This window comes from Sipha flava, unplaced genomic scaffold (genome assembly GCF_003268045.1).
Source record: "Sipha flava isolate LNK unplaced genomic scaffold, YSA_version1 172_pilon_pilon, whole genome shotgun sequence".
NCBI lineage: Eukaryota > Metazoa > Arthropoda > Insecta > Hemiptera > Aphididae > Sipha > Sipha flava.
In genome coordinates, this window is record NW_020271951.1 from 377171 (window position 1) to 449259 (window position 72089).

General features: G+C 30.1%; 8 protein-coding genes across 19 annotated transcripts; 4 read left to right on the forward strand and 4 right to left on the reverse strand.

Moving 5' to 3' along the window:
- Positions 1-1348: 1348 nt before the first annotated feature.
- LOC112680051 lies at positions 1349-9775 on the reverse strand. Of its 4 annotated transcripts, none has more exons than XM_025550041.1 (4): positions 9733-9754; positions 3705-3776; positions 3435-3544; positions 1349-3030 (listed from the first exon to the last, which is right to left on the reverse strand). In XM_025550041.1, the coding sequence occupies exons 2-4, from the start codon at positions 3719-3721 to the stop codon at positions 1433-1435; spliced, it is 1725 nt and encodes a 574-aa protein (XP_025405826.1). In that variant the 5' UTR covers positions 3722-3776; positions 9733-9754; the 3' UTR covers positions 1349-1432. The 4 variants fall into 4 exon arrangements, with proteins under 4 accessions (XP_025405826.1, XP_025405827.1, XP_025405825.1 ...); XM_025550042.1 differs by having other exon boundaries at positions 3705-3741; positions 9733-9749; XM_025550040.1 differs by lacking the exon at positions 9733-9754 and adding an exon at positions 3875-4156.
- Positions 9776-14763: 4988 nt separating this feature from the next.
- LOC112680036 lies at positions 14764-28053 on the forward strand. Of its 2 annotated transcripts, none has more exons than XM_025550016.1 (13): positions 14764-14981; positions 15819-15865; positions 21601-21762; positions 21908-22102; positions 22208-22330; positions 23461-23569; positions 23643-23754; positions 24067-24202; positions 25812-25937; positions 25993-26119; positions 26237-26357; positions 26917-27134; positions 27404-28053. In XM_025550016.1, exons 2-13 carry the CDS (start codon positions 15853-15855, stop codon positions 27681-27683), a joined length of 1722 nt encoding a protein of 573 aa, XP_025405801.1. In that variant the 5' UTR covers positions 14764-14981; positions 15819-15852; the 3' UTR covers positions 27684-28053. The 2 variants fall into 2 exon arrangements, with proteins under 2 accessions (XP_025405801.1, XP_025405800.1); XM_025550015.1 differs by lacking the exon at positions 14764-14981 and adding an exon at positions 15187-15574.
- Positions 28054-32296: 4243 nt separating this feature from the next.
- Positions 32297-33838, reverse strand: LOC112680040 (39S ribosomal protein L40, mitochondrial). Its single transcript, XM_025550023.1, has 3 exons — positions 33654-33838; positions 33296-33538; positions 32297-33107 (listed from the first exon to the last, which is right to left on the reverse strand). Exons 2-3 carry the CDS (start codon positions 33509-33511, stop codon positions 32730-32732), a joined length of 594 nt encoding a protein of 197 aa, XP_025405808.1. The 5' UTR covers positions 33512-33538; positions 33654-33838; the 3' UTR covers positions 32297-32729.
- Positions 33839-35251: 1413 nt separating this feature from the next.
- On the reverse strand, positions 35252-43312 carry LOC112680048 (PHD finger protein 14). Of its 3 annotated transcripts, none has more exons than XM_025550035.1 (20): positions 43193-43312; positions 42963-43063; positions 41641-41811; positions 41428-41534; positions 41253-41370; positions 41059-41187; positions 40759-40996; positions 40211-40315; positions 39431-39600; positions 39197-39368; positions 38990-39122; positions 38773-38929; positions 38563-38646; positions 38308-38470; positions 38108-38246; positions 37994-38042; positions 37697-37869; positions 37426-37637; positions 36472-36580; positions 35252-35525 (listed from the first exon to the last, which is right to left on the reverse strand). In XM_025550035.1, coding segments are annotated over exons 2-20 (2448 nt in total). In that variant the 5' UTR covers positions 42964-43063; positions 43193-43312; the 3' UTR covers positions 35252-35507. The 3 variants fall into 3 exon arrangements, with proteins under 3 accessions (XP_025405820.1, XP_025405822.1, XP_025405819.1); XM_025550037.1 differs by having other exon boundaries at positions 43169-43312; XM_025550034.1 differs by having other exon boundaries at positions 42963-43312.
- A 3834-nt stretch (positions 43313-47146) lies between these two features.
- LOC112680043 (origin recognition complex subunit 5) lies at positions 47147-49283 on the forward strand. Its single transcript, XM_025550029.1, has 8 exons — positions 47147-47280; positions 47419-47593; positions 47661-47930; positions 47985-48115; positions 48173-48306; positions 48565-48871; positions 48946-49055; positions 49138-49283. The coding sequence occupies exons 1-8, from the start codon at positions 47179-47181 to the stop codon at positions 49178-49180; spliced, it is 1272 nt and encodes a 423-aa protein (XP_025405814.1). The 5' UTR covers positions 47147-47178; the 3' UTR covers positions 49181-49283.
- A 1315-nt stretch (positions 49284-50598) lies between these two features.
- Positions 50599-57980, forward strand: LOC112680041 (zinc finger protein 226-like). 3 transcript variants are annotated; one of them, XM_025550025.1, is made up of 9 exons: positions 50599-51926; positions 52757-52993; positions 54132-54372; positions 54605-54797; positions 54867-55109; positions 55963-56414; positions 56475-56911; positions 56986-57124; positions 57446-57980. In XM_025550025.1, the coding sequence occupies exons 2-9, from the start codon at positions 52794-52796 to the stop codon at positions 57740-57742; spliced, it is 2202 nt and encodes a 733-aa protein (XP_025405810.1). In that variant the 5' UTR covers positions 50599-51926; positions 52757-52793; the 3' UTR covers positions 57743-57980. The 3 variants fall into 3 exon arrangements, with proteins under 3 accessions (XP_025405810.1, XP_025405811.1, XP_025405809.1); XM_025550026.1 differs by having other exon boundaries at positions 50599-51735; XM_025550024.1 differs by having other exon boundaries at positions 50599-51097.
- A 2850-nt stretch (positions 57981-60830) lies between these two features.
- On the forward strand, positions 60831-63958 carry LOC112680039 (tRNA modification GTPase GTPBP3, mitochondrial). Of its 4 annotated transcripts, none has more exons than XM_025550019.1 (8): positions 60831-61060; positions 62094-62270; positions 62335-62454; positions 62602-62771; positions 62834-62944; positions 63004-63109; positions 63167-63617; positions 63675-63958. In XM_025550019.1, exons 1-8 carry the CDS (start codon positions 60967-60969, stop codon positions 63910-63912), a joined length of 1467 nt encoding a protein of 488 aa, XP_025405804.1. In that variant the 5' UTR covers positions 60831-60966; the 3' UTR covers positions 63913-63958. The 4 variants fall into 4 exon arrangements, with proteins under 4 accessions (XP_025405804.1, XP_025405805.1, XP_025405806.1 ...); XM_025550020.1 differs by having other exon boundaries at positions 63004-63082; XM_025550021.1 differs by lacking the exon at positions 60831-61060 and adding an exon at positions 61142-61433.
- Positions 63959-65031: 1073 nt separating this feature from the next.
- Positions 65032-70863, reverse strand: LOC112680050. Its single transcript, XM_025550039.1, has 4 exons — positions 70618-70863; positions 66615-66666; positions 65636-65707; positions 65032-65528 (listed from the first exon to the last, which is right to left on the reverse strand). The coding sequence occupies exons 1-4, from the start codon at positions 70726-70728 to the stop codon at positions 65377-65379; spliced, it is 387 nt and encodes a 128-aa protein (XP_025405824.1). The 5' UTR covers positions 70729-70863; the 3' UTR covers positions 65032-65376.
- Between the last annotated feature and the right edge of the window lie 1226 nt (positions 70864-72089).

Here is a 72089-nt window from a genome sequence, read left to right on the forward strand (position 1 = left end):
TTTCTAGGGATAAATGGTTTTATATTCCACCCGTATTCCTGATTTCCGGTTTGTGGAGAGAGATATTTCTCTTTTGGTCCATCAGATTTTTCTCTTTTTATGAGCTCCATGAGTTTTTTGTCCGGTTGGCCAACTCTCGTTTCGTGGCGTGCGTAAAATTTTCCTGCTAACGGTTGCCGTTTTAAATTTGGACGAAAGGCGGTAAATAATTTTTCATGACATTGCTCTTTTTTGTACAACTCCTTGAGAATATTATGATTATTCATATTATGAGCTGAAGAAAAAATAAGATGTTAATATTTCTCGTAAACAAATGGTAATGTTTTACAGCTCATTTATACAAAGTTATGTTAATTAATAACATACTTAAAACGTATTGAATTTGGAAAAATTTTGATTTGAATTAATGATTATTGATAATGTTTTTCGAAGTATTCTGTTGCTAACACACTGTGTTGCTATTTATAAAAAACGTTTTTTTATTTATATAAATTTACATTTATTTAATTTATTTTAATTTAGTAGAAGAACCAAATATCTTTAAAAGATAAGTGGAACTTTTAATATTTTAGCTTTAAAAAAAAAGCATCTACAATTTTGAAAAATAAAAAATTTAAGAAGCCTATAAATAGCATAAACATCAATAAAATAATTCAAGACTATGAAATGTATTTAATTAAATAACTAATATCGTACAACGGATATTCGTTAAAATATTCGATTTGGTCAAAATATGTCATTGCAACACGTATAAAATATTTTATGCAATTTTCCAGTATATTTTATTTCTTTGGTATTATAGAAAATTTTATGAAAAAACTTTTGTCCTATTTTCAAATATTAAGAATACAAATGAATTTTCATTTATAAAAATGTAATGTAATTTTGTGATTTTTGTCGTTTTTAAAATATAATATTCAAACGTTCCAACATTTTTTTTTAAATTAATCTAAATTCTCTTTTTCATTTATCATTGATATATTTGAGGAACTTTGTATTGAATTTTCAAAACTTTATTAAATCAAAGTTACTTTATCGACATGTTTGAAAAAACTGAAGAAAACATGAATTTATCCAATCATATATAAATAGCTCGAAAAATATATTGAAAATAATACCCTTTGAAAGTGAATGGTGAAGTATTCAATGAAAATTTCACGTTTTTATAATTATTAGTTTTTGCTCTCAAATAAGTTGATTAATTGATTAATTGATTGATTAAAGCTTCAAGATGAATTTAGTTTTCTTTCAACATTTTTTTTTTACCTGGTTCTATTTTTGAAGTATTCGGAGTATTCCTGAGTATTTCCTGTATATTTAAATTATTTTGTTATAAATAAAATGGTAATTGTAAACGATACTACAGTTTGTACTATATTTTTTTTGTGGTAAAATTAAAAAAAAATTAACTATTATTTTTCTGGGCCTCAATTTAGGAAAGAGCCCCATCATCCTTCTCTACGGCTTCCACGCTGCCGCCTTTACGGGATTCTCCATCTTCTCGGCTTTCGCGTGGCCGTTCAATTTGCGACAACCGACCGAGAATCTTCCGGGCTTGGGATTTCACGACCGCGTCTCGGTAATGTTCCACGTCCAAGTACATCCGGCCTTCCGAGTCGCGCTGGACGAGGGACGACTGGGTGCCCGTCCAACGGCGTGGTGCCTCGGTGGCCAGCAGGTTGAAACCTACACGGCTCAGCTGCTGGAAATTCGACTGCAGGTACACGGACGTCTGGCACACAGCTGCATTAAGACGGGCCGACAGTGCCGTATCTGCGTCGTCAACGTCCGGGTCTGTGGCCAACCGGTGGGCCAGCGCGAAATGCCGGCCTGCCACGTTCGTCATGCCACGGCGCGCGCACGATTGGCCGCGGGCCGCGATCGCTTTCACCAGTGCCCGGCCGCAACGTCTGTCCAGCGCCTCGTCGGCGATCCGCTGCAGGACGCGGTCGTCTTCCGGTCCCGGGCCTGCCACAACCGCCTCCCGGACCCGAGCTTCCAGGTCCAGGCCCGAGCGCGTTCCGGCCGCGACCGCCGCGCATTCCTTGAAACACTTGACCGCGCGGTCGGGTACGTTGACCGCAGCGTACCGGACGCCCAGCTCATGCAGTATTGGCGCGCGACGGCCGTCGTCCATGTCGCACTGCTCGGCCAGCCTGCACGCGGTCCGCACGGCCAGCAGCGCCCGGTCCGCGTCCAGTCCACCGGCGGCCGCCATCAGGATTCCGATTTCGACGTAACACGTGGCCACCCACGTGCTCACACGGCCGCCGTCCGCTTCCGTCACCGCGCCAGTAGCGTCCGCCACGTCGTCCGGTAGAAGCCAGTCCCGTCGGTGTCCGTCGTCGGCCAATTGCCGCGCGCTCTCCAAGAACCGCATGGAGGTTTGCGGGCGGTCGTTGCGCGCATACAGCCAACCGGCCGCGAACAGGCAGGTCGCCGCGACCGGTCCTTTGCCGCCATCGGCGTTTGCTCGCGAAGCAGCGGCCAACACGCACAGTTCGGCGGCCCACGACCACCGCGGACTCGCTTCGTCCCTGATGTCGCCGTCGGCCGGCCCGTCACCGCGGACGAACGCCAGCGCAGCTCGCACCAGACCCAACGGCGACCCGTCGCTTTCGGCCAACGCCAGTCTCACCCGTTCGAACTCGGCGGTGTGCAGCGGCTGCAGCTGCCCGACGCGACAGACGCGCTCCGCCTCCAGCAAATAGCCGAGCACCGAGGCCGCCCCGTCCAGCTGCCCGTCCGCCTCGACGAACTCCAGGTACGCCAGATGGGCCGCCGACATCTCGACCGATCGTGGACGTTCCACAGCCAAGTTGTCGGATTCCAGCTGTTCCCAGCAGTCCTTGTTCCATGCCGAAACCATGGCCGTCGTTGCCGTCCGGTCACGTTTTTCCGCGTACCGGCTCTTGATGTTCCGGTACAATTTCCGGTCGACGCGCGGTAAATCGCCGTTGGTCACCGGTTTATCCGACCATTGGTCGAACTTCGTGCCGCGGCCGCTGCTGCGGTCACAACACCGCGGTACTTCATGCATGCAAAATAAAAATCACGATTGACTTATGGGCGTACAGAAAGGTCGAGATAAAATAATTTTACAGAGTTTTCGATCAGTGTTAATATGCAGAGCCGTAATTAGGGTGAGGCGTGCGAGGCACTTGCCTTGGGCACCTGAAGCTGGTGGGCACAAAAATATTAAATAACTACTTATTTTAAGAAATGCTATTTCTTGTTTTGCTAAAAGCCTAATTACAATTTTTCAGATTTTTCCGAATCGTATTATACATATTAAAAGCTGTGAGTGTGACAACCCTACAACCTAAGGGGCACATTGCTTCAGTTCTGCCTCAGGATAAAAAATGGCTTGGTACGGCTCTGTTAATATGTTTAACACGACACAGACACAGACACCGCGATTATGTTATGCGTACCGGTATAACTGAACATTTTCTTTGGACACTGATGGCGAGAGCACACCGAGCTATTGTTGTCCGGCAATTTTGTTTTTAAAGTTGCGCCCGACGAACAACAATGTTTAGTACTTGAAAATAAAAACAATCGTTACGTATTACATTTGATACGCAGTTTATACGGCTACAAATAATATTTGTAATTATTTCAACCGATTAAAACGATTTTCGGACGGAAAATATTTTTCCTTTAAAGACATAATGATATAACAATGTATACATAATAATTACCGACAATTGGAGCCCATTACGATGTGGATTTAAAGCCCTTGAGTTGAAATAAAATGTTATAAAAATAACCAGCTATAACACATCATGTAGATAAATAAAGTATTTAAACATGGCAACATATAAAAATATTAAAACTAAGTATCAATGATAATTATAATAGCCTGAGTTACCTTATAGAAATCTTGTGTTAATTTTTGTTTCTTCATTTTTGAGCTGTACAAGACTAACTGAACATAATAGGTCATATAAGGCAGTGGTTTTTCTAACCTTTTCGACTCCCCAACCACTTTTCTTATCATACATTTTTCGCGACTCATGTCAACTTCGTTGGGCATTAAAACCAAAAATTAAATTTAAAATCGCTTAATGTATACCATTGTATAAGTGCTTTTATAACTGAATAAATTAAAGTTTATATTTTTCTAGGTATTTAGCTAATATTTAATTTTTATTATAAGTAATGATACATACTTGAAATCAAAATATTATTAAAAAAAAATTTCTAAGATAATTGTCCCTGACTGTTTTCATACAAAATATCGCCACCTCAGCTCAATTTTACACGGTGCAGTTTATAGATAAATTATATGTAAAGTAGATTTATGGATTAAGTCGGGCTATCGCTATTCAGCATAAAAGGTTATTAGCCATTTAATATTACATATTACATACATATCACAAAAAATGTGTACAATTTAGATCATTCTAATAAACTTAAATATTGGGTAAAAAAGTAAATTTTTTATGTAATTTTTTGATTTTTTTCTATTGATTTTTGACGAAAATAAATATTATAAGCTTTGTCAAAAATGTTTGACGATCTCCAAATATTGTATGTAATTTAAATGGCATTAGTAAAGGGTTTTTGTATGTTCTGAGTCTATAATTTTACCGTTACAGGGAAAAACTTTTACTCATTTTTTAAAAAAAATGTTATCCCATTGTCAGCCGGTATTAAATTTAATTCATAAATTGTGTTCTAATTTTTTCTCAATTAATTCTCTTATATTTTATAAATTAAAAACGTATTATACTGAGTCCAAAATTTATAAAAAAATTTTGTGTGAATTTGTGTAGAAGGGAAAAACGAAAAACTGAGAGAAACTTTCTACCTAAATTTGGTGAAATTAGTGCTATGAAAATGTTACATTTTTGAAATGACAGGAAAAAACGAAAAACCTGAGAGAGACTTTTTACCTAAAATTTTAATTTTTCCCTCTAACAGAAAAATTATGGACTCAGAATATACAAAAACTCTACTGGCATTTACGTACTTATTTCTAGCATGATCATCGGAGATATTTTAATAGGAAAAATCATCAAGGATCTCTGGACATTCAATTTACTCCTTCTAATTTAGCAAATATGAATTACTATCCTATCAAATAAGTTGATATGGAACGGTCTTTTAGTCAATAAAAGAGTATTCTTCGACCAAATCGTCGCAATTTTTTATTTGCAAACCTTCAGCAATATTTATATTGCTCATTGCTTTGTTTCAGAATAACACTCGTTGTTTTATGTAACTACATCATTTGTATTACTTTTACTTAATATTTATAAATATTATACTAATATATTTTTTCGATAATTACATATTTAGGATTTTTTATTCAATGTTTTAAGAAAAACTGGTACATGTATATGTACATATATTGATATTTTTTATTACAATAAAATCCGTTTCCTAATCATTAACCATCGTAAATTACGACAGTGATGACGCAACGGTTTTATGTAATCGATGACGTTCACGTTTAGCGGGATTATTCATTTGTTTTTTTTTTTTTTTTGTTTTTTCGTCTTGAAATTCAACCGGAATGTATCGTTAGTGGTGGTCTCAACATTACACCGCGATCAGCTACGGCACGCTAACGGCCAGCTGGCCCCGTGAATCGAGGGTGGCCACGGAACGGCTGATCCACCCGGACGGCACCGGGCCCGATACCTGTGGCGGTCCCCTGCGTACGGCTCACCGACCGCTGTTCCGAGTGCGCGAATATCGGTTTTGCGCACCTCGAACGTGGTCGGTCGGACGCGCGCTTCGACCCAGGGATTTTTTTTAACGTGCGTTTGAACACATTTTGCGTAACTTTAAACGAAAGATGCGCAGCTCTAATTAAAAAAATGCGCAGTTGTAAAAACTATCTGTAAATAAAATTTCTCACAATAATAAATTGTAATTATTATTTTATTATCACAATATTATTGCACGACCGCAGCGGGGTTTATAATCATAAACACAAAGTAATATTTTTGAGAGTACGGGGAGGGGTTAAATTTTAATTTTTGCGCACTTCTAAAAAAAACTTCAAAATAAGCCGACGACCGTGTGCTATACGATGCTCGTTGCGTAGTCCCGCGCCGTTACAGCCGAGGCACTAGGTCACCCTTAGCGCTTTCTGTCCGTTATCATCGTCCTAGGTGTACACCTGACCAAAAAGTCAATTTAGATACAAAAATTTACCTAATTTCTATTAGATTACCAATTTTATGTTACCTACCGCTGCCAGTTGCCGAGACCAAGTACTCACCTACTAAAATATTACCCACCCCAAACATTTTGGTAGTTCAGTGAACCACAAAATTCATGATCAAGCCGTCTCTGCACCTGACCCTGTAGCCAATATATTTGCTGTAACATGATGGGGAACGGTAGAAAATCGAGACTTGCACTGGCTTCACTGGGACTAGCTGTCCCGACACGGCGTTGCCCGCGTATTAGTTGGTTTTTTGGCATTTTCGTAGGCCATGTATTAGTGTTATAATGTATGAGAAAATTTAAAAGTAATAGGTAAAGTATCTAAATGTTGAAATTAAGTACAAACCAACATATATATTTTCTGAATTTACGTCGTACCGAACTTCGCATTTTATACCTTTGAACATTTCTCGAAAATTCTATAACTTTCTTCATTACAACAATTGCAATGCAAAAAATAATATTGAGATAAAAACTATCCTATATATTTATTAAAATAATTGCAATGCAAAAAATAATATTGAGATAAAAACCATAGGTTAGGTTAGTTATATAATTCTCGGAACAATTCATATCTACACGCCGACGACGATAAAACACACACAATAGAAAAAAGGTCAGATTACAGGTAGCTATATAGATACTTGCGGTCGGTCACGGGAAAACCCGAAATACACCATGCAATTATACACGTTTATTAAAAAGTTAATTAAAATATTTAAAATATTAAAAAATTTGTAAAAAAACTATCCTATATTTTAAGTTGGACCAAATTACACACGGTGTAAAAAATTTCATCAAAATCGGTCCAGTAGTTTCGGAGATTATCGCGAACATACATCGTGACACGAAATTTTTATATATGAAGCGGGTGCACGTCTACATTATAGACGATCCGACACCAGATTATAAATCATCGATAAATTATTAATCTGCACGGATAAAAGACGATCAGAATAGGTATGTTTGGGTACGAAAAAAATTATTTTCGATACGTGCAGAATGTAGCATAGAACCAACGTTCTTGTGTTCCTGCCGTAAAATGTGATATTTTACGTAAGATAATATGAGAATTATAACATAATAAAATCGTGTATAATATTTGTTCAAACAGGTAACTTTTTAGAATTTTCGTACTGACTATTTGAAAAATGTATTGTAATCATTATTTTTGTCCCTCAGGCCGGGGCAACACACTAGCGTTATTTTACCACGCCTTAATTTTACTGCGCGTTCTGTTAGAGTACACTAAAATGAATAGACGCGCAACACACGAGTGTCGCGCAATAAAATTACGGCGCGATATTTCGAAAACTGTCGCGTGCACCTTAACTTAACCGTGCGTTAAAAATACCGCGCGATAGGTATTTTCTGTTAATATGCATTGAATTAAACGAACGGCCACACGTCGGCCGTAATAATCGCGCGACAAGTCGGACGGTTTGTTATCTATCGTTGATAATAATAGTCGTAGTCCGTTCGTGTGTCGGTCGATGTTTTTACCCCGCATTACATGCAGTAAAATAACGCTAGTGTGTTGCCCGCCTTAAACGATGTGCTTACGAACGCGTTGATAAAAAATAACACGGCACGATGATTGACCTGCTAAAACGTATAACGCAATCCGCTACACCATTATATGCTATAATCTATAATCGCTTTCAGTGACAATATAAAATCGGTATTTAACACGAAAAAATAAAATGTTCTGTAACTCTTGTGTTGCAATTATTTGTGTACGATTTTTTTTTTTCTTACTGCGCGGTTTTCGTCACACGGACAACATCAACGACAACTTGACAATTACGATTTGAGGACAAAACCACGAAACGTTATATAAATAAAACATGACACGTATAAACGAAATAAACAAGTAATATATTTGTACTTTGTATTGTTATTGTTCGGAAATAAAAAAAAAATCTCAACTGAATAACACTTCTACTAATAACAACGTTTACGGAGTGATGGCACCAACTAATTCACGCTGTATTATAATGGTGGCCTTAAATCTGCTGGATCGAACCGACTAGGTGATCCATCAGATAAATAAATTACAAAAATCGATCACCTCTCCCATCCAGTTTGTAACGATGTAAAGATGTTCTATCCGCAGCTCTTTAGACACGGTTGAATGCAAAACGTTCTAACGGAAATAAACGACGCGCTTATTTTATAATTTTAATGAAATCGTTTTTTGTTGCGTTTTGCATTAAACTGATTCATTTTTATAAAATATAACCAATTTGTCAACGTTTTTCGGCTAGTGGTTTTAGTTCAAATAACCAGTAGGTTCGTTCACACAGCAATCGTGTTGGTATTTCTATTTTGAATGAAAAGTGTTATACAATGTCGGCAAATCATTCGTGAAGTAGAATTTTTATTTAAATTTGTTTTCAATTATCTTCTTGTGGACCTGTCAATTACGTCCGAAGAGGTCTATAAATAATTTCGTTACATATTCAACCGCATAGAAACCTCGGTAATAATAATTTAATATTTTACAATTATGTCGCATCGCACACACTCTATGTCATCATAGCTAATGATCATAACGGAACCCATTGTCAATGTGGAATTGTCTGAAAAAGTAGCATTATTGTAACGTAAATGGGTTTAATCTATAAACGGGAATTTTGTGTATGACACGTGCCGACGATCGTTGGTCACATAAACGAGAATTTCAAAATCACCAAATATTTTATGAATATGATTTAATGTCGGACTAAACATACATTTTCGAATAAACAATTAATGTTTGGAATTCAAAGGTTTTGTCGTCGAATTTTAAATGTCTTTTTTCGGTAAAATTTTTGACCGACTTATTTCCGCATTTGCGATTTGTGCGGCATATAAAAAAAAATGTATTTTAATCAATGATGTTAAACGAATAAATAAAATAATTAACACCGTTCGACTGTTAATATTTTGAATCATCATTATTTCTATCATATATTTACGTATACTTATTCTTTGTTACATTGTTTTATAGTTATAATCGTATTATTTTTCACTATAATCGGTATACTCTATATTTGTACAAAAAATGTCAAATTTCGTATCTCAATAAAATATAATATGTCAATAGGTACACTTAAGTTGGAAAGAACAATATAATGTAATAATGATGAATCCGTATAATATTTAATCTCTATTCCGAACCAAGTCTTACGTACGTTACTGTTGAACAGTACGTGTAATAAATTAATAAGTTATTAGTAATCACTAATAAATTATCAGTTATAATTTATGGCCTTTCATTTTACGCCAACACAGTGTATTTGTACTGTCACGAAAACGATATTATACTCTAACGCAGGAGTCGGCAACCTTTTGAACCACGCGGGCCATATTTTTTTTTTAAATGTTTATCAAGGGCCACATTTAAAAAATATTTTTTACATATGATATATACCAATAATTGTATTGCTATTATATTTGATAATTTTACGTAGAAATATGAGTGTAAAAAATACGGATATTACTGGAAAAAATTGCTTTTAAGAAAAAATTTAATTTTTTGACAAATTGAACATAATGGCTTACCTTTGTTTTCGACGAAAAAGTATGAATCAACCCAAGAATTATTAAAAAAACGATGTTCATCACAAATTTTTCTTTTTTTAGTCGCCATAATGTTTGTATTTACTTGTAAAATGAAACTATTACAAACGCAAACAGTTACACGTACGGGCGTAATCACGGTGTAATACTAATTGCTACAAACGCAAAGTAACTATGCCCATAGATTAAATATATTAAATACATAGATTAAATATATTTAAAATTTTAATTTTTAAATATATATATAAGTATATTTAATTTATCCTATGACTGAGTAGTGCAGCCATCATTATCTTCGACTTCGATTAGATAATAATAACAATTTTATAGATTAAACTGACTATACAACTATATAGAATAAACATCATCTATTAACGATTAGATTAGATTTTATTCATGAAGAAAAAATAACTGAATAGTATTGAAAATTGTATGAAACATTTTATTGAACTAAAATAAAACACAAAAATTAACCATCTTTGTGCGGGCCATAAAAAGTTGCTTTGCGGGCCGCGGGTTGCCGACCCCTGCTCTAACGTATTGTGATCGTTTCTGGCGGTAAAGCTATCATACTCGATAGGGTAAATCGAATATAGTATATAGTTTATAGATAATGCAACTAAAATTTGAATTTTTGAGAGAAAAACAGTTAAGACTTGACTTTTACATTATATTGATTTGATTGATACACTATTTATTTAAATATTCTGATATAATTGAAAAAAAAATTGGTATAGGATAACGTACGCTTATACACACGTCATACACGTGTACTTAATAATTATTTATAAAACTTGAAATGCGTGTTCGGCAGCTTGTATTGAACGTAAAGCTAATGGGCCGCATAAATTTAAAATTATCTTATAACAAAATTAAATACATTTTTCTATTTAAAAATAAAGTTAGAGAAGTGTTCAATTTTTTTCAAAATTAACAGAAACTTTAAAATAGAAGAACAAAAATTTACAACAGTCATAAAATAAACGGGTATCGATACTTATAGTGTATATATATTAGAAAACCTTAAAAAAAATAATATTATTTTTTTTAAATTTTTAACGTGTTTTTAGAGTACATCAATAATACATCTTTGTGTATATATAGCATTATTTTAGGGTATTTAAAAGCGGAAATCAAAAGATAGATAGACTTCATTAAATTCATTACATAGTACATAGTTTAACGATTGTTCGGCCGGAAATAAAATTTAGCAATGTCAGCTGTCGGTTTTTAGGTTTAAGGCTTTGACATAATTGTATGCAAAATAACGAAACAACAACTATTTATTGGTCACTTATAATTTAACAAAATAAGAAATCATAAGGTTTTTTTTATTTATTGAAGTGTTTACATTGCGACTATAACCATAAAGATATCAAAATTGGAAAACCGTTTTTACTAACAAGCTAATTTTGATTGCGACTTCACATTTTTTCCGATCAAGCGAAAACAATATTAATTTATGTTAGAACCAATTCGATCGCATAAATATTCAAAATTGAAATTCTTCAAAAGTAGACACTTTAATTCGAAACCAACGTTTTTTAATATTTATTATCTTAACAAATATTTTAATGGTGACGTTCTGTAGCGTAGGCAATATTCAGGGTCATATGGTTTGTAAAATATATCAAATAACTACCGGTACAAAATAATGATATTCGCTATAGGATAATATTCGCCGAATTATTAGAAGTTTCTATAGGGAACTAGGACGGAAAAAAAAATACGAATTCGAAAAAAAACCGTTTAAGGATTCCGGTCGGATATCAAATATTCGTCACAAACGTATTTTTACAGAAATGTGATGGTTCGGAATGTAATATTATATACGCCTATATAAAGATCCGATAACATCATATTCTTCAATTACGGTGGTATAATATTGTAACGGTAATCTAATCAAAATAATTACGGCACTTAAACAATTTTAGCCGTCATTCTACCACGACCCACAATTCAACCAAAACAAACAAATTTCTCGACTTCATGTTGATAGGCGCTAGGTTTGAGTTACTCGATAGCGATATTCTTCTATTGCTGATATCAAAAGTGATAACTAAGCATGAAAACAAATTAACAATTATCGATCGAGACATTTTGCTTTTAAATTCCCTATATCTATTTCCATTAAGAATGTAACGTATTATAAAACCGACGCTATTACGCTAACAAAATTGATTTTTGATGTTCATATAAAAAGTTTTTCTGTTTTTCGATATTTATTTTACACTCATGGTCGAATTGATGTCATATTTTTCCACATATGAAAACCATAGCTTCGAATTCATTCGTAGGTATACGATAAGTATATTATCACGGTAATCCTAGCATTTGTTCGTTATACACCACAAATATAATATAGAAATATAGTCTCGTGTATGACAATATGTATATTGAGTGACGCAGAAAGACGGATGTAGTAATTTAAAAAAATTTATTATATTATATAGGTTTTCATGACGATAATACATAACAAATTTTTTCATTCACTCAAATGTCAAAAAACCTCATGCATAATGTGTACCCTCTCTTCAAATACTTGATTTGCGTCAAAAGTAGCGTGATCTACGTTCCTGGAATATTGTCAAAAAAATAAAAACATATTTATATTTAAAAGAGAGTCAACGTATTATTACGAAATGTAACATGAACGAAAATATGTTTTTTAATACAAATAGCTGAAGTGTGTTTTTACATCAAAAAATAATGATAAATATAATTATATTAAATGTACATGTTATATTATATCGTATATAATATTACCATATTATTATATTAGAAAACGATTTATTATTTGATACTTTACATTATTATTTTCTTCGTATTGATTGTAAAATGTATAAAATACAACTATCACATTTAATATTTTACTTAATAACATGTTAAGTTAAATATTTCACTTATGATAAGCTTTAACTAAGGTAAAATATTACTCTTTTACGTACATAAAATATTAATAATACAATAATACTAATTTGCTTACTATATACGTCAAATAAGCCCATTTCAATTTATAGAATTGTATATTTTCTTTTTAAATTTTGATAACCTATAAGCTATAGACTAAATAACATTTATGGGTGTGGTTGAGTCTAATGCCATCGCTCTTTTAATCAACCAAACCATAATAAACATAATTTAACATCTATCTCGTATTAATATTAATTATGAAAATTATATTACATTCATATCATATAATAAATTTTTTTTTTTTTTTGTTCATAGTTGATACAGAACAATTTAAAATACATTAAGCCTATTGCATTAGTATTAGATTATTTCGAAGATAAATAATAATTTATTAAAACCTTTCAACATCTGTTTACTGTCAACACATGGAACTCATAAATAGTTCAGTCCATCGTAATCGCTCGCTGTTCAAGTATGCGGCAGTATGAATTACTATTGGGATTTGAGATTGTTACTGGGTTAGAAACAGTATAGATTCATTGCCATATTCAAATTCTATATTTATATATAGTTTTTAGTGTGGACATTAGAATTGCATTTATTTTTATTAAAACTACAAAAAAATAACACAAAAAAAAAACTAAATTTATTAGAGCAACAAAAAAAGTGTTGAATTTTACCGAAGGAGCACGTAGTCAAAAGTTGGAGAACGCCGATCTCGAAACAGGGAGTGCTAAGCATCCATTTATAGCTATTCCTCCGATCTAATTTCACTCATGCGTATGCCACCTCAGGATCCATCAGCTGCACCTAATGTACAGTTTAAAATTTAATGAAAGATGTCGGCGATTAATTACTCGAAGTTATATAGCATATAGGACGATCAATGGCGTACCCAGGATTTTATTACTGTGGGTTAGCCTATTTCAGAAAAGGTCATCTCGTATAACATAAACCATCAATATTATATGTATTACAAATTTACTTGTTTTGCTCGCAAGTAATGATTTACTTTGTTTAACATATTGAAACCTAATGTAAATCACTTTTCGCAAAAACAAAAGTGATTAATAAGTATCTCATTATTAATTGTTCATTATATTTATTGCATTTCGATTGTTTTTCAACTAACAATAACTTGGGTATACATTGTTCGATACTTTGATATTCATCAGCTTCTAAAGGCTAAAAGCCTTGTTGTTGTAGCCCATCATGTCTGTCAGGTGCCATCCTCTTGAGATTTTGGTAAGAGGTACAACCAATTCGTCTGATGATTTCTTCAAAGAAGGATTTATTTATTTAAAATAATAATATCATAGTATATTTTATATTAATATAGTTTACTTATAGCCTTATTGGTCCTTCATAATACAGATAGCAGGTACATCGTATTCACCGTCATACCTCTACGGCTCTATCTACATACTCGTGCGTGTCGTATAATATTGTACGTATTGCAATATGCGTTTTTTGTTAGGAATTTACATTTTTTTTTTTTTTTTTATAAATACGGTACGGGTTTGGGAGGGCCGCGGCCCCTAGGCTCCACTTGGAGCCGCCCCCGATCAGGAAGCCGTGGAAAACGGACGAGCGGACGTGATGACAGTTCGAAGCGAACCTCCCCCCCCCCATTTCTCCCGTGTACGGACTGTCGAACGCGCATCGAAAAAAACATTGAAAACGCGAACACGCCGCGCGGTTATAAAACGTGAAACGTGCACGCGGCTCGATGTAAATACAACGGTTCGCGCGTACCGCGTGCTCCAGATAACCCCTTCCGCGCACGTATTCCTAACCGGGTACGGCCACACCGTACGTAACCGTACGTCGATTTGACGCGCGTGCGAGCGAATTATTTTTTTATTTTTTTTTTTCCCCTCGTCCGTTCCCTCTTCAACCGCTCGCGCGACGACCGTCTCGCAGTACGCACGTACAGCCGTCGGTGGTACGTGTACACGTGCTCGCAGTCCTATCGCCATTGACGAAACCGCCCCCCCCTCTCCCATCGCCCCTCGTCAAACGCTCCCACCGGGGTCGAACTGGCGGAGCAGAGGTGCCCTCCCCCCCCATCGCTCTCCTATGCACACTCTCCTATGCACGTACTATCATTATTGCCGTGTTATTAAACGCGGCCGCGGCGACACAGTTGCAATTGATTGGCACCGGCAGTGAATCCTTGTCGGCGGACGTGTGCCGGTCGCGCGATCGTTTTCAAACCCGGTACGCGCCACCAAAAAACGTGTTCCTGTGCACGTCGCACCGTCGTAAGCCCGTTTCCATGATCGCCGCAGTCGGATCACCGTGAAAAATACACCGACGTGAGTACAAATATGCATTCGTCGTGTGACGTTGTCGCGGATGTTTTCGAGACGTGTTCCCCGGTAACGTGTCAGCGGTGTAAATCGTGTTTATTCGTGTTTGTAGTGTTTGTACGCAGTCGGTCGTGCCGTAATAAAATCATAACAACATTGATTTCACGTCCGCGAGTCGTCCCGGGGGGGGGGGGGCTGCGGACGTCGCGTTCGTGTATCCGACTACGTATCTGCAACACGCGTTCTATGTATATTATACGGTAATTTCGCTTGTTTTACAAACCCGAATATCGATATGCCGTATTGTATATTTTATTCGTGATATTATACGTGATTCGTAATTTCGTACCCATATGGTGCCAGGCACCAAAATGTCTAATAAAACGGAGGCCGCGCGCAAACCTTTCCACGACGACGATGACGACGACACATCAAAAATAAACCGGCCCTTATTACCAGCCCCGAATATACGAAGGTATCTCCGCAGACGGTAGGGTTCCGTCCTCTCGTTGTTCGTTCCGACCGTGTCAGCACCGGGAAAAGGAAAAAAAAATGATTTTCGATTTAAATTACAAGATCGATGTGCCGCATCTGAAAAGGTGAGCTGGGTCAGCTATGGTCAGCACGAATTATGTAATGGCGTTCCGCGGTCGTCTAAATTAACGCTATTTTCGCCTTGACATTGTCGTTGAAATGTTCTTGCACGGTTATTTTACCCGAACTCGAGAGTCCATATGTGTACGATTCCAAAACGATTTATAACATTGCATTGCTATTACAGTGGACCTACTGTTTCCGTATTTACGAACGTCTCGATATTAATCATTTTTACCGTTATTTCAGAGGTGACGTCAGATTCAAATACGTGTTGAACATCATGACTAATCAAGGTAAGTCACTTTAGCAGTATGCCCGGAAACCGCGAATGACAGCGGTATTATGATCAAAACTAATCGTAATCGTGATCGGGAAAGGACATTTCTTATAATTAAACGTATACACGTGTATTATTACAATATACGACTTTGTAATGCCTTCATAATATAAATTACGATTAACCGTATCCGGTGAACATGATACTCCGAGTGCACCGGCAAAGTACGTATATTGGTTTTGCAATGATTCGTTATTTTTATTACGCACGTATTCCCATTCTTATTTTTTTCGGCTATTCGGAATTTCCAGTGAGTTTCTCCTGTAAAATCGTTTAGAAATGTCATCGAATCGGTACGTAAAAGAGGTCATTTTTGCTGTTTTTTTTTTTCATGTTTTTTTTTCACTTTATATTACAGTGTGTTTCATTCAAATGGTAATACGAAATATTTCCGTTCAATGACGTGGGATTGTATTGCTGGTTTTTTCGAGGAGGTAGGGAGTACTGAAATACACATGTGATCATTTTCGAGCTTTTAATTCTTTTTTCGTGCGTACGCACAGTAAAACTTACATTTTTTTTAAATAGCAACACCTATTTTTAATACCATGTTCCGATAGATCTATTTTTTTAAGCAACTTTGATATTCAAATTTTTTTCCTATCTCAAAAATTTACTGAATTGCAGCAATCCTAAGTTTAAACATGATTTTTGATAAATTTTTCAATGTTCTGTATTTAATCATTTTATTATTATTTTTGGTCGGAATCAAGTTAAATGGAAGGGCACGCGTTTAGAGATTATTTAACTAAGTTAAACATCCGACGAACGCACCAAGCTATCGGTCTATTTGTTCCCATCCAATTATCTACAAACTTATCGTTAAGGTATTGTCTAACAACATTAGCATTATGTGCTGGAATACCTTCTTGTCGAAAAACAAGTTTTTCCGAATATTTAGTGGAACATTTTCCAACATTGGCGATAAATTATTAGAGAGAAAATCCAATTATATTCTTCCATTTAAGGTTCCGTCTTAAAAGTAGGGCCCTATTATGGAATCTCCTAATATTCCACACCACATATTTGTTCCCCACAATGTTTGGAAATTAATTTCAAGTGCCCAATGTGGATTATTATTTACCCAAAAACGTTTGTTTATTAATCACGCCATTATTGGTAAATTTACTTTCATCTGTCCACAGAACATACTTTAAAAATTGATAATTATCTACAATTTTTACCAGTAACCACGCAATAAATAATAATCTACGTTCACTATCTCCCGCTCGAAGATGGTGAACTAAATCCGGTTTACAGGGACGAAGTTTAAATTTTTTTTAAAACTGAACGTACCTTGCGTGGATTAACTCCAACTTTATTTGCAACAAGACGTATGGATGATCGTGCGTTCATTTGAACATTCGCCAATACTTGTATTTCAGTTTATTCGTTAACTTCAGCTATACTTGTAGTATTTGACGACGATTGCTTCTATTTTTATATATCTTCCCCTATTTCTATTATTAATGAACCATAAGTTCGGATTTAATTTTGGGGTCTTAATAATAATTATGGACTGGTTAATATCTATTGGGATATCGTTTGGTGTATAGTTGTGCTTGGCGAGAATTTCGATGATACTCATTAAAAACTAATATCATATCTAATTTTTCACTATGACTATAATTTTTGTATTAAAAATAATCGGGAATATTAAAATAAAACTCATAAAAATGAGTATTCAATTCAAATATATCCAATACGAACGTAATTCTTGGTTTGAATAATCAAATTATTGTTATAAATTATAATTTTCAGTGAAATAACTTAATAATCAAAAATAGGTAGGTAGAGTAGATAGCCATTTAATAAAATAAATAAAGGTAGGTAGTAATGAACTACATAGTGTTATCCAAAAATAATAATAAAATGATAAAATTTAAAACATTGAAAACTGCAGCAAAAATCTTTTTTATTTAAACTTAGGTTTGCTGTAATTCAGTAAATTTTTATTTTTGAAATAGGAAAAAAGTTTGTTTACCAAAGCTGCTTAAAAAAATAAATCTAAATCTGCTGTTGAAAATAGATATTGCCATTTAAAAAAATGTAAATTTTATTGGGTATGCGCACAATAAAAGAATTAAAAATGCGAAAATGATCACAAAATGTGTATTTTAGTATTCCCTAGCTCCTCGAAGAAACCCCAATTCAATCCAAGATCATTGAACGGAAATATTTTGTGTTATCATTTGAGTGAAATACAATGTATATAGATCAGCCAAGCGTAAGAGAGACCGTATACCAACAAATTACGGGAAAAAATAACCTTACACATATACATATACAGATCACCGCAAACTAGTTATAAGAAAATCGATTTAGATTATTTTGCTCCAATTCGGGAACTAATAATCCCTAACTTAATATATTAAACTATTTTTTTTTTTTTACGATGTAAGCTAAGTATAGGCGTGACTGTCGAAAAACAATCATACATTCAATTTCCGGGCCAAGTTATTTTATGTAACGTATGTTTTGAACATTTGAAATTCCTTTAGCTTTTTAATACCGTTTTAATCATTTCCCCGCTAGTTAACGTATATAACATAAATCATTTGAATGATAGTTTCAACAATTTTTGAATTGCCACATTTTTTAGTTAGGTTAGTACTCGTAAGTACTTTATAAAAGTTTAATGTTATAACCGTGTGGTGAAATTATAATGTACTATAGTGATATGACTAATAAATACCTACTCTTGCAATATTGTGTACATTTTTTGATAAAATTCCATGAATAACAGTTTTTTTTTTTTATTTTTTTATTGACAATAAATGTAAATACGAGTACACTATGTATTTATAAAAAATCTCAATATTTTTAAAATTTTTTCAAAGAATCAGTAGTAATAGTAATTATAAAATATTGCGGTTATAGTACAAGGTTAAATGTATAGTTTTTATCATATTATAACACATGATTATAACATATATATCATAATACATTATGAACTAAGTATACATATATATTATACACCAAAAATACCTTGGAAATTTTGAATAACAATATTATTAGTTGTACAAATATTAAGATTTTTATAGTCAATCTATCTTTTCTGCTCATAATTACTTTTTTAGTGAGATAATTCACCGAAGAATTCATATTTAAAATTATAATTCGTCACAGCAATTGCTTACAGGTAATTTAGATTCTAACAATAATTTATCTCATTTATAATTTACATACATCTGCTACGCTGTTTTTATTATGTTAAGTTACTATTATAATATAGTTAAAAAGCAGTTTGAGACTATTGTTATATAGTTTTGAAGTATATAGTTTATCTTTTTTCGTTAATTTTTAACATCAACATGTTACCGTTGAAGTATATTTTTAAATGTTTAATGAATGACAAATAATGTATTATTATTACAATGATATATTTTTATTTTTTACAATTTAGTTTTTCTAATTGATTAGGGGATTCTATCTGAATAGTATTTAAAAATTTTACAACGATTTTTTCGAGACACAGAAAGAGGTTCAACAAAAAACCTAGCTTAAATATAGAATATGAACTAAAATTAGAAACAAATTTTGAGTAAAATACAATAGGTGTATGGGTGTGACCAATGGTCTTTTCTTTTTTTAGAAAACAATGAGACAAATCATTCAATGGAAAGCGTTTTGCAATTTACGTAGTACCTTTAATGGTATATAGATTATAGCCATGCTGGAGTGCTTACGAAAAAAAAATTCTTAATCGCGACTTCCGAGACCTTTTAGGTGTGTATAAATAGGATATATGTAGAATAAAATAAAATCAACCTTGTATTTATATATTAATATCAAATCGCAACCAAATATGGTAACAATTTAACCAGGCAACCTTGTATAAAAAAAATTCCAAGTCCGGATTAAATGACGCGTGTATTCGATATATTATTTATACCCATGGTATAAAGTAGGTATTTTAGGTATTCTACGTTTTTAGTTTCTGTGATTCCTTGAAGTATTGTAGATTACATTGTATAAACGAAATGTCGGCCGTAGGTGTTTTCGTCGAAATTATCTTTTTACCCTAACTCATAAAAAAGGGATTTATTTTTCATCCAAAGAAATTGTATTTATCTTAAACGAAAAAACCATTTTGACTATCACTGTGTACAAGTTTATTGATACTAGTCGTGTGAAAAAAAAACAATAAAATGCATTCAGCATTTCAACTTATAGAGGAAACTCTAGATTGGTCAAAGATTAAAAGATGAAATCCAAACTAAAATTTATTTTAAAATTAATCGTACAAATGTTTTAGAATACTCATTATTGAAGTGACAAGAAATTAATCAATTTAAAATTGCACAGAACAAATTTGGTCAGATCACACGCTACGATTTTCTACTTTTTTTACATATATTTATTGAATTTAAAATGTTTTAGTAAATTAATGCTTTAAGGTTTTTGACATTTAATATAATATAACGAATGACATTTATGTAATTTATGATATGACACTAATGTTAACAAAGTAATTAAATACTTCAGTCATTTGATATGCTTTATATTTATTATTAAATATAAATAATAATTCTTTAATGATGTATACGGATAAGAGATTTGATATTGAAATTATTGCCAATTATGGGTAGTTTAGTGTGAGTTTGTTTAAAAAGATAAAGCAGAGAAATTAAAGAGTATAATAAAGTTTTGAATTAGTTTAAAATTCTTGACATTGAATCGGAAGTATTGGATGTTGGTTTGGCGGCTGTTATGCTGGTGCATGATGGACTGGACGAGATTGTATTAATCTTGAAGATTTATTGGTTATTTTCATTGAGAGCGAATTCTATGTGGAACAATGGTAAAGGACGATGGCTCTTTTTGATATTAACCACACGCGTGACCGAGTGTCCTAGTTCGACCAAAGCGTCTGAAATATCAGATATGACAGAACGATAGAGATTTCCAATTACTACTTATTCCTACTTTATATTGGTGTTTGCAGTGTGGCCGAAAGGAGTGAAATTCTGCATCGGTATCACTTAAGTAATCAATTACAATATTAAATATTATGCGTTTATCGGTGCGGACTAATAGGAATGATAGTGTGAACTTATACGAAAATATTTTAGTATCTGTGAGTGATACTAGACAGTTTCTTATTTAATATTGAGAAATTGTACGAGTTTATCAAATTTACTTGTCATAACTTAAACAAATAATTTGTATACAGATTTCATAAAATTTTCAATAAAAAAAAATACACTACTAATCAAAATGTTTTTTTCGTTTACGATAAATAAAATTATTTAAGCGAAAACCAAATCACACTTTTTGAGTTTGGATAAAAAAATGTTATTTGAACGAAAATGGGTCCGCCTTTAATGCCGAAGGACAATTATATCAACTATAATAGGTGGAAATGTTTTATTTTTTTAAGTCGGTATTTACTCGTATTATCAAATCGTCAGTTTCGATATAACCACCACCCCTCATAGAACGGCACTATATAGCGATGTGATTATGATTACATATTACTTTTTTCCAACCTATAAGTTTTTATGACAAAATATCGATTCTCTGTCATCACTCATCCCAAACAATGTCACTGTATCAACATTTAGCATATTACGATTTTCCTATTAGAAACACTATTATAGGTACTGCTTCGCATATACTATTCCCGTTATAGGTAGTTATCATTTAAAAAAAAAAAACTATGGTGAACACAACCGTTTTTTTAAACAGAAGAAAGAGTGGTGCTGTTAACGAAGTCCAAAACCGTGACGTCCACAGTGTTGGTGATCGAACGTCAGGTAGACAACAACAATGATGAACGAAACGAGAAAAACGAATACATAGCTGGTGGAGAGCATAGCGGCATCGTGATCAGCAAATTCAGAAAATACGGTAAGTAATGGAGAAACTTAAAAAAAAAACCCGTATACAAATGTATTTTACATGCACGTTGCAGTGTATGGTTTATTTTTCAGTTTTTTATTTAATTTTTTTTTATTATTTTAATAAAAAATAAAACCGCAGTCTGTCACGTTAGATGATGGAGACGAGACGCCAGCTGACACTTCCGTTCAGTTCACCGTATGCCTGGTCAACGGCCAAACTGGTGTGCACACGAAAGAGAGGCGGACCATACGGTTTTGGTGCAACAGGGACGAACCGCCAGCGGACGCATCGGCGACGGCTTCACAATTCTTCCAGGACCTGGTGCTGCCGGATCGGTTCCCCCACGGTATGCACATGACCATCACGAATCACGTATACAATATACACGTGTATTCTACAAATATTGCATGGCGCATGTGCGAAACTCATATGCTACGATTGTCGTTTGCAGATTACGTGGGCTTCGTGAAGAGACTGCTGGTGTTGATGCACAAGGGTTACAAGTGTCTGTCCAAACTTGAAATCGAACTAAAACAGTTGGAGAAAACCGCGGTGAAGCCAGCGCCCAATCGAGGTACTAACCAATTATCCTTTGTCATTGTTACTCGGACGTAGCGCGTTGTAATTAGCATTGCTCTGACTTGTGCGCCAGATACTCGCGTTCGAGGCAGCCAAAATCGTACAAACAGATGCATAAGAGCGGTTCGAGTGGATTAGGTTTAGCGGCTTAACCGCTGTGGAAATAATTCCCGAAACAATCGATCCTATTTTTAAATATTATAATTAAGTAAGCACAATGTGTTCAAAAGTAAACAACTATATTATCGCGCCATTGAATTTCGCACGCCACTCCTCGGAAAAGGGATGCGCTTCGAATCGTTTGGATGAATTTTCTCTTTATATAGCCTACGGTTCAGGGACACCATTCAAGGGTAGTAGAATATGAACAGTTTGGCTGATTTGCACGCCTAATCCGCTGCAGTAGCTCGGAACAAAATGGTATTTTATCTACACTGGCTACAGTTGCGTTCAGGTTACATTTTTAAAATACGCGCGCAGATATTGCGTTTACCTACTAAACTATTATGTAACTTGACTCAAGAAATCAATATGCCAGTTAACGTAACGTGATAAGCCTTGGAACGAATACAAATCGTTAGAATTTTTCACTATCACGTATGAACGTTTTTGGTAATGGTCAGCAAAATAGAAAAATTTATCTACCTTAAATTTAACACACCGTTGAAATAATCTGAAGCAATAGTACCATTAGCGCGATTAGGGCGCTTATACCGACAGAACTTAGAAGAACGTAACTATCACAAATGTGGTTGTCTCGAGAAATCTTCAGAGCAACGGTGAAAAAATAAAAGGCTTCATTATACCATTAGATACTCATACTCAGATTAGTGGCGAGCTTAAAAGATTAAATATATTTTTGACATCGATAACCTTTTCTTTGTATTTTTTATGGTCAAATAATCTATTTAAATATCTATCTATTTAAATCTGTTGCATTTAAATATTGCTGCAGGTTACCAACATTTATCAATATAAAGCGAATTCACTTTTATACTTAAAAAAATATTATTTCTATATGGTTATATCATTATGAGGTATCCCCGGTATGAAATATATTCATACTCGTCAGCATTTACTGACTAAACGACCGTTAAGTCACGCTAATTTACTTATTATTTTTAGTATCAGTTGAAAGCCCAACGGCGGTTAATTTGGAAATTTCGCGAGTAAAACTACGTGAACTGATAGAATCTTCTTATCCCAATCCACTAACCGTAGACGACATAAACAAGTAAAAATATACTATTGTGATGCTAGAACTTTAAACCGCATTTCATACCATTTTTTTTTTCTTTTGTCAAAAGAAAACATGGATGGAAACATTCTGACATCAGGGATAACCTAGAGGAACTACAAAAGTCTGGGATCGTCAAGCCCGTCGATGGTGGCTACACGAGAGTTGTCCTTCACGATAAAGTTAGAGATTATGATAATAATTATACTAATATTTTTCAAATGTATGTTTACCATGTATATCCACATGAGTATATTCTAAGGATTTACGTAAACAAAGTATTGATTTCATCAACTCTATAACTAAAGATGATAAAAATAATGGATTAGAGGATCCCATCCTCATAGTTTATCTTTAATTGCTCATACTCTCAACAGCGCCTTAGAATAGACTCTGGGAAGATTGAATTGAATTGATCTGAAGATTGTAAAATTGCACAACGTGCACCAATTTTTGTAAGACCGATGCCATAAATTATTATTATTTCGCTTTAGATTGTAGAACAAATCCCCATCATACATTACAACCGGCAACCAACTGTGGCCATCATCACGGCCGAGTATTGCGAAAAAGTGGCTGTCGACACGCTCATCGAAAACAAAGAAACGTTTGTACGATACACTACGGTTGGTAAGCATGCAACACGGCAATTAGTTTTTTTTTTAGTATTTAAATATATAATTTGATCATTACACGGCGATGTATCTCACAGAAGTATATAAATTAGTGACTTATAATGACTTCATGACTATAAACTAATAATGAAAATTTACTTCTGCGGGTACGACCAAGGTTTTGCATGTCCCAACTGTTATTATTGTTATTGTTTTACGAATTGTTTAAAATGTATGCCAACTTCCAGTCAGTGTCTAATTAAATACAAGGTCATAATACATTTAAACATATTGTTGAGTACCACCACTCCTTCTAGTTTTCAGAAAAACAAACGTTTAGCGTAAAAAGTACATAAAATTATAATGTTTATGTTCATACTTTAAAATAGATATTTAGTACATTTTAACTCATTAATTTATACTCTGTAAACATTTATTTTTATTTTTATCTTGTTTATACCGTTCAATATTAATTAAACGGTTTTAACCTCTCAGCCTTTTGATTGCAGCTAAAGTGCATAATTACTTCGATCAGATTAAATTACAATTAATGATTCTGACTTCGTTATATATTTACAATGACTTATAATTGTTTTAACTCATCATATTAAAAACCTTATTATTTAGTGGAATAATATTTATTATAAATAATAAGTTGTGACGTAACATTACAGTGATCAATATAAAATTATAACAATATCCGCGGTTTTATTTGAAGAAAAAAACGTTATTTTGTTATGTACTCGTATAATATGCGCAACTGGTTGAGGCTATGTTTATATGATCCAGTTTTTATTTCAGGGAGATAACCAGTTAGTGAACCCCTCCAAAAAAGTGTATTTATTTGTTAATTATTTAATCCTATGGCTTACTACATACATCCTTTGAAAATTTACGATACCCCCACCCAGATAGAAAGTCTAAAATAAACATTGGCTAGATCAATCTCTCAGTTGGGGCTGTCAGTCATAAAAGCACTTACCAAAATTAATTAATAATATATTGCGATAATAGTATATAGCAGTAGTGCCCAACCCGCGGCCCGCGGGCCACAAGTGGCCCACAAAGATATTCTATGTGGCCCGTTACGAATTTTCTAAAATAAAAAAAAATTTTTAAAAATGTAAGAACATTTTTTGATTCATAATGCCGTTTGATATTAAATTCTTTAAAAACTGAAACCGTTACACGACACACAAGACAAACGGCTTTTCCATTAATTTCAATGAAAAAGTAATTTATAGACCATTGAAAATTCAGCAATCATCAATATATTTGCGTTTTTTTCTGTCTGACATTTTCATACGCAAACTTTACAATTAAATATCGATATCATCCGTGTACTTAAAATAACGTACTAATCAAACTAATGTGTACCTTAATTCATAATCTTTTCAATAGACAATAAAAGATAAGAAAATAAGTCCAATATTTAAGATTATTTTTGTACTTTTATACTTTGTGGCCCACTTGAAGATAATTGTTTACCAAAGTGGCCCGCCAAAGGAAAAAGGTTGGACATCACTGGTATATAGTATAGAGTCCTACGAAAAACTTTTAAAATTCTCGAACTTAATTGTACCACTATGGTATGAGGTGTAATTTAATTTTTTTTTTTTTTTTAGGCGAATCAAACGTTTATACAATCGGAAAAATGGGAAACCACAGCGTAGTTTGCACCAAACTTCCCGTGTTAGGTCAAAGTCGAGAAGCTACGACTGCTGCGGGCAATGCAATAACTCGCTTGCTAGGTTAACTACATATTCTCATGATAGACTTTGATTTAATAACCGGAACGATTTACAGGAACATTTCAAAAAGTCGAACACGTATTCGTGTGCGGTGCTGGAGGCGGCGTACCACATTACACGAACTACGACAAACACGTGAAACTAGGAGACGTGGTCGTTTCTCATTACGGAAACAATCAAAAGTACGTGTATATTTATTGGAATGCACACAGCAGCCGATGTTTTTATTATAAAGATACACGCTAACGATTCGTGTGTGACGACCAATAATTTAATCGAAGTATTATTATTAAATCCAGGGCTGTCTACACGTATTGTGAGAAAGTCGTCGCCGAAAATGGAAACATAAATTTCCATTGCCGCCAGTACAGTCCGAAAGTATTCGATATTCAGATAGCTGCGATGAAATTGCAAACTGAAGTAAGTCTTGTGTTCGGACAGGGTCTGTTTCGGGTCAGATTGTTGTCGGATGTGCGTGATTCATAAGAGCTCGACTTGTATGACGTGTATTCCTATACTTCGTGAAAGTGGTGAAAATAACGTGAAGATTAAAGGGATGAAAATAGTAATAAATTATATTTCAATGATCTCGAATGAAACAAAAGCATTTACAGGAAATGCGATGATGGTTAGCCACGCAAGCTCCCGAATATGTATACGAGTTTTTAATAACGATGTGGCTAAAAACCACGTAGGTATTCCGAGAGCTAGTACAAACGTACTCGTGTTACTATACCATCATGACCCACTATTACCCGATGGTCCTAACAGTTGCCGAGGTGCATGTAATAAAAAAAAAAAATAAAATAAAATATAAATAAAAACTTCAACTGTTACGTTTTGACAAAGTGGCACAATTTGAAAACTAAAAAAACGTAAAACCACAAACGTCGAGGTGCTATAAAGTACAATTTTAGCAATATTCGAGCCTGCCCAGAGCGTTCTTATATATTTGTTTATTATTACTAATGGATTGTAGGTGAAATCGGTGGACGACTGCAAAAAGTCGTTGTGGGACGAATACCTAAGGGAAGGTCTGAACGCAATCGAAGAACAAAATATGACGGACGAGTTGGATTTCAAACGGCCGCCGGCGGACTCGGACACTCTTCAAATGTACATCGGCGGAACGGAAGTGATCGAAATCGCGCATCCGGTTTGCCGACGGAAGGACGGTGGTGACCGGCAGCAGCAATTGTGAGTTGTTGTCACGTATGGTGTTTTGGGTGGGTCAAGTCTGATCTGATCACTGACCAATACAGCGGGAAAAACAAACAAAAACTAAATGATCAATGTTCCCCAATCGTTTTTTAATACAATTCAGTCGTTTGTAATTAAAATCCCGACCGGGTGTTTTTCCTTAACCCCACCTCCGTTGAGGGATGCGATCATGATGACGACAGATGTTCCAAACCCCTCTGTTGCGCGCTTACACTAATCATGACACGCTGTCCGTTTGGTTTCAGAGGCCCGAGGATACACGTGGGTCCGATCGGCGGCGGTCGGAGCGCCATGTCCTGCGAGTTCGAGAGACAAAAGTTCGCTGCCGAGTACAAGCTGCTGGCCATTGACTCGGAATTCGACTCGGTCATGGGGTCGCTGATGGGCAACTATTGTCATTCGTACGCGGTGGTCCGGGGCATATCGGACTACAAATACGGGTCGGCGAAAAACAAATGGCAGCCGTACGCCTCGTTGGCCGCCGCGTCCGTCGTCAAAGCGATCCTGTCCATAATCAACGTGTAAATGACACGATGACACCGTGCTCGTTCCCGGACCGTCTCCGTGAACTGATATTATAAGAGCCCGCACGTTATTAGTTCATAACTACGCATCGCTCACGTCCATACGTCGTCGTCGAAGACTTTTGACTAAACATTAACGAAATACAACGCGGTTTTATGGGTTATTGTTCCGAATATTAAACGTAGTGATATAATGTAGTGTACTGTGTAAGTTATATTGTCTAGTCCATAAGACAAATATCGATAACGTTACAGATGTTGTTGATTATATGTTTATCGAGACCCATTTATATACATATTGTTTATTGAAATTTGTAAATTTCAAAATTTGTTCGCTTGCTGCGGCTATCTAATATAAGCACTCCTGACGATATTGTTGTACTCCGATATTGATGGGTTCAAAAGATTTTTTTCGTCATATAATCGTACATCTCTCGAAGGACACTTCCTTTAGATTGAAACAATAAAAAATCCAACGTCTAAAAAGACACATATCATATTTATTAAGATTTTATAATTATTAGATAATTGTAATCATACAATATAAAAGATCTAAGATATTTTATGTAAATTAAATAAATTTGATTTATTTATTTACCCTCATTTAAGTTTCTGTTTTAAAACAATTTTTACTTTAACTATTAGACTATAGTGCATGTTATAATATAACTATGTACAAATATTAAAACGTATTGTAATTTGAAACACGGCTAAAATATTAAAAATTTACAATATCTTAAAAGGATAAATAATATTTATAAATATTTCTCTATCGCGATAAAAAAAAGTATTCCCAAAAAGGCTTAATTTTCTGGTTCCCGGATGTTGGAGGATAAATAATTTAATTTTAATTAATTTTAAACATTATTTATGTACTTATAAAATTATAATTAAATATTATTAAAAACATTGTACTTTAAATTGTTAATAAAAAATGAAAAGAAGTATCCTGGGGTCTAGAGACCACTGATGCAAGTAAATCAAAAAAATATTTATTATAATAAAAAAACAAACACTAAAGTAGGTAATTAAATTTATAAATTTAGATTATTCATAGTTTAAACAAATATTGAATGGAAAAATATTATTATATTAATATGAATGAGGTGACATCATTCATTAAAACAAACTTTGATATAACTGTATCATCATTTTGGAATAGAATTTTCATAGTCCTGGGCTTATAAATTAAAGTAACATTTTATAATGGTTCATCATATTAATAGTGGCGCCGAAGTCCTTAAATTTAATTGAGCGAAAAATATTTTAAAAGATCACAATATTTAAATATCGGCCACTATTATGTAGTATTGGGGGAGGGATTAATTTTCCCTCCTACTGCAAAAAAATGTATTGATGTTTAATTTAAAAAATTCAATTTTGAATTTCAATCACACATTTTATGTATTTTTCATACAAACCAAGACAGCCAAAAGACGAGAGTTTTTCTCAATCATTAATACAGAAATTTACCTTTCTGGAGGGAGGGTTAAGACCAATTATACGCACAAAATATGAATCATTATTTCATAGGCGTGCGCACGGGGTATGCAGGGTATGCCACTGCATAGTCTGTGGCTTCATGCGAGGGGCCCATATTTATTATTAAGTTAAGAAACTTTAAATTTAATTACCGCCACAGGAAATTTAAATCAATTAAAGCTTGATAGTAATGATATTTCAATGTTGAAGGAAAAATTTAATTTGAATACTACATTTGAGTCAGAAATTAAGCTCATTACAAATATGTCTAATAAAACTTCTATTAGAGGGTCATCAACTAAAACAATTTTAGTATGGCTGAATTGGTTATCAGAAAACGACCGGAAAACAATATTTTCAAACTTCAATAAAGCTTTAACACAATTTGCAACAATACCTGTGACAAGCTGCTCGTGTGAGAGGGACTTTTCCAAATTGTCTATTGTGAAGTCTAAACTTAGAAACACTATGTTACAAGAACATCTTGATTCACTGATGTTAATATTTATCGAACAAAAGATGGCATCAGAAATCAATATTGAAGATGTAAAAGATGAATTCAAAGCATGTGTGCCGATAAAAAGAAGACTTGAACTTTAGATTTTAAGTACTCTCCATAAAATAACAACATTATAGATATGTTAAAATTATTCAAAAGCATTCAATATAGTACATACTTGATCTTAAATAAATAATAAATTTTTTTTTAATAAATATAAATCAAATTTCAAACTACTTATTTCTACAGTGCATTTTTTAATATTCTACTGTAAAACTATGTGTGATTTTAGATTCTAAGGGAAGTAAAGAAGCTAAGTAGTATATATGCAAAAACTTAGATTGTGACTTATATGCGTTAAAAGAAAATGCAAATAAATTAAGGGCAGATTAGAAAATTTATTTGTGAGGGGCCCTATATTTCTTATTGCATAACCTGCGAATAAAGTCTGCGCACGCCTATGCATTATTTTTATACACAAACCAATCAACCATTTAAATAAATATAGCTAGATGAATGTTTACATTATTTAATATAGAAATTTTGTATTCGGGACAATATAAAAGGCCTCATCTTACATTTCCGAAAAATTTTGGGCTGGAGCTCAACCTCAACATAAGGTTTGGCGTCACTGAATATTAATATACAATTTTGAGGAATCCATCATGAATAAAGTTGGTTCAGAGCTAATTTATTTATCATAGGTTATGTAATATGTATCTGTTTAAATCATTATTTATACGTGTAGTATAGTTTATTCAGAATTGTAAACCGAGTGGAGAAAGATTAATTAAATATGAACTAATTAGTAATTTTATAGTATTAGTATTTTATTTTAAATAATAAAAGTTTTGATGGTCAATCATAAAATTTCTGAATGTTATTAACGTATAAGATGAGAAAAAAACCAGTTACAGTGTAAATTAAGTATTATTAAATTTTTTTAAAACAGCGTGTTTACAACATATTGTAATTATTATTTATTGTTTCATATGAATACACTACAATTATCTACTTACTGTATTCTATTGTCACCTATATGCTAACCTATATTTAAGTGTTACTTAAAATTAATTTAAGTGTTAGCCAAGAACAGTTTTCTATATAATTTATAAAAAAAAACAGTTTGATTATAAAGTATTTATAAGTATCAAACTGTTAACATAATTTTTTTATTTACTTGAGTCTTTTATTATTTATAATTTATATCACCTGAAATTTTGATTCTAAGAAATCATAAGTGGATTTGTAGCTGTTTGTAATAGTCAACTTCAAATACATTGACATGTGGATTGTTAGCTAAAAAATTTTCATAAGATTAAAATTGTAATATTTATTAAAAATTTAGTTCATAATAATAAAAACGAACTTTAAAATATTAAAGCTTAAAATTAATATGTGTAAGATATTTTTTTATTTTTTCTTTCACTAGGGATCATCAAAATTTCACAAAAATAAACTTTTAACAAATAATTGTCTTTAATAATCAATATTTGATACACAAATAACTAATCTTATTAACAAGAATATATAAAAACAACTTAACTCTAGACATACATATTTATTGTGAACATATACTTCTTATAAAATTGAATGATAAAAAATGTATAATATGCATGTATAGGTTGTATCAACAATGTTATCCAAATTGCCAGTGCCATACAATGTTTTACCAACAAACAAACAATAAAGTATGAATGGTATGTTTACTAAAACTAAAAAAATTCGAAACACAAACATAGGTAACCAATAATAATTCACTAAAAGTCATATTTAAATCGATTGAGAATCCACATAACTTCTTGTGAAAAATCAAGTAAACCTAAAAATAAATTGATTTTACTAAGCAATTTTTTTATTTGACTGATACATTTTGAATTATCTTATACTTTTTAGAAGATTTAAATCTATCATATTCTTTTGTACAAAGAATGGCTAAAAAATATAAGTATCATGCTTACTTTCCAACGTATATAAAAATTTTAAATAAATTAAATAAACATTATAAATACTACCATTTGATTATCAAATAATATAATTTTAACTCAATTATTTTTATGTTTCTTTTCAGAATTGAGATTTTTTTTTCATCAAACTTAATCAAAATTATTTCAGGATTCAGGTAACCATTTCTCATTTTTAACTTTTATTTTTCAATGGTATAAATATGATAATTTTGTAATTTACTTAAAAAATGTTAAAATCTGATAAAATATTTAAATTAAAACTTTATATCTATTTATAAATCAAATTTAAAAATTTTTAATACATTTTATTTTTCTTGAAAAGACTTAAATTTATTTTCCTTCTGCTGGAACAAAGACCACCTTTTTTTTTTTTAATTTTATACTTTATACAAAATAAAATAACATCTTCGAAATTAAATAAATCTATTTAAATTTTTTTATAAATCATTTAATTTTTAAACATTTTGTCATATTTTTTTTCTGTATAGGACTTGAATTTTTTTTTTTTTTATTTTGATTTTATCTTGATACTGAAAAGTTGTTCAATGATGTATATAATTTTTTTTGCATTTTGACCCACTTTGTTTACAAAGGATTTCTGAGCAGTTATTAGATAACATAAATAATTAAATTATTCTATATAAATAACTAATTAAACAAAAAAAATTTAGTGTCAAGTAAAGGTTTTATTCATGTTCACATATGTCAGAATAATCATTCAAAATTATTTTTATACCTTATACAATGAAATATTGCAGCTTTTTAACTTAATATTTTAGATACAGGATTAAGCCTGATAACATATTTATGGTTGTAGATATAACGACCCAAGTAGTAGATGGAACAAGTCGTAATTTTACATTATAATAGAAGTTAACAATAGATGAATATAATATAATGCAAAAGTAAAACTAAAATCGCTAATAATTTCCAGATTATTTTTTAACTCCAAAAAATTTCTTAGAATTATTAAATTTTAAGAAAGAAAGCATACTACTTAGCGACTGATAATTTACCATGTATTTTAAAATTTTATAATATCTAATAATTGGTTTACTTTTATATATATAATTTTAAAAATTAATATATAATACATAATTTAGTCCCATTTTTTTGAAATGTCAAGATATTCTCCATCAGGGCTTTGGTAATTTTCGATTGGGGGTGTTTCTACAGGTCCAGTTAATTGATAAGGCAATAAAGATTCATTAATTTCAATAGCAGCTTGATATAATTCTTCTGAGACCTCACGTAGTTCATTTAATGCTCGTTGTTGTGAATACTCTAAGTCATTGATAACTTGAAGATTGAAAAAGTGTTCCTTGTGTTTATACTTTGTCCATGTTTTTTCTGCAAGCATCCGTTCCTCAATCTTTTCCTTACTCAACTTAACAGCTGGTCTCTGTCGAGTATTTATTTCATTGGACAATAATGCCATTAATTGTACTTCATCAATGGGTTTTAATGATTTCGACACCTGAAAATAAAAGTAAATATAGATAGCAGATGCTCAAGTCCTATGAGAAATTTAATTTAATCGCTAGTCTAGTTACTAATATTTTAAAGTCTTAATAACAATAACTTGCTAAAATATTAGCACTCTCAACTCCAATCAAATATTTGATACATTACACTATTATATTAATATCAATACACTTTAACAACCTTTTCTAATTTGCGAATGGCTTTTTCTATTTTTTTGCGTTTTCTATCCTCTCTAGCTTTCAATATCTGTGGATCCAAACGCTTCTTCTTTTTCAGCGGCTCACCAAACAAGGGAGCAGATGAACGGAACAATAGCGGTCCACCAGTCGTTGATATACTCCTTGTCGAAGCCATTACGCCTTGAGCCATGGCCACCGACGTGAAAAATTTAAACATATTTAACAGTGACCTGTCACCAAATAGCTGAAAAACAAAATGCATGTATTACATAAAATTAATGTAAAACGTAAGACGCAACAAGCCGTCGGTGGACATCACGAACCGAATAAAATATTCAAAACAGAATTTACTCACATACCTGTATCAAATGATTATGTCTAAAAATACCGTGAATAAAGTAATTTTGGATCGCTATACAATATAAAATCGAATAAAATGAAGAAAAAAAAAATAATTTTAATTTATAGACCGTGTTAGGATTGCGAGGGCACAGTTGGCCGGCAAAAGACACGGAATATTAAAGATGAATGAATATTTGCATAATGTGATAACGTTGCGATAAGAAACATTTGGCGTGCATGTACGGTTGCACTACTACACGTTCCCGGCGCCGTCTATTGTTTTTAGTGAATTCGTTCGGTAAAAATGAGAAATCCATAAAAAAAATGTTCCGTTAAAATATTATTTCATGAACGTCATACGATTTGTCTCGAACGTAGTACTTGCAAAACGAAAACATTATTTCCGATTAACACGTACGAACCATTAATGCAATTTAATCTATATCACTTGTAAATATTTGATTATTGTCTCCGCGGGTGGTAGCTTATATATATATATATATTTTTTTTTTACTTTGGTTTGCGTGTAAAACGTTCACACGCCTCTCAACATTTCCCATCTATTCATCGTGTGTAATAATAATGAAAAAAATACGTTTTTGAACATTTTTCGTTTGGGTATAGTTTTTGAATCGCACGATTCAAATGATCGCCACTGGTCTCCGATATCGGTTTTAAATTATAATATCGTTCAATCGTTATAATTGTTTGCAGTCCACGTGTTCGTTGCACTTTACGTCGATTAATTTATTATATTATCAAGTTCGTGTCAATTAAAACGTAACGTATACCCGAAATAAAGCAGTGGCAATACACGAGAACAAAATCATAATAATGAATAATTGTTGTTTTTGACGTGTAGTGTTTAAACGACGTATTTTCGTGGTTATCGCGTGCAATGACAATGGATAATACAGCCACTATATGTAATTTGTGAATAATTATAAACGAACTTAGCACTTTGAAACACACCGGTGCATTAAATCATTTTACTTTTGCAATATTAGTTAACGATTTAAGTTCAATCTTTTAATTTATTTATAGGCATTAATTGCCTGCAATTACGCCAAATAATTAAAACAATATTTACTCGGTTCAAGATATAATTTTAATCTTAAAAATAAAATTTGTAAAAAAATCTCATAGATTTACATTGAAAGCCCGTTATTACAACATCCACACTTGAGTAACCAGAGTGTCTATATGACTAAGTAAAAGCTATATGCAATTTAGATAGTAAATTGCTAACGACTCTTGGAGACAAATAAAATCTGTATAATATAATCTAAGGTGGTCATATATAATTTAATTAGTGATGATCTAAACATAAAATTTCAAAATTTTCAAAAAATATATTATTAAGATAAAAAAATCAATATTGTCTAATTTAAAATTATCCACCTCTGTACTTAAGATGGAAAAGCATGCTGAACATGTTAAATTAATGACATAGTCAACCAGCAATTAAGTTTGTTAGCAGAAATGACCCAAAAAAATAATTGATTCTATGATTCCAATATTAATATATAATCATGCATGAAAAAAATAGTAGAAAAAAAGTATGGTTATAGCGATGATAAAATATTTTAGGAACTCAAATAAAACACACAAATGATTTAATTTCTCATTTTTTATCTTTATTAGAAAATTACAATACATAATATGCTAGTACTAGTAGCATAAGTAGCACATAAACTATTAACATTTTTTTTATAAAAAAAAAAAAAAAATGTATACATAATAACTTATTGTATTGACACAATTTAAATATTGTAAATATAAATAGTTGTAAGGTATATCACACATTACAAATCATTTTCAGTACAACAATAGCGAATTGGTACTTTTAAATGGAACTGGGTTTCCAAATTTTAAGACGAGTCACTATCCTGAAATATATTTATTAAATATAAATTAATTAAATTCAAATATGTTTATGTATATATAAATTTATTGAATAATTAACATGTAAATGTAACTGAATACAACATGAACTATGTTGAATCACTTTATATTATTTACAGATAAATTAATTTTTATTGCCTATGAAAAATTAAATAAAATTCTATTAAATCATAAATTCTGAGCAGCAACAAATAATGGGTTTTAAAACTATGTAATGTAACAATGTTCTTTGACATTGTTAATATAATAAACCCAATTTAAATTGTTGATTTAAAAATTGTCAAATAATTTTCAAAGTATAATTACTCAATAATAATTGTATCATAATCCAACTACAGTGAAAACTATTAAAACAGAATTTTGAAAACAATTCAATTTTTTACAGGAAATAATAAATGGATAATTAATTTAGGATATTTTTATTTATTTATTTATTTTTTAATCACCTACAGATTCTGATTTAGACAATTTTCACTAGATGTCAAAACATTTTATTAATGAATCTCCACAACCATAGTATAAATAAATAAATTATGAAAATTAATGTAAACGATCTGAGCTCTGCTCAGAATTATTTTTTTAATACAATATTGATGATTTTATTTTCATTACATTAATTACACATTCATCTTTGTATCTATACAATGTACAATGAATATACATTTATTTGTATTGTTGTTAATACATTTTCTTATTCACTTGTATACTGCATTTTTATCCTATATAAATTATATATGTATCTTACAACCTAACTATAAACTAAATTTTAAAAAATTCTAGGAATGAAACTAAATATTAACTATGGTTAGTAAATTTCAACTGGAAGATCATTTGTCTCTAGACTTTATGATATAAAGAAATAAATAAGTTTATATTTAAAAAGTAGAATGTGTATTCAATGCTAAAAACCTAAGGAAATAATTCATGTACCGTTGGATCACATTCAGCACAGTGCCATGAGTACCCACGTACTTTCGGTGATTTTTTCAATGGGGGGTCAAGACAATAAAAATGAAAATTTTTACTGCATTCATCACATCTGAAAAAACGAAATACGTTAATATAAAAAATAAATATTAAACCATATTAGAATATTAACTAATGACCAGTAAATTAATGCATTTAAAATTATATCATTTTTTTTTTTTGTAATTAAGCATAACAAAATATCAGTTTTACTATAGTAAAGGCAATTTCGACAAGTTTCATAACATATAAATTTAAAAACTAAAACATTCTCCTAAAATATATTATCAAACAATATTTTTATGGTAGTTAAATATACATCTTCAACTTTTAATCATTGTTATATTATCCACACTTTCCTTTGTTTAAGATAACCAACATTTTTTTATTCACTTTTTTCATTAAACATTCTATTATTACAATTTCATTCATTTAAATTGTGTAGAAAGTAACATTTCAATATCCCATTCCATAATAAAACAAAAGTGTAAGACTTATAAATAAAATATAAATCTATAATAAAACTTATGAAGATAATAATTAGTAACCCAACAAAAATACTTTTTAATTTTGTGTTTCACAAACAATTAAAGATATTTAATAACTAATAGATACAATATATTGTAAAATACACTTATTAATTATAAAAAATCTTTATATAAAAAAACTAATTTCAAAATATATAATATATTATCTTTCTTAGCTTAGTATACAATTTATATATTTAAATACTAATTGTGAAAGAACAGTATATTTTATATGAAACAAAACTTATCTAAATTTGTCACCTGTTGTTAACAAATGTAATTGCTAGCAAACTCTTTAAAAATTAAGAATTTTAAATATTAAAATTACATAACTTTTTTTATTGATGTATTCCGCCAGATAATAATTATATTTTAATTTGATCATACTTACTGAACCATAGTTAAATTAGTTCCTGTTGCTTTACAAGTATCACACTTAGGAGTCAATTTAATATCTGTTGCAGTTGTGGTGATCCTAAGAGGGGCAACACTTTTTTCTAGTTTGATTTTTGTGGATGTTTGAGGTATTTCTTCTACTGGTGGTGCAATAAGTAATTGTGAAGATGTTGTTTTAACACCACTAGCACTTGGTACAGATTTTATCTAAATGCATAAATTCAAAATGAATTCAAAATCCTTAAAAGTAAATAATTATAACTTACAAATAATTTAATTCCTTGTCTAGGTGGTTCATTAATTAAATCATTAGTTGGTTCTAATTCTACAATGTTATTGTCTCTGTGATGTTTATGTTTGCGTTTACGTGACTTTACACGCTTTGTGGCTATAATTTCAGGAGAGTATCTTTCTCTGTGGCGTTCATGTTTTTTTTTCTCTAATATTTAATTAAATATTAATATATAAATATATAAATAAACAAATATATATATATATATATATATATATGTGTGTATGTATATTAAATTAATATACAGTTAAAAAAAAATAAATATACTAACTTGATACACCAGAAAATTTCTGTTCAGATAAATTATTAAACTCCTGCAACTTAAATACATGTTTAATTAGTTTGTATAAATGTCAAGTACCTTTTTCTTTTTAAGAATACATACATCATTTGCTACAGATGAAGATCTACGACTATCAGATATTGATCGTTCTCCAGCTCCATACCTTAATTTCCTGGGAGCATTTGGATCAACTGTTTCTGGTTCAGAATTAGAGTTACTATTATCACACTCACTACATTGCCTGGACAATAACATTATAATTTAGAATACTTTTTTTAAATATTAATAAAAATATTAATTACCAGCCAAATAATTTTGTTTTTTTAGGCATCCTAGTAAGTGGTGGGTTTAAACATCCTAAATGATAATACAAATAACATGTATCACATTTTGCAAGTAAATGTTGATCATTAGTACGACCACAAATACCACATTTATTATTTATACCTATTGGTGCTTCATTATCTAAAAGAAACATTTTGGATTTTAATTAATTATAAAATAAATAATATATTACATAAAATATGAACATTACAAGTTAGTTAAAATGATATTACCAATAAATCCTAGAGAATCATTATGTCTCACAGACAATCCAATTCCTGCTTTTAATGCAGCAGGAGTAGGAATGGAACTCATGGCTAAAAATAAAACAAAACAAACCATATATATCTTAAAATATATATTTGGTCATCATGCTAATAAAAATTAAGCAATATCAATAAAAAAATATTCCAAAAAAAAATAAATAATTTAAGTAAACTAACAAACAGAATGATCATTTTCATGACTATCTCTAGTAAGTGTATCAATATCTGGAATTTTGGCATTAGGATTTCCAAATTTGATCACATCATGATACGCTAATATAATATTTTTCAGTTCCATGTGTTTTTGTTTTTGAATTTCATTATCATTGGATACCTATGATAAATGTTATTTAATTAAGATGTGTCAATGTAAATTATTAAAAATTTTAATTACTTTATTATATTTTTCTTGAACTGTAGTTTGCTCATCATGAAGCCTATTGTTTTCATCAGTATAATGCTTTAACTGATTTTTAAAATCTGCCAATCTTAGATTTCTATCTAAGAAATAACTAACAAATTCCAAACTATAAAATATTCATCAAAATTAGTTTTAACTCATTAAAAAATAAATAAATAAATAACTTATTATTATGGTAACCTAAATGAAGAAGGTATATGCCATTTTTTCGGTACATCACGTAATGCCTTAATATGACCTTCAATGGCCTCATATGAAGTCATATTTATACCCATTAAACTGGCTTTTAACCATAGGGCTCGACATGCTGAAGCTGAAGTTGTAATAGGACGTGGAACTTTTGATTTATATGCTGTTAATTACAAATATAAATATTATTTAACTAAAATACAAATTATTATATAAATAGCATACTCGACTCTGGTTTATTGATTTTTTTCAATTGATAATACTTAGATCTTAGTTTCTCAAGTCTTCGTTGATTACGTTGCCATGTAGCTGACTTCTCAGATGACTGTTCTTCTCGCAATAATTTCATTTGCTTTGTTCTCAATTGAAGTATTTCCCAATTTCTTTTCCTTTTTCTTTAACACATTAATATATATACATTTATATATACAATATACAATTATATATATACAATATCATATTTTGAGGGAGGATTCCTGGGTTTCAACCCCTCCCCAGAAGAAAAAAAAAGGTTCAAGTCATAAATGACTTGATACAAAGGTGCAGGGAAAAAAACATTAATTTAAATCACATATGGTTGTAAATAAATCTTTATTTATATTTATTATACTAATAGAATATCATAATTATTAATTCATACCTTTTGTGTACTTTTTATAATATTAAAATCACTTATTTTTTAGAACAATTTGAAACTTCCCCATAATAAATTTGAAAATATTCCACTGTATATATATGTAATATATACATGTTAGGTTAGTTTATAAATATAATGAGTACAGTATATAAAATTTTTTTAAAAAATATCTATAGATGGTCCTGGCTAATTTTTAGCAAAAGCAACTTTTTTTTTATTAATATAAATATTTAATTTTGATATTAATTTATATTTTTAGGATTACCCAAAATGAATTATCAGTTAAATATTGAAATTAATACTCCTTTAACTCATAATCATTAAAAGAAATGATAATTAATAAATTCTAAATTAAAAAATATACTAACTTTGCAACAAGTTTATCCACATGCAGTTTACAATGAGCATAAAATGGATCGGATTGATCAGTTTCTGGACTTGTGGCTTCAGATAAGCTACCTTCTCGCTGAGCACTAGTCAAGTAATTATTATTAAGTATTTTTAAAAACAATTTAATATTGATAAATTATTTCATGTAAAATGTAACTTTTTAAACTGATGACTTTTAATTTTTAGGATTCATAGATATTTCAAAGGAAATTTCTACTAATTGCCAACATAAAAAATAGGACAATTTAAATAAAAATAAAAAAATTATTATAAATTTATGCGAGTAGAAACTTAACAAAAAAAAAAAAAAAAAAAAAAAGAATTATTTTGGGAAAAATTAAGTAAGTATACATTATAAAAATAATAAATTTTGTGCTTTATAAATATTTTTTATTTAATAATGCACCTAATTGGCTTATTATGTATGTAATATTGTTGTACACTATATATAGTCTACATTCAATGAATGGTTGGTGAACTTTTTATCATTCTCAATGAGCCTCTTTTGTTGATTAATACAACTTACCAAGTAACATGAAAATTTGATCGACACATTCCAGCATCACATCCAATTGTTACTCCAGTACACATAAATCTCATATCTTTACACAAAGTACAACTTTTACTACCCCATCGAGGAGAAGTATTTGCAAATAATATAACTTTACTAAGACTAGTAACTTCACCAAATGATATACCAGGAACATAAAGAGCACACACTAAATGAACCCATTTTCCACAATCTGTCTCTTTAAATATACCACCTAAAAAAACAAAATGTATTTCAAAGTTATATACAAAGCAATGTTTAAAATTGTGTACACACCAAAATTAGGACATAGTTCACAAGTAGGATTTTCTATGCCTGCTTTACAAGCTTCACAAAACCATGGTTCCATAGAACACGAAGAAACTGATGAGCTTACACTTCCAGTATCATGTACACCATAACAACCTAAAAAACAATAATATAGTATTCAATTTTTTTTATTTATGCTTAATTTATAATTGTAAACTTACCTTCATGTACCGATATACCACATTCATCACAATCTATTAACTCATTTACATCATCACTAGCATCACCCAAACAAATACTACAAATGTGAATTTTATCAATAATTTCTTTAAAATTTACCTAAAAAATATTAATATTAATAAAAAGTATATTTATTTTAAAATAAATAAGTTTTACTTTTTTAGAATTATCTTGATAAGATGTTCCAGCCACTGACTCATCAGTTGTTATATTATTAATACACTTAATTTCGTCATCTTCTTTGTCACATTCTTCTTGGTCATCTTTAAAAACATAAATTTATATTTATACATATATGTTAAGTTAAAGTATATTGAAAAAAGTTTCTGGTTTGATTTAAATAAATTAAAAATAATATAATATATTCACCATCAGTATAGGTGAAATATGAAGCTCCATCAGAATCAGATTCACTGTTAACATAATGATCTTCAATACGAAAATCACTATCAGATGAACTTTCACCATCAATATCATCTAAACATACTAACTCAGGGTTAGCAGGAGGTTTGACTCTTCTTTTATTTGGATCGCGTTCCACTATTAATTAAGTAATAAATTATTTCCAAGAAATAACAGACTAAATAAAAGACTATTATAACTTAACCAAATTTATTACTCGTTAATTATAATTATTATAATTATAATATATTATTATTTTATGTTACTTAAATTGAACATTTATTAAATTTAAGGAAAATTGTCAGACAATTCACATTAATTAAATTTATTTATTTATTTATTTATATACATGTACATTTACTGAATATGCTTTATTATATTTTTATATACTACGTATTTTATACTTCTATAAAAACTTTTTATTAGAATATTTCAAATACTCAACTAATAAAATTATCAAAAAAACTACAATACTCAGAAGTTCAATACATTGACAAAAAGAAAATGTTACTTGAGATTTATTATCTATTCATAACAAATCAATTAATTACGAACTGAAAGGCTGGTAACAAAAAAACCAAATTTTAGTTTTTGAAACATTTCAAAGATTAACATATCAATGTAATGCATTGTTATGGATACGTTGGAATACCTTTTATTTAAATAATTGTTTCCAATAGACATTATTAATTGCAATACGTGTTGAATTAAGAGGAACATAGAGTAGCAATTATGAATTTCATTCATAATCTATCAAAACGACTATTGTATATTGATACGGCCGAATACGGAAAAACATATGATTACACTGCCCAATATAAAAATAGATGGAGCACTGGAGGAAATTCCAGAATAACACAGAAGTTTATTATCATTGGGAATAACTTTTTGACAGACTGATAACTAACGGAACATCCTGAGGACGATTAGAAAGGATCGTCTTATTTCAAAAGAGCGGCGCCAATAAAATAGCTGAATTATTATGAAAATATAAAAAAAAAAGGAATTTTTTGTAAAATATAACACTAATTGTCTGTGTCACATTATTGGCACGAAGAATATAATATGTTCGACGCAAATCGATTAAAAAACGATAACGGGCAAAAAAAACAAGACACGGCCAGAGAATACGGAGAATAATAAGCAAGAACAAATATTGTGAAACCAATAGTAACCGAAGAAGTGGAAGGCCGACGCACCATGTATTTACGTCCCGTGTAAACAACGCAGGGAGCGGGAGGTGGCGGTTCCGCCGGAAGGGACGCGATGACGAGTGGAGAAAGACTTACTGTTGCGTTTATCTAATCGCGGTCTGGAAGTCGAGATCTCCCCGTGAGAAGTGGTACGACGAGGTCCGTGTTGTTAGGCCATCGAAACGTGAACGGAAAATCTAAAAAAAAAAAAAAAAGGAAAACCCGCTCAATACTAATAATATTGTCGTGTTGACCGATTGGGCGAGAGTGGGTTCGGAAGCGGATAATCAATAACAACAAACACGTATAGGTATGATGAACGATACCATAATCGAGATCTTCGCGTGTACGCACGGGATAAACACGAGTGCACGGTACACAAGTCGATAAAAATTATTGTATTTGTATTCACATCGTCGTGTTGTCCGTAACGAGTTAAACATTTCGACGGCCGAATTCAGCCTAAGTTAATGACGCAGTGCGGCCAACGAAACGTATGCTATACTACCGTGCGTACCGTAGACGCGTGTTACGTTAAAACGTACGATTGATTTCCGGCAACGTTATTCCACAAGAAACGGCAAATCGCTTCTTACAGCGCAACTTCGGCAGTATTTTATAGCGCCTTTGCGCAACGTCCCCGCGGCTTTTCGCCGTTTTTGGTTTTCTGCACATTGGTTGCCTGGCACCTCGCAAACGGTTTACCCAGTTCGTTTTACAGAATTTCCGTTGGTCCGCGTAGTTCAGATGTATAACGATTTGTCGAACACCGCCGCACTGAACGACGGCGAACACGGTAAACACGTGGAGTTGATGAAATCCGTGCCAATACGTTTGATAATAATCTATCGCTCGTGTAAATGAAATGATTGTTGTTCGAAGCGAGAAAACATTTTAACTAAGTTATTTAGGATAAATACGAAAACGTCTCTTGTTTTTGACAGTTATCGTTATGCGTTGAGAACTAGATGTTTAAAGAATAGTTTACATTATGTTACAAATTAATAAGCATTGAAAACGTTGAGTGATTCTGATAAAATTCAAATATATTGATTGAAAAGTATGAATATTTCGCTATTATATAATTTTTCCAATTATCCAGTCATCCCAATTATATTGAAAAACTTTACATTCATAACTTATATACTTAATATATTTTATCTGAAATTGGTTAGAAAAATGTATATAATGTACCTAATCGGACAGGGTATGGAGGGCCTCGCCGGGAATTGACATACAAAGGACCGAACTGGGTCAGAAATTTCTACCGGGAAAAAATAAAAGAAAAATAATTCTTGACCATTTTCCTCCAAAAAATAAAATAATAAAATCGTCAATCGTTGATCAGTATCATCAAAATTTGAACAGTCGGCAGAACTTTGTTCGAATTCCTTAAGTATTACTTTTTTTGATCGCGAGAATAAATCGTCAATTGCTTTTCGCTTACATGCATTATTCAATATTTGTCGATTTATATTTTTTTTTGGCGATGGCAAATGATTATATAAATTGTTGTGTAATTCATCGGCTACTATTTCTTCAGTTTTATTAATGTATATAACTGCTTGACAAATAGTTAAACAATATCGCCAACGTGATAATCCAGATTCTGATTTTAACTTATACGCTAAAAAATAACTATCACGAATTATCATAGGTTTCCTCAAGAACTCTGAATAAACGTCACTTTTTCAGACATGTTAAAAATTAAAATTTGATAGATTCATAAAAACTATAAATTACACTATAGACAATATTCGACGTACAGCAAGCTACTAAAAATATAGTTTATTGATACGAGTGTATATTTGTGGATCTGTCTCAGTCAATGAGTGTAATCATAATGATCAATGATAAATTATGATACCCAAATAAGTGTATACGTATATGCCCGTATGTTGTACCACAGAAAACAAGTTATACCTATGTACGTATCTTTATTAATCGTAATCAGTTATCGACTGTTATAAACTGCAAATGCTATCGGACACTTGAACCATGAACATTAGAGTGCTACAATGTTAGGTTAGGTTAGAACGTGACTTGAACTATCGTTTTTCCCTAACCGATAAGAATGCCACCAGAATTTAATCAACATATACGCGCAAAATGTGATCCTACAACACTGGCTAAAATATTGGTGGATAATAGACATAATTTTAGTCAAAAATATTGTGGAGGATATGGAAACCAACATTTTTTTTTCTTTTTGGAGGAAAATGGACGGTGGAGGAAAACGGTATTTCGTTTTTGGAGGAAAATGGCTACGGCTAAAAAAAAAAAAATGGCTCACTTAGATTTACCAAAGGTATAAGAACAAAAAAAAAAAAAAAAAAAACATATATATTTTTATATAAAATGATTGTATATTATTTTGAGAATTTAAACACTTAATGTTATTGTTAAAAATGAATAGACCTTTTATTCAATTTTAGAAATAAATTTTTTTTAATATAAGTGCATTAGAAAATGCGTCTGTTGACACAATTAGCCGATAAACCTTATAAATAAACTTCTGAAAGAGTAAAAGTGACTTAATTCAAACAAACGGCTCCCCGGTAAACTCCCGGTATCCCGCCTACCCAGTCCAGCACTTTACTCAGCTCTTATTAAATTTACCATTAACTAAATTATTAATTATTTATTAAAATTATATAATATTGATACTAATACTATTTATAATACCTATAAGTGCAATTAATGGGGACTTGGGCCTTAATTTTTTGAAAATAGTATTAGGTCAATGCTCGTAGGAAGTGGGCTTAATCAAATAAATATGTTAGCTACTCAAATTTTAATCGTAGTCGCACCAATGAATACTAACAAACAGTTCTACATACTAAGTATATTTTACGTAAATAACAAAAAAATTATATATTTCTATACACCTATTTGGTAAATTACAATTAGCAAATAATAATTATTTAATTTTCGTTATAATTTAACAATACTTGAAAATTTTAATATTTTAAAAAAATAACCGTTTCATTTCATTTGATGTATTTGCAAGTTTGTCAATAATATTTTCATAATTCCACTCAGAAATAATATTGGCCTCAGAATTCAATAAGATGAAAGATTCCAATAAGTCTTAACCGATAAGAGATCGGAGTCGAGTTTTAATAATGTTGAGCTTCGAGGAAGACACTGTTAATAATGTTTCATAAGCTATGTACAAATTTGAATAGGAACTGCTATGTAAATTAAAATTTTTCAAACATTTGAGAGCATATGGAGTAAATTTTTAACAGTTTTGACTAATTGCACAATCAGTGGCGTGGCAAGCATTTTTCAAACTCTAAGCAAGATATTGAAACAATTTTAAACATGTCACATTACATAACGAAATTCTCATTTACAAGATACTTCTCAACCCTATCTGCTCCTTTCAATTCAAATGCCTAACCTAACCAAAGCTCCTTTTTATGCTTCTGCTATTATTGAATAGTCTCTTCAATCAAACTCTCTAATGTATCCTTCCATCTCTTGTACTTATTGTAAAAATGTATACAAATGCCAAAAATAAATCACCACGCATTTAATCATCATAATGTCTGATGCTAACAATATTAATAACACTAACTAATAACGTCATGGATCCGGAGTTTTTTCCTCCCAAAGCACGAATATACCTAAATATCAGTGCTCGACTTGGGGGAGGCAAGGGGGGGGGAGTACCCCAACTAATTTTCAGAAATTTTAGCGTCTCCCTACTATTATTATGTTATAATTATAACGCTTAACAAGTATTGGGGACGCTCTTTTTTTTTAAAGTAAATAGACTCCCCTTTCTTTAATTTTTCCAAGTCGAGCATTGTTAAGTATATTCTTGATCTATATATCCTTAATATATCTTAATTTGTGATGCAAAGATCCATTCGTATTTAATAACAGAAGTATCTTATATAGTTAGTATATAAGTCTGTGACATATTGTAGTAGATACAGTACGCGATTTGTTATATTTTAATGCTATAGTGAAACACTGTTCCTTTAGTCAACAGAACAATAATGATAGGACTTTCCCTCCATTTCTTTATCAAATCTAAAATACTTGTATACTATTATAATTGTAAGGTAAATTCTATAATCATTATTAATTTGTATTACTTATTGCATTATTGTATAACTTATTTACTTTTTACATTATTGACTATTGTATTGGTGATAATTTTTGTAATTATTGAAATTGAATCCGCATTGATATTATATATACTATTTTTTACTATTTTTTATTTTTTAAATAATTATTTGAAACTTTAGTTTTGACAGAAATTTGTTTTTAATTAACAAAAGTTGTATTATAAACTATAATGTTATCAAATTTAACAAAACTATCCATAATAAAATCATTAAACTCTGAATTTTTATTTAGGGAGGTACAAATAGATACATTGTGCAACTTGCTTATAGAAGTAAGTATACATTTGTAATTCATATTTAATAATATATAATATATAACTGTATGCTATACTTCAGCTTAATCTAAATAAATATGTATTCCATAATAATATTATATCAAGGCCCTAATTATACCTATATGTATTGTCTAGGACGATGTTTTACCTCCATGTGTATTTGTCCATGGTTTACCATCTGTTGGCAAGACAAGTTTAATTAGTCGTTTATTGTTTTATATTCGTGATTCAACTAAAACTTCAATTGTGAATTCTGTGTGTTGTTATACAAATCGAGTTTTATTTGAATCTATTTTGAAAGATTTGTTACGTTAGTAAACATTATGATTTATAAAACAGATTCTATATTAATATATTTATACATTGTTTTTATTTAGAAATCAAGCAAAGTGATTTGCCTCATAGATGTGATAATTTTATGCAATTCATAAATGTTTTAAAACAATTTAGCATTCAAAAAGAAAGAGTGATCATAGTGTTGGATAAATGTGAAATGTTGGCACAAGAACTTATTGTGGTATTCTCAAAACTACAAGAGTTTATCAAAAGTCATCAGCTTTGTGTTATATTTGTTAGCCAAGTACTCCCAACTAAATTTGATGAAGATATCAATTTTATACCAATAATACTTGAACAGTATAATAGCGGTAATTATTTGAAATAAAAACTATTATTTTAAACTCAAGGTTTACCTCTTTTAGTTGAAATTAGTGAAATATTATTAATCGATAAGCCAAATGATTGGAGTATAGAAGTTTACAAAAATTTTCTTACTGTTTTTATTGGATCTTTTATTGGAAACTGTCGAGATTTGATAGAATTAAAACACTTGGTAATTTCAAGAATTAATAAATCATTATTTTGTATGATTTAACATTTATTCTTTTAGGCGAAAATTCTTTTTGTGAAGTATGTAGAGCCAATTCAAGATGGATCATGTGCAGAATTAAATCAAAACTTTTTATTTAGAAAAATAAGTCCTACTATTCAATTATTGTTGAACAATGTTTACCTAGGAACTAGGTATTATTTCTGAATTAATGATTTAATATTATAAGAAGTTTTAAAATACGTTTTATTATGCACAAAATTCAAATCACATTTAAAATATGATGATTGTAGCATATAATTAGAAAGAAATAAACTTTAAATGATTATTATTATGAAAATATATTCTGTATAAGTAAAATTGTAAATATTTCATTAGATGAAAATGTAACTAATACTGTATTAATAAAAGTATTTCATACATAACAAAGGTTGTTTAAATTTTAATTTCAGTTTAGAAAGTGTGGATAGTTTGTCTGATGAAAAAATCAAATTTGAAAAGTTTGCACTGGATTTACCGTATTATGCAAAATATTTTTTAATCGCTGCATACATTGCATCATTCAATTCACCTAAGTATGATAGAAAATTATTTGTAAAAGCTTCAAATAAACGGAAAAAAACCAAATTGCCCAAAAAATCAGATAATTCCATTAGTGAACTAGTTGGTCCTAAAAATTTTTCGTTGGATAGATTATTAGCAATATTTTATGCTATTATTGAAGAAAATACTAATATGACTGCCAATCTTTTAGCACAAGTAAAGATTCAAAAATATTTTTTAAGCCATTGAAAAATATACATTTCAATTTATTATTTTTTTTTTTTAAATAGATTAATACATTAGCTGACCTAGGACTATTGATGCGTTTTGGAGATGGGAAATTAGATACTCCTAAATACAAATGTAGCGTTAGTTATGATTGTATCATAAATATTGCACGGTAAGCTTATAACATACTTTATACATTTTTATATTATTTATTATTATTTATATATTACATAATTGGTTTGTTTTTTTTTCAGAACTGTGAAGTTTAATATAGATAAGTATCTTATAGATCAATAATAAGTTATATTTACTTCAAGATTTAAATCTGTGTATGTACTATACCAATTATATTAAATTTTTTTTTTTATTTAACGAAAACATTTCATATTATTGTCTTACCATAGAGAAAATATATTTTAATTTCTGTACAAATAAAAAAATAGAATTAACGTGTATAAATCTAACTATTATTAATGTATAAATATATTTCTTGGACTAATTGTTTTATTGCATTTTTGAAAGCCGCATGATGAAAACAGTTTTGAATTGTACTCTTTCCCAAGCTTTAAAAATCAATAATATGCCATCTAATACGTTGATATTGGTTTCAATTTTATTTTCCATATTGATCATTTTTAGCACTAAACTTTTTCGAAAATAAGTTTTCATATATTTTATTACACCTTGATCCATTGATTGAAGAACAGACGTACTGGGTAAAAATACAAATTAAATATTATGCAATACAACTTTAGAATGTGCTGGACAGTTATCACAGTTATCAATTAAGAGTAAGATTTAAATTAATAATCATTATAGACAATGCTCGACTTGGAAAAATTAAAGTAGGGGGACTTTATTTACTTAAAAAAGAGCATCTCCAAAACTTGTTAAGCGTTATAATTATAACATAATAATAGTAGGGGGACGCTAAAATTTCTGAAAATAATAATCCCCTTGCGTCCCCCCTCAAGTCGAGCACTGATTATAGATAAAACCTTTTTCCAATAAAATCAAAAATAACCGTCATAACATCCGTTAAATCACTATACAGACGTCATTATAATCGATACATATTAGTATATACAATATAAAAGTTTTTCCGAGACTTGCAATTTAAGGTCATTACAAACGGTGTCATTATAAACGGTTTCTACTGTAGTTTAATGTATATTATATTGGAGTGAATTCTCATAATTAACAAAAAAAATTTTTATGAATATTTATAGTATCTTATTAATGGAAACGCGCAATAAATCTAAACTATAATTGAAAAAATGTTTACCCTTCAATGCATATTTAAAATATCAGGATTAATTACACAAAAATACAAACATGATATTAATTTTGTTGTCGAGGAATTTTTAAGTACCGAACTACTAATTATTAACATTAAAATTGTAAAAGTACAAAATGTATCTTTTTTAATTAATCCTCATTAATTAATATTTGCATTTTTATATTCTAAAATAAAATTAGAAGATACTCTTCATAGATGGAATCCAGCATAAGTCGAAGAGCAATTTCCTGAAATGAAATGTAATTTTTATGAACTAGATTTTAAATAAGTGTGAATTGGATCGGATTATCATAATAAATAGCAATGGCTCTACATCTAGATCTCAGAGATGAAATATTTATAGAGCTAATGGATAAGGGATAAGGAAAAATTAACAACGGTTGATGATAAAACGAGCGACGTTACATAGTTAATATTATTGATATATTGGCATGTCTGACAAATTAACTATTATTATTACCCGGTTAATGGTGGATTATTACGTCAGTAACGACGAATAATTATTATTATCTTGTCGACTGTGCCAAAAAAGCTAACGACTTGGAAAACAATGTCAAAGATTAAACAAATTTGTTTAAAAATAATTTAAACGGGTAGATACTGTTATCATCTAAAACGATGCGGCGAGAAGACCCGCGACCGATATGATGTTGTGCGCGCGACGGACGATTACGGAAATCCGTGTACCACCACGGTTCAATGGTCGCGCGTGGAAAAAAAAAACAAAACAAAATAATATCCGACGGCGAAAACATTAAATAAATGAACGCGGACGTCTTCAAAATTAAACTGTACGAGACCCGAACGACGGCAGCGGTGGTGACTGTTGCGAGCGCCAAGGGCTTAAATTTCCAACGCCGCGGGACGGACCCACTCGCAGATCTCGGCCCACAAGCCGCGCACACACTTTTCCGGTGAGTAGCCATCACATCACCGCCTGTCGTCCGTACGTGCATATCGTCGCGGTGCTCTTGCGCGGCTCCCGTCCGGTTCCGCTGTCGACGATGACGTCCGTGTCGTTTCGTTTGCTCGATGACAAACGGCGTCCGGCCTCTCGCGGCGACCGTGTCGGCGGCGGCATTGGTTTTCAAAATGGCGGTGTCGCATTCGGCCGACGTGCATTTTACGAACACCACCGTTCCGTGCCAAGGGTCCCGTAAAATGTGCGTTTGTTCGCCACACGCTAGGCCTTTGGGGACCCACCGTCGCTGCCGGATCCGGCAACATCATCGGGCGGTCCCCGCGAATTTCCGGCACATCTGGCGGGCGCAATTTTATCATTGTCGATTTTCGATATTTTTCCCATTCTTGCCGATTATTTCTCCCGTCCTCCGTGCGACGACAATGCTCATACATTCATAACAAAATAATAGTATCTGCGACCCGATTCGCAACAGGGGTCGACGACGGCATCTCTAGTATAATGACGAAACGAATTTCTTTCCAAAAACCTTTGACATTGACATCGTTGTTGTTGCTCGTTATCGTAGTGACGCGAGACCTATATTGTAATTTATATCGGATGGTTATCGTTGTTTTTAGCGGTATCTCCGTACGTATCGTGTTTATTTGGATAGTTTCTATGTTTTATTGTGCATTTCGTTTTTCTTTCCGCGAGTTTTTAGATAATCACGTTGACGATGTTTCGTCGATAATGATGATGGATGTAGGTGTTCTTTTTTTATGATTGTTTTTGCTGTCGAAAACCGTTTGTACGCGGCACACTTCATTAACGTCGTATAGGTACTGTGATGATACAATATTTTTTGCCACCAGTTTCTCTGTTCTACTTGAACCCATTGGTTCTCTTCTTTTTTCTTTTATATAACACTGCAGTTATATTTACTGATAATCAGGAGTAGAAATGATTGTAAACACTACGAATTTGTGAACAGTAAATGCCAGATATAATATTTTTAAATTAAGCGATTAATTATTTTAATTTATTATTCTATCAATCCCTATACATTTATAGAATTTCAAAAAAATGGATGAGATATGTATCATTAATTGAAAGCAGAAATAATGTTTTTACATTTGATAATTTGAAATAGAGGTATTGCATTTATTTGTATTTCATGTTTCGATTATTTTAATGTATCAATGATACTTTTTTTTTCAACCTCCATAAAACTTACGTTCATTATGAATATGTATTTATGGTTTTTTTTATTAGATTTTGGAATAATGGCAGGTGCTAAACGTTAATAGGTGGAATAAACTATGGTTTTTTTCTATTGTATATAATTGATAATATTTATATTAAAGTTGCATTATTTATTCTAGTCTTATTTAGAATACATTTACAACTTCAATGATTTTATATTTTATAAGAAAAATAAATTCTAGACTAGAATTTCTAGTGAACCTATGAGTATGATAATATCATAAAATTGATTTATTGATTTATATTTATATATATACATTAGTATAATATTTTATATAACATTTGTAATATTAGTCCTTAAATGTATACAGATGTTAACATACATTCATATGTTGGATCATTCGGCATACTTACATTAGTTTAAAATAATTGTATTAATTATTGTGTATCTTGTTATTTATTTCAGATATTTCTAAATATACAAATTATAAATATTTGTTAACATGGCATCGGCCCTAGAAGAAAGAGAAGAACAAAGTTCAAAATGTTTTATATGCAATGTCAAAGTTACTACTCGTTCCTCATACAATATTTATTGTACATTTATGCCTCAAAGAGAAGTATTATTATTGGATGTCATGTCAAAAATACTGAAGAAAATTTTTAACCCTTCCCAGATGAGAAGCTCAGTATTGTGCCGAAGGCAAGTATTATGATCTTTTTGTCATATTGTAGAATTGTATACCTATTCTATCTAATTACTTGCTGTGTAAAGTTGATATTGAAGATCTTGTTTAATTATTTTGATTAGTATAGATGTATAGGCAGTGGCGTATTTTCAATTTTTTCTGCGGGGGTCCACAGTTTATACATAATTAATTTAAACTATATATTATATTGTAATAATTACGTTCTTGTGCAGCTTTTGGAGGAAGTTGAACTAAATATATAATGTAATAATCGTATAGTTTTATGTAATATTATATATATATATATATGTACCTATATATTGTATTTAACATTATATATTGTAAAGTATTGTTATAAAATAAATTCCAGTTGTCTCGATTTTTTGGCCAATTCCTCTATTCATCAACAGTAATTTCAACTTCCCTGTGAATGTTTAACATAGCCAATTTTGCAAATATGTAAGAATTTTAGTTTATTTTTTGAGAGGTTCTGGGGAAGGTCCAGTACCCCTGGACCTTCTCCCGTAAATACGCCACTGTGTATAGGTGTTTAAGAAGTCTCATAACATCTCTAATACTCCAGTATTAATACATAAATTATAAAATTTTCTGAAAAGAGTTTTTGATTAAACCACTTTTTTGTACATTGAATTATTTAAAAAATGATTTAATTTATTTAACATAATTAATATTAAATTATTTAAATCAAATGAAAAAAATTTTCACTTAAAAATGTATTTTTTTTTTAAATTAATATACCAAAATATACTTTGAGTTATTGGTTTAAATAAAGCAATTAAAATATGTTCACATTTTGTATTGATTATTGATTTGTTTAATGAACCAACTTAATTGGACATAGTTATGATAACAAAACATTATTTATATTACTGTAAAAAATATCAAGTGATATATATACATTTATGAAACAAATGCTTGATTGACGAATATTCTGTTCTAAAATATTTTGAATTAATGTAAAATGAAAGTAATAGCTGATTATATTATGAAATTATAACATTAAAATTTATAATATATTTACTATGTATTCAATTGTAATTATTGAAAACATTTTAATTAGCTTAACCTATAATCTGTAAATACTACATGAATTTGAGTGAAATAAATAATCATTTACTGAAACTGTTTTAGATGTTTTACTCTTTTTGATGAGTTAGAACAAATATCTACACGCTTCAAGAAGCTTCAGACTGACATTATTAAACGTTTTACATCTACTTGTATTGAATATAAAGATGATACATTTATAAATGTAGTTAACACTTTATCGCCATCAAAAATGATTGAACTCCCATTTAATGATCAAAAAAATGAAAAATCCATAAAAAATGAAGATGAAAGTGAGGAAAAGTCAACTAATGCACTTAATGAGGTAAATCTATAAGATAAACATTGAAGATTATGGAATTTATTATTTGGCTTTTAAAGCCCTTTTTCTTTTTCTAAACATAATTCTTACATACAATTATAACTAATTTTTGATAATAAAAACTTATTATTTGTGTTATCATACATCCTCTCTTTTATCCAAAAATAAATACATTTTTATTTTGAATATGTATTTGAATATTTATTTTAAATATTTAATTTTATTATGTTTCTAGATAGTTGAAACTCTCATTAATAATATTCAAACTGAGGAAACTATGATAAATGATAAAGAATTTCAAGAACCAGCTTCTGACTGTTCAATAGAAAAAAAAGTTAGTGTTAACGAAGAAGTTATAGAAACTGTTAAAGATATTACTGTGGATGACCCATCACCTGCTATCACTGAACAACCAATGAGTGAAACTAGTATGGATATATTATATAATTTGCAAAATTAAATAATAATTATTTTAATTTAAAATAATTATGTTTTAGAATTAAGGAAGCGCAGTGTTAGTGTTAATTACAAATGTGATCAGTGCAGTGAATCTTTTCGACGTGCTTCAGATTTAAAAAATCATTATTCTATAATTCATCAAACTTTAAAGCGTTTCTCTTGTTCATCTTGTGATAGAAGCTATTCAACTAAACAATCTTTAAACAATCATTTGTCTAAAGAACATAGACCTTTGAATAAACAGATGGATGTCCAAGTTGAACCATCTTGTTCAATTAAAAGTTAGTGAATCGTAAATATTATTTTTACATTGTATTTGAATGTTAAAATCTATACAATTTAGTATAATTAGCATGTGTTATAATAATTAGTTGCAGTGTCATAGGGACTTAGATGAACAAGCTATCCACTGGTAACACTCTAACTAAATGTTATTATAGTTTTAAAAATATTGTGTTTTATATTCACTTGTTGAAAGAACACACTGCTAGTCATTTTGTCAGGTATATAATGAAATAATTTATTTAAAAATAATAACAATGTTAAAATTAAAAAAAAAAAATTACATTAAGAGATTTTTTGATGATTTAAATAATATATCTTTTCCACTCGATCAATTACAAATTGAGTATGATTATATATGTAACTAGAAATAAAGAGAATTTACTTTTCCTACCTCTTAAATTTGTTTTTTTAGCATTTTCTAAGACTTATTATATTTATGTTAGCAAAATTATTTTTTTTTTCTAAAGTATATTAATAGTATTGAATGATAATATAAATTTATATAATCTATGATCATTATGATTATGAGTTAAAAGCAATTCTCACTCCTTAATAATATCCTAAATCAGTCAGTACCATGATAACAAATAAATTATCTTGTCATAGTGTCACACTTTTTTTTTAACCATATCTATATTAGTGTAGTGTAGTTTAACTATTAATTTAGTCCTGGACTAGGTGGAATTATTACACAAATATTTTTGAAGAAATTAAAATAAAATTTTGAATCCTTTTGTTGCCATTATTATTTATTCACTAACCAAAAGGACTAATTTTTAAGAAAAATGTTTAGTTAACTTAAACAATTTATAGAGTAAATACTATATTGTTTTTAATTGTAATTTTTAGTTGAAAATGATATCTCTGAAAATGGTACAGACTCAAACCTTGAAATCAATGCTGATTATATGAATGATTCTTCTGAACGTGTAGTGATTGATGTCAAACCAGATTTTTCTATAGACAATAATTTGTATTTGGAAGAAGTTGTACAAGAAGCTAATGAAGATGATGATTTTGAATGGAAAGAAGAAGATAAATTTAACTATCAAGATGAAAATATTATTGAAGATAGTTCGAGTGCAGTTGATGAAACAGTAACGCCTTCATCTGGATCAGAAAGATCTGGCAAAAGACAAATGAAAAAAGGACGAAAAAAAAGAGGTAGTTCACGTTCCGGGGAACGTGCTTGTTTACCTGCAATACATGGTTGTACATTATGCGATAAAAAATGGAGGACAGTTACAGAATTAAAGTCTCACTTTCTATCACACAGTACTATTCGACCTTATGTTTGCGAGGTAATTTAATCTGTACTTAATCGATCAATTTTTTTTTTTTTTTAATCATATTCTTTGCAGATTTGTGGCCAAGCATATAAAATGAAAAAAGCTTTAGATGTCCATATTGGAATGCACAATGGTATACATCCTTTTACTTGTGAGTACTGTAATAAGTCTTTTACACAAAAAGTCGGTCTCCAAAAACACATTCCAATTCATACTGGATATACACGATTTCAATGTGATTTGTGTGGTAAGAGATTTATTCATCAAAAAAGTTTCCATATACATACAATGACTCATACTGGTGAAAAACATGTCAAATGTCCTGAATGTGGTTTGGCTGTTTTGTCCCAATCTCATCTTAAGCGACATTTACGAGTTCATACTGGAGAGCGTCCATATGCATGTCCAATATGTGGTAAACGTTTTGCAGAAAAATATAATATGAATGCTCATGTACATATACATGACAATAATTCAGGAGGTGGACCTAGGAGAAATAGAAATCACATGTTAGTATATAGAGAATATAATGTAAAGAATTTTTAATAATTTAAAATTATTTTACTTAATTTTTTTTCACTAGATGTCAGCTATGTGGTATGAGTTATGACCGTAAACATAAACTTGAATATCATTTAGCTTCAACGCATAATAAAATTGATAGTAAACTTCCTCAAGAACAAGAAACTGTACAACAACCAAAAAATGAATACTTTCAAGAGGTAAGATAATTTTTTATTTTCCTTTATTTAACAATATTTTTGTATAACAAATGATGTCACTGTCTATTTTGTACACATTATAACTAAATTTTTCATTTTATAGTTTTGTGGTTCATATATCTTATGAGTATTTCAATATATTTAATTAATTGTCTTTAAAAAAAATATGATAAAATATATAATAATTACTTAATAATTTAAGTTGTATATTATGAGAAATGTTTTTAAATTGATAAACAGAAACAAAAATTCATACTCGTACATTATTCAGAATTTATGAATACCCAATATGTATTATAACAAATGCAATTTATTTTTCAGAACTCTCAAAGACACCAAATAATCACTGTGGATAATACTGCAATTGAACACAATGGTAGTACAGCAATGATAACTGTCAGTGGAGTTAAACTTCCAATAACCTTAGATGGTGGTCCAATTATGGTCACTACATTACCACAGCAATCTCAATCTACCAATCTTGTACCACTGAGTATACCAACTGGTTCCATTCTTGCATACACACCAACGAGCTCAAATGAAAATGATCAACCAATTGTCGATGGCACACAAAATTCTTTTATATCACAGACTCCTGTTTCAATACAATTATCTTAAAATCATTATTGTAAAACCTACTGTTTATAAAACAGTATACAGCAAAAAATTGCATAACAAATTTTTTCTACTTTTTTTATGATCAATTGATAATTTATAAATGTAGGTATACTTGTGTTATTATTAACTCTATTAATGTAATGTAAATGAATAAAAAACATCTTATATCCATGTAGAACTTTATCATCTTAAAAATCTTTGGAATAATTTATAATAATGGAGGATTAATCTCAAAAATTAAATTTAGCTAATAATCAAAGAAAAGATTTTTATTTTGATATTTAAAATAATATAATTACGAATTACTAGTTATAAAAAAAATATCAAATTTCATTTATTGAGCTGTTACAAAAATATGAAGAAATAATCATAAATGTAAGTATATTTAGAAGTTTTAGGTAAATTATTCACACATTCAACTTTGAAGTTATTTTGTGATTTTAATAATTTAACTTTTTACCTATTGTTAGTACTTTCTTCATAGTTTATCTTGTTTTTCACCTTGTTATTAATTTTCTTTCTTAGCTAACTGAAAATTATTTGTTTTAAAAATAATTTTTATTTGATTTATATTTTCATGAAATAAATTATGTAAAATTACATTAAAATATTAAAATGATAATAATCTTATCAGAACATTTATTTTTGAAACCCTATTTAAAAATATGAATCAAAAAAAAAATTATTCCATGAATCTTATAACTTTTATCAATAGACATTAATATAATTATTTATGAATAATGCTATATTGTTACAACTTTAAGTCTTAACATATCTATTTTATAGTATATCAGTTATATTAGTTAAAACTTTGGTATTTTAAATTTAAACGTGGCCATTTATAATTAATGTTATATTAATTATTATTGTAAACAAAATTGTTTGACTGATTTTATTTAGACTTAAAGATAAATTATATTTTTTTTTTATGTATTCTATTGCATTTTTTACTTGTGTGGTACTTACAATGATCTATTTTGTGATGGTAAATTATTGGTAAAATTATATTGTATAGTGAAAACATGACATTTTTGTTATGAGTAAAAAGGTGACTAGTGAACTGTTGCCATTGAAAGTAAAACTTCTAAGTGTGTTACTGGGTATTTATGAGTGTTGAATAAGTGCCATGGGCTATTTGAAAAATTGTACATAAAATTATTGTTTCTAAGTTTTTTTTAATAATTATGTTTTGTATATATATTTTTTTTTAATTTATGTAATAACTGAAATTTATTTTGTCACATTATTATTTTTTATGAATCAATTATTTTATAATTATATATTTTACTAGAGTATTAGGATTATTATTATCCATTTTATGCAATTTTCGAAAGTATGAATTTTTTTTATTGAATTATATTATTTGATACCAACTTGTAGTATTTAGTTTACATACTCAGTATTGTTTATTATATATTCCTTAGTTTCTAAAAATTAGTTATGTAACATTATGTTATTAATAATCAATTTAAAGTATCTTTACGATATTAACTTGTATTCATTTTGAGTGATATTTTTACTAATTTAATTCAACATTACCAACATAGTATATTGGTTACTAATATAAATGTGCAACATCATAAATTACTCATTAAGGCATAGATTAATAAATAAGATATCTATTCTTGTTTAACTTAAAATGAATATAATTTTTTTTTTTTTGTTCATATATTGAATACATAAAATATATATTAGATACTATGAATATTTTAAATTTATAAAATAACCTTGAATTTAAGAATTCATTATTGAAAATATAAGAATCATAGTTAATTTTTTTACTATTATTTTATTTGTAGTTGTAATTAATTAACTGTTGCACCTTAAAAAGTTCAGTTAACAAATTAGAACATTGGCAGTTTTACTGCTGGGGTGGAAATGTGAACATTTACATTTACATTTAAATTAACATTTAAAAGTATTCTTCCTTGGTTTCCTAGTATCACTTATGAGTATTGATTTTATATTTTGTAATTAGTTTAATTGACGTTCTGATATTATCAAAAACAAATTTTTGCATTGAATATTCAAGTCAAACTTTACAATTATATATTATTTTCTCATAAATTTAATATAATCATAGTTATGGATGTATTTATTACTCATCTGAATAATTTTTCTTGTATGATTGTATAACTATAATACATATTATTTCAATTACATATATTATTTTTTATTTTGAATTGTAATTTTCTTAAGAGTAGCCTATTTTAATTTGCCCCGGAGTGGCTACATAGCTTAACTTGGCACTGCTTTTATTTAGCAAAATCCTAAAAATGATGGGTGTATGTTGCTTATACCATATCGCCACATGCGTTTGTTAACTAACTTAAATTTTGTCTAATTATCTACTTCATATGCTATGAACTGCATTTTTAATTCACAAAATTTGAATTAATATGCTTATAATTAAGTAACATTTAAATTTTACTTTCGATTATAACATTAAATCCTCGATTAATAATACATAAAAGAATATTTTCTTGGTAGGTACCTATATATATATTGACAGTAACAAAATACGGAAATCAAGTTATGAGAATAGTTGCAACAATCATTAGAGGAATAATGAAGCACCTACATATTATTATTGTTTACATAATTTTATATATTGATCCACAGCTCTAATTTGTTTAATATCTTCTAAAGATTTAGAATGACGAGTTAAATTTTTTAAATTCTCTTGGTCATTATTCCGTGTTTTTATATAATTCCATAATGTTTTGTGTTAATCTTGGTATAACATCAGACATGGGTTTGTTTTATAATTTACTTTATATTGAATGGTACACACAAATGTTTATTAGAGTTATCGATACCTAGTGGTGTGTGAAGAAACCAGAACTGTTTATTTAGCGTATAATACACATTGGAATTTTAAAGTTATTTGTCCTATACCATTTAGAATTATATTATAAGGATTCTTATCCTCGTATTGCTGAATTTTCTCATTTGTTGAATAACTATGCAATTTAAAGATGCAGTCTGTACAGCACTTTGGAGCCTACAATGATATGTAGCCGGCCGCACAATCATTAGACCGCATTACCAGCCGAGAACGTTATAATATATTTTTGAGGTTATGGTAAATATTGTAAATGTTACGCTTTTTCGTAAAAATCGAAATTTTCAACCGTTCGCTAGCCAAAGCTGATGAAACCGAATCGGAGTACCTATCGCGCTGCAGTTGTGTTATATGATAGTTGGCTTCACGATCGTTCGCTATGAACACGACTCGGTACCGGTTGAGAAGAATTGCCATTGCCGTTTACCAGCACCGGACGAGATTCAAGTCGACCATTTACGCTCTGTCCTCCGGTAAAATTCGATAAAACGTTGGACAATAATGATAATTATGGAATTGGCATCCGACCACGGGTCTGGACGGCGGTTTTCGTACAAGTTCATCTTTCGATCACGAACGATCGTTCAGCTATTTTCCGTCAACCATTCGTATATTAATGTTCTTGTAGATGATAATGCGTATTGTTTTCGACGTGATAACAACGAAACCCGGTTTAACGTGAGATAGTGTTGAATGTCGTTATCTTGTACGTTCAAACCGAACGAACGTTATTGCTTACCAAACAACAAGATCAGTGGCGTATGTAGAAAATATTTTCGGAAGGGGCTACTATGGACAGAGTTAAATTATCACTGCTATCTAAAAATAACTAACAAGACACAGTAGGTACTTATCTACAATTCATTTACAGAATGTTCCAAAATGATTTGACGTTGGACGCAAATTCTAAATTGGCATAAAGCATCATTAAAATAAAACATACATTTAAAATAATTTTTAAGTTTTTTAAAACATTTCCGGGGGAGAACTGTAGCCCACTAACCTCTTCCCCTATATACGCTACTGACCAAGATAGTTCTGTTAAATTGTATTAAAAAATGTGCCGAAATCTAGCAGAGGCCCAGTTATAATTATTTTAATTTATATTGGCACACACTATTTTATTTTTTTTCATAAACTCTTCATAACATTTTTAAATTTAATTAGAAAAAATGATCATATATTATAATATAACACAATTCGTTTTGTTTGATTTTCTAAGAATATTTAAAGATATTAAAAAGTAAATAATAATATTGATGTAAAAAATATTAATAATAATTATTTTAAAATAGGGTAAGCTCGAATAGTGATATAATATTCAATTACAACATACTATAATTTTGTCTGTCATCGTTTTATAAAAATAATATTTCTAAAATATGATGTTAACAATATTGAAGCATTTTAATTTAGTATGAATTATGATCATAACAATTATCATTGATTAAGTATTTAATTAATGCATTTATATATTTATTTACAAAAACGTGTTATCAATTTTAGGTCTTGGAAAATGTGGTGTAGCTGTCATAAGAATTTCTGGTCCAAATGCCTCTAATGCTATTTTGAATATGACTTGTTTAAAGTATTTACCCGAACCGAGGAAAGCTTGTTTAAATAAAATTATTGATCCAACAACAAAAGAACAATTAGATAATGGATTATTATTATGGTTCCCAGGTAAAAATGCATTTTTCCTTAATATTTATTTTAGAATCTTAAAAAAAATATTTTCACATCCTAGGACCTAAAAGTTTTACTGGAGAAGATTGCTGTGAATTTCAAATACATGGTGGACGAGCGGTTATTTCATCAGTACTCCATGGTTTATCAAAATTATCTAATTTCCGACCAGCTGACGCTGGTAGGATTTAAATTAAAATGATCATTAATGTGCTAATGCAGTGAAAACTATAAATCTAAATAAACTTTTTACTTTAGTATTTCCATACATTATATAATATAGGATTATTTATTTTGTTTACAAAGAATATTTTTGTTCTTATTATAGGAGAATTCACTAAACGTTCCTTTTATAATAATAAAATGGATTTGACTGAAGTAGAAGGTTTGGCTGATCTTATTGAAGCTGATACTGAGCTACAAAGAAAACAAGCATTGATGCAGTTAGAAGGTTCTTTAAGACAACTTTACAGTTCATGGAGACAGTCTCTTTTAGAAGCATGTTATTTATGCATATGTGAAGAACTATATTGTAATGCATTGTTGTTTTTACAATTTAGAATTTGGCTAATGTCGAAGCCTATATAGATTTTAGCGAAACCGATAATATTGAAGACTTTGTACTAGAAAATGTAAAAGAAAATCTAGAAAAACTTGCCAGAGAAATAAAGGTATATTTTTATTAGTTAAATAAGCTAGTATTCATCATTATAATTTGTCATGTTTTTAGATACACTTATCAGATAATAGGTCTGGTGAAATTTTACGAGATGGAGTTAAAGTGGCAATAATTGGTGCACCAAATACAGGGAAGAGTAGCCTCTTAAATGCATTATGTATATTAATCAGATTATTAATATTATTTTAAATAAAACATAGTTTAATTAATTTAGGTAGTAGAGAAGCTGCTATAGTAACAGAATTTCCAGGCACAACTAGAGATCTAATTCAAGTGCCTCTGGATGTGTCTGGTTACGCAGTACTTTTAGTTGACACTGCGGGTATTCGCTCTAAAACCATAGATTTGATTGAAGAATTGGGAATGAAAAAATCTAAAGATCAGGCTCAAGCAGCCGACATGGTTATCTTAGTGATTGATGCTTTATATCTCACTGGTATAGATGACATGGACTTATGGCTAGCACAATATGCAAAAAATATGAAAGTGCAGTGCAGTAATTGTTTGGTTTATGTGAATAAGATTGATGTTGTACCTGAAGATCAAATTTTTAGATTCAAAAAAATATCTCAATCTTCTAAATGGACCATATGTTTTGGTTCATGTATAGCTGAAAAAGGTCTTACAGATATGATGGAAGTATTTGAAAACTATTTGCAGAAATTGTTAGTAATATTATTATTTTATTCTTTGCATTTCATTTAATTTTGGTTTTTAATTAGATGTGGAAATCCAAATTTTGAACATCCTCGCTGTAGTCAAGCAAGACATAGATATTGTCTCACAATAGCATTAGAAAATATTCAAAAATTTCTCAAAATATCCAAGTTAGATGAAAACATTGATATTGCAGCACAGCTTTTGCATAATGCCACATTAAATGTTGGAAAAATCACAGGACATGTATCAACTGAAGAAATACTCGGTGTGATATTTTCCAAATTTTGCATAGGTAAATAAAGTATTATTTACTCTGTAGTTTTTAATCAAAGTTTTAAATTTAAAATTGTTTCAAGTGTTTGTGAATCATATAAGTATAAATAGCATTTATATTGTTTAATTATATTATTGTTTTTTCTTTTTATCATCAACAACCTATAAATATTATAAATTCCTCAGAACCTACTTAAAATCTTAAACATAGTACATATTGAATAATAACAATATTTATCTTAATCTTTATAATAGAGTTATATAGTTATCAATTTTAAACTATACAGGCTTACATTATACAATTATATCAATAAGGTACGTTTATACAATAATGTTACGTGCCACTGGCTCGATTTCATGTAATGCAGTCGATGATGTATTTAAATTTAATTAATCAAACATAAGACTTCAACTTAAACGTTTATTTCAACTTTCAAAGTGTTTTAACAAATTATAACATAGAGTGACATGAAGTAGCTTGCATTTCCGTGACTAGAACTCATCTGTCTTGTGGTCATTTCGATCCCTCTTTTATATTGATCAATTGACGTCATAGGACTTGTTTAGCAGTATCCAGCGATAGACCTCGTTCCCAATATAGTATTCTAGGAATATAGATTAATCTTCGTCGCACCTTCCAATTATTATTAAATATAACAATATGCCGTCTTACGCAATACATATAATATTGTAATATTGTGTTGCACCTGTTTCTATTTATACATGATTAGGCCATACATGGTAGCCCATAACAATAAATACTATAAAAAATATTAAAAACAATAATTAAAGTTATTTACTGTCTAATCAAATCTATTATTCTCAAACTAAATCATTAAAATGATTAAAATATTTTAACATGTGATTGTTACAGTATGATGTATATATTATAGAACTATTTATTACTCTAATAGTTTGATAGGTAAGTAGATTACCAAAGTATTTAATCACTTATTTAATTTTAAATAAAACAATTTATTTAAAAATGACAATATCTTCAATGGATCAAGACCAAAAATATCATTGTATATTAATTAAAATAAATTATTTTTAAAACAATGGCAAAAAAATAAGTGACAATGGGCAAAAAAATACATAGTATTAATGTTATATATGTAGTATAGAAATAAAAATGTTTAAAAGTAATTTGAATATTGGTAAAATGTTTTAATTTATTACAATTTTAATGCACAATAATTCCATATTTGTAGAGATAAGTTTTAATATATAAGTAGTCTGAAGACAGTTGACATACATAATGAGAAATGCAGTTAAGTCATAGTTCAACCCATTTTTTATACCACCCACATTTCAAGTGAAATTATTTGATTAAAAATATTATATAGGAACGTTCGTCTGCCCAGTTTGCAATCGTATACTTCAATTTCTTTGTGTTTTTAAAAATATATTTAGGGAACAATTTAGTTTATATAATTTAGTTATTGAAAGAAGTATCCACGATCAACATGACTGGACGACGTAAAATGCATTTTAATAAAATTGAATTGTTTGTTCAAATAGAGTTTGTTCGACATGCTTCTGTCGGTATGGTTTGGATACGTATAATGCTTCCAGAAATACTCTTTGTCCAGTTGTGTTCTCAAATGGTCGGAACCATAAAACAAACCCGATGATAACGTCCACTATAAAAAAGAAAAATCAATTAACTTAATTTTATAAAATGAGCTATTTTTTTTGCTCTTATTATGAAAATCATTTCGATTTTGTTAGCTAAATATTAATTTATTACCTTTTTTTCTAGTTTTAGCTATAAAACATTGAAAACTTGGATTTGAAGATTCGAATCCTTCTTTTCTGAAAGCTAATAATAAAAAACAGTATTACCTTATGGCACTGAAAATATTAAGTCAGTATATGACTAAGATTTTATTAAATAATTATTTCTTTAAAATATATCCTCTACGTCTACAAGCATGAATCATTCGTCTATCGAGTGAACATTAATAAATTATTGTTATTAATAAAAATAATCATTGAATTTAAGAAGTGAATACTTTTCTGAAATCATTCGTTTTTACTAGATTAAGAATTAAAGGATTATTTACAAAGAATACTGAATGCAATTGAGATAAAATTGTTAAATTATAAAAAAATAGATGAAGCACTACGGTAAATTTACGACGTAGTTAAGAACTTAAATATGATAAGTACCTACTCGTTGTTTAGCATATGTGCTATGTTTGTGTTTTATCCGAGTATATATTTCCTGCCTTCTTCTAGATATTTAGAAGAATGGATAAACACAGTTCAAGTGAAACAATTATAAATAAAAAACATGATTTTTACTAAAAAATCAAAAAAATAGTCAACAGTTATTCTCTGTTGGTGAGTATTATCATTAACTCATAGAAAAAAGATTATATTTAACCATTAATAATGAGTAAATAACTGCTGTGTAGAACAACATTTAAATAAAATGTGAAATTGTAATGACGAGAGTGTAGGGTAGCTTTCATTAAATCTAGAAGTGCTAAGCAGTCTCAAATGTCACCAATACTTCAAGTACCTAGTTATCTAATATTAGCTCGAGCTTACTATTGATACACAATTACTGTATGTAAATACTTAGTTTGCGTTATTACTATGCATGAGTTATAAAATCCCGTTATAAAAATTTACTTGTTACTGATTTATCAGTTTATTCGTAAAATATAGTTTATGAATAATGATAATTATTTATAGTATTGTTATTGTTGAAATGAACTTACTTTCTTCATTTAATTGTCTATTACTTGGTATTCCATATTCAGAATAGTATTCCTGAAACAAACAATTATTATTAAATCACTAAAGTCTAGGTCAATTACATTTATGCATAAAAACATTTTAATGACGAGAATATATGAAAACGGATATAGCAATTTCAACGTGATTTGCTGGATAGAAAGGTACCTAATATATTAAGTTTATGTATTTTCCTACCTAAAGAATAGTGAGTATTGTCACCATTTCAAATATTCATAATTATATTGCAGTTTGGGAAGTTTAGAGGTTCCAATAATAGCATTATTTTTTACAATAAATTATTTATCACACTTCGTCTATATCGAACGTTGTTTACCTATGTATTACGCATATTTATTTATTTTATATTTAACAGATGAGGTCCTATTACAGATAAGATTAATATTACAATAATTCGTGAGTACAAGATATTAAATAAAATTAAATATTAGTAAGTAAAGTATGTACGTAAATGTATGAGCATAAATTATAAATTACGTACCTATTAGAAAATTACAGTACAATTTGAAAGAACAAGTTTATTGAGTTCAACATATTTATTTTCAATTTATTTACAGTTTGTACGATTCTGTTTGATGGGTTGTGTTTTGCCTAGTTGTTAACCTGTAGTTCTAGGTGAAATGTGTTATTAGATCTTATGTTACGAGTTGAAATGGAAAAGATGATCGATTTAGAAAATCAGGCAGTCAATACTACAATAAGCAAAAAGCTTGTGTAGGAAACATAAGTCTATAATTATTCGGCGGTGTTCTAACTTTCAAGATTTAGAACTTAGGAGAGAAGTATATAATAATTGAGGTTCTCAGGGAATAGAGCATTGAATATGTAATAATAAACCACTTAAAATCGGTATTTACTTTTTTTTAATAATCGTCGAAAGATTATAATATAATATATTATTATAATACAATCTATACGTAAATATTGTCATGTTATCAAACAAATTGTAATATACTAACATCACTGTTAAAAACTACGTCATGAATACGTAATATTATAGGTATGATGTAGGTCGTAGATATTATTTTAGTATATTGCACACTCATCTATTTTGCTCAACAGAATTATCGCATATTTTTTAAATCGATTTAGTCAACATATCAAAATAATATACAATTATGGTAATATTATGTGATACAGCAGTTTACTGTTTATTCGAATCACCGAGTTCAAACTGTTAAAACGTGATTCCATACGTCACTATATTATTATGTGAACTGATTGTACTTGGCTCTGTATACACCTTTATTTTCATTTAGGCAACGGCAATTGTCGATTATTATCGATCACGTGTAGCAGTCGGACGGCGTACACGTGTTAAGTGATAGATATTGCAGGAATTCGCGATTCGTTCTATAAATGTGAATGTAAATTGTTCTTCGCACGAGGTTGATGCCTCGTGTCAAATGTCGATTTAAATCCAATATGTGAGCCTATTCGATTTTAAATTATTTATTTAAAATTAGAAACCTCGTTGTACGCAGAATGTTCGCAGCGTTCGTACGTTTTTCAATCAGATATTTAATATTAACATTATACAATAAGCATGCGTCTATCGCAGACGAGGACAGTATACTTATCCTAAAACTATATGTTTGAATATCGAGTGTACAGACATATCTATCGAGCATTTACAAGTGAGTACGAGAATTAAATTGTTATGATTTGCATTCGAATGTGACACAATCTATAAAACGTAGTACACCGGAAAAATATTGTATATAAGTTACATATTTTTTTTTTTTTTATATAGATATGTCATTTTTAATAATTGGGAACCCGCTACAAAATAGTTGTCCGACACAGTCGATATGTTTGACTGATTTGATGTTCTACATTAAATCTTTGAATATGGCCGTTCTATTTAATAATTTGTGCGTGTATGTTGTACAACAAATTAATATTTTTCAAAATGATTTTTAGCCTGCATATGAGCTGTGTTTCAATTGCTGTAGCGTAGCGTAGTGAGAAAACGATCATAGGATTTTTGGAAAATAACGAAATTCAAAAACTATACTATGATCATTGATTTTATAATCAATGCTATGATGTGATCTTCCTAACAGTTATCAACCGATTGATGATCGGATATACTTGTATTTTTAGTGTAAAAAAATCGGAACAGATTTTTGAAGGATAACGGAATAGTTGCTATTTACCGTCCAAGAGAGCATTAAGACTCTGTTCAACGATACATTAAAAGTTTATGCTTGAACCCCAATTCCTTGCTTGTAGTTTAATTTTAAAATGCGGCAAATAACTAGTTGAAACCTGCTATAATTGTTATAATTAAATATTAGAAATTATGATACTATGCATTGATCAGAAACTAGTTAGTACTTTGACGGTATCAGGCGTAGGTGTACGAGTTCACTTAGAATTATTCTAAATGCTCTGACTTTCTACAAAATTATTTTATTGTTAATTAACGTATTTTAGGAATGTAAAACTAAAATTGTTTGTGATTATAAAATTTATACCATTCGAATATCGGAGTATCGCCGAATAAAATTAATTCATAAGCTTTAGAAAATAGATTCCTACAGTATATAATATATTCAAAGCCTTTATTTATGGATTATGAAAGCTTTAAATATTTTCAAATTATTAATTAAAGAATATTATATTGTGTAATAATCAGGAAGTAAGTATAGTATAGGTTATTTTATCTGATTATAATTAGGTACTAAAATGATAATGATATTGTGTATATTATAATACGGCTGATAATTGTTACTTCAAAGTTAAAATGTCCGACTTATTTCGTAGGTCATGCCCGTGTAGGTGTGTACGATTAAGAAATGACCTATTTCCACATCTATGTTTCGAAATCTGAATTCCTCGCGACATGCACAACCGATTAGACATATTGTGTTCGGATAAAAATTAAAGAGTTCTTAGACTTAAAATCATAAAATGTTGTTTTTACGAATGGAAAAATTGTCGTTTTCAAATATGATGTATCGCCTATTATAATTTAATTTTGTCCTAGAAGTCAACGGAATACGGAAAACAATAGGCGTTACCAATGTTCGTACTTCCGCGTTATGCATCCACTTCAGAAATAACTGTCTGATAATATTAGGTAATATTTGTTTATACAGTTGTAATTATAGAAATCAATATTTTTTCTGAACATAATACCCTGTAGATTACAGTAATGTTAGATTTGGTGAGCTTATCGAAACGTGAGCAACATAACGATATAGTTGATTTTATTTTAAGCGTATAGAAATGCACAAGCCCGGATTAAAAGAGGGCAAGGGTAACCACGTCCCTGAGCGCACGTATGTAAAGGACCCATAATCTTCTCGGCTTACGATTACATTTAGTGGTAGTCTGTACTTTTTATAGTAGTACCTACAAATATATATTTATTAATTTTTTTGTTTAAGCTAACAGGCTAACGTTGGGGCCCGTCACTCGCCTACCATGTTTACTATCCTTGGCACGGTAAATGAAGACACATGACCAGGTTTGTGTGTATAGTGATATAATTTTTTATTACTGCACTTAAAATAAAACGTCAGAAGCATTTTCTACATGAAAAATAAAAAAAAAAAAAAGAAAAAATTTGTACATAGAATAAAAATACTATTATAGAATATTATGTTTTATAGTACAATAATAATATGCTTTTAATGTTTTCATTATAGGTACTTAATTAAAAAGCCTTTATTTATTTTATTATATGTTTTTGTGATTTTAAATAATTGTCTTCATTGGTGGGGGATCCACAACCCGAGCATATTGGTATGCCGTATTGGCCCCTGGGTCCCCGAAGGTCTTAATCCGGGGTTTGGAATACAAATGTTATATTTCTATTGAATTACCTGGTGACATCAATTTTAACCACCATTGGTTTTATGTATATTATATTTGTTAATATGTAGTATATATTATATTTGTAAAATATCTGTTATAAATGAATGATAATAATAAATAATAATTAAAAGATAATCTTACTTGAAATAATTCGAAAATTCGGTCGCAGTGTTCAATCGTAGCGGGACAGACAACAAAGTTAACTTGTGGGACGTCTTCGACTAATGATTCCATTGCGCATAACGTTTTCATGCTGCTTTTCTTTTTTTTCTTTTCTAGTTTTTTTGTTAAGACGAATTGATCTCGTATCGTTAATTTATATTTAAGATAAATGCAGTACTTAACGAATATTATAATTTACAATTACAATACGTTGAGGAAATAATTATAATTCAAGAAGAAGAAAAAAAGAAAAAGAAAAAACGAACTTATGTTAAATTATTAAAATTTTTAAAGTTCGAATGAACAGTTTGGTGTTGTACGTATAAGCGTACGAATAAGTCTTACGCGTTTTCTAAACGGTAACTAAATGAAACGTTAAATGCCAAAGCACTACTATATATGTATATTACGATATTTGTATGTAGTACCTATTTGTTTTATTATCGACAATGTGAAATTGAACAATATATCAAGAGTTCACAGTGATAAAAATGTGCGATCGTGTGTGTGTGTATGTGTGTGCTCGTGCGCTAGTGTACAGAGCGATGCAAAAAATCACCGACTATATACAATGGAACAAATATATGTGATATCGATCGTCTGCAATCGTCGTACAATTATTATTAGTATTGAAAGGATTTTTTTTTTTTACGGTCAATGGTTTGTATAATAATCGCGAGATTACCACTTGTTTCGTCGAACGTTAAACATAAACACGCGCGACATGGCTGTACTAAACGTTCGTTCGATTACATTCATTATCGAACGAATCGACATTATTTTTTATAATTATGTAGAAGGTATTTGCATAGGTTTATGTTTCAAATAAGTTATTATTTGTATGTAATATAAGCTAATAAAGTTTTAAACTAGTATATTTAATCCACGGTCACACGTACCGCGAGCGAGGAGTACTTATATCATTAATCGCAAACACTTAATATGTACCTATTTGTATACATACATACGATATACGTTATATGCTGTGCCCTTTTACCAGCACGACATTCTCATTTCTGTATTGTTATATTATCCCTGTATTATTTGCATTCGTATCAGTGATTTTAACATGCCGCGGTTCTAGAAATAGAATAATTACGTGTAACCTATAACACCGGTGGAATGATATCTATACTTAATTTTATTTTTTTTTTTTTTCAAATAAAATTCGTTTTTACGCATTACTTATTATATAAATAATATCAACAACTCCACTTGACTAAGTCGTGATTCGAGGTCGTTGGTCCGTAGAAAAAAATACAACTACTGATCAGTTGATTTAATCGATACAATCCCAACTGCAATATACACACGATCCAATTCAAAATATCCGTAAACTACATCGAAAACCATTCGATTATTTTATGTGCATTTTAATGTGTAGGTATGTATATTTTTTGATTGAAATGAAAAGTGATTTTGGGAGTCACGTGGATTGTAGACTTTATACG

Coding starts and splice junctions, on each gene's coding strand:
- LOC112680051 (XM_025550041.1), bottom strand. Junction 3,031..3,434: donor GAAAATGTTCAGTTATACCG/GTACGCATAACA, acceptor GCATGCATGAAG/TACCGCGGTGTTGTGACCGC.
- LOC112680036 (XM_025550015.1), top strand. CDS start 15,528: ATGATTTTCGATTTAAATTACAAGATCGATGTGCCGCATCTGAAAAG. Junction 15,575..15,818: donor GATGTGCCGCATCTGAAAAG/GTGAGCTGGGTC, acceptor CCGTTATTTCAG/AGGTGACGTCAGATTCAAAT. Junction 23,570..23,642: donor ACCGTAGACGACATAAACAA/GTAAAAATATAC, acceptor TTTTGTCAAAAG/AAAACATGGATGGAAACATT.
- LOC112680040 (XM_025550023.1), bottom strand. CDS start 33,511: ATGTTTAAATTTTTCACGTCGGTGGCCATGGCTCAAGGCGTAATGGCT. Junction 33,108..33,295: donor CCATTCGCAAATTAGAAAAG/GTTGTTAAAGTG, acceptor TTTTATTTTCAG/GTGTCGAAATCATTAAAACC.
- LOC112680048 (XM_025550035.1), bottom strand. Junction 38,043..38,107: donor CTTCATCTGTAGCAAATGAT/GTATGTATTCTT, acceptor CATGTATTTAAG/TTGCAGGAGTTTAATAATTT. Junction 37,870..37,993: donor GAAATTTTCTGGTGTATCAA/GTTAGTATATTT, acceptor ATTAAATATTAG/AGAAAAAAAAACATGAACGC.
- LOC112680043 (XM_025550029.1), top strand. CDS start 47,179: ATGTTATCAAATTTAACAAAACTATCCATAATAAAATCATTAAACTCT. Junction 48,307..48,564: donor AATGTTTACCTAGGAACTAG/GTATTATTTCTG, acceptor TTTTAATTTCAG/TTTAGAAAGTGTGGATAGTT. Junction 48,872..48,945: donor CTGCCAATCTTTTAGCACAA/GTAAAGATTCAA, acceptor TTTTTTAAATAG/ATTAATACATTAGCTGACCT.
- LOC112680041 (XM_025550025.1), top strand. CDS start 52,794: ATGGCATCGGCCCTAGAAGAAAGAGAAGAACAAAGTTCAAAATGTTTT. Junction 54,373..54,604: donor CAACTAATGCACTTAATGAG/GTAAATCTATAA, acceptor TTATGTTTCTAG/ATAGTTGAAACTCTCATTAA. Junction 56,415..56,474: donor TTCGACCTTATGTTTGCGAG/GTAATTTAATCT, acceptor TATTCTTTGCAG/ATTTGTGGCCAAGCATATAA.
- LOC112680039 (XM_025550019.1), top strand. CDS start 60,967: ATGAACACGACTCGGTACCGGTTGAGAAGAATTGCCATTGCCGTTTAC. Junction 62,271..62,334: donor ATTATTATTATGGTTCCCAG/GTAAAAATGCAT, acceptor TTCACATCCTAG/GACCTAAAAGTTTTACTGGA. Junction 62,455..62,601: donor TTTCCGACCAGCTGACGCTG/GTAGGATTTAAA, acceptor TTCTTATTATAG/GAGAATTCACTAAACGTTCC.
- LOC112680050 (XM_025550039.1), bottom strand. CDS start 70,728: ATGAAAACGTTATGCGCAATGGAATCATTAGTCGAAGACGTCCCACAA. Junction 66,667..70,617: donor GAATTTTCGAATTATTTCAA/GTAAGATTATCT, acceptor TGTTTGTTTCAG/GAATACTATTCTGAATATGG. Junction 65,529..65,635: donor AGCTAAAACTAGAAAAAAAG/GTAATAAATTAA, acceptor TCTTTTTTATAG/TGGACGTTATCATCGGGTTT.